At 47.1% G+C, this 72089-nt stretch overlaps 1 protein-coding gene across 1 annotated transcript; it reads left to right on the top strand.

Moving 5' to 3' along the window:
* The first annotated feature begins 17816 nt into the window (after positions 1–17816).
* Positions 17817–43706, top strand: MXRA5 (matrix remodeling associated 5). Its single transcript, XM_037013451.2, has 7 exons — positions 17817–18436; positions 20524–20738; positions 26698–26827; positions 27059–27449; positions 30105–35051; positions 37476–38376; positions 40735–43706. The coding sequence occupies exons 2-7, from the start codon at positions 20551–20553 to the stop codon at positions 42641–42643; spliced, it is 8466 nt and encodes a 2821-aa protein (XP_036869346.2). The 5' UTR covers positions 17817–18436; positions 20524–20550; the 3' UTR covers positions 42644–43706.
* The last annotated feature ends 28383 nt before the right edge of the window (positions 43707–72089 follow it).

Genomic DNA, 72089 nt, shown 5'->3' with positions numbered 1-72089 from the left:
CCAGGGTTACTCTTAAGGACTATGTGAAGGATAGCATTCTTCGTAAGAGCCATGGCAAACAGGGCTTAAGGAGGCAGGGTGCATCAAGTGGAAGGGCATCTTGGAAAGGTCACTGTGGCTGCAAGATAGAGAATATGGATCAAAGCGGGGCCAGAGGGCACTTAGGAAACAGATAAAGAGTCCAGGGGAAACGTGGTGGCTGTTTCCATGAGACTGATGGTCATAGAGATGGAGATACGCAGAGAAACGAAAGCCATCTGTGAGGGTTGCTAGTGGACTAGACAAAGGGGAAGAAGATTTCCAGGTCCCTGGCTTGTGGACATGGACCTCAAGGCTGGAACAGAAGTATGCTTTTTGATCTTGAGGAGTTGCATGACCTTTGAGATATCAGAGTGGAAATCTGGGACACGCACTTGGGTCTGGAGGGTCTAGACAAAATCTGGGCTTGAACCATGAGTTTGGGATGACAGGTCTGAGATGGTGATGGACCCCAAGGGTGTCCCATGAGAAAACTGAGAGAAAGTGACTAGAATAAGAGAAACTAGTCAGGAGACAGCCTTGAGGAGCTCCAGCACCCCCTTGCCTGGTGGAGAAAGGCAAAGATCAAAATGCAGCCTTCGGCTTAAGGTATGTTAGTGGAGGTTTGAGCTGACGGACAGGCAGGGGAGTGTGGGAAGGATACAGTTCAGATCACGTCTGAGGATGAAGGAGACAGAGAAAAGATTTTCACTAACAGCAACTTCAAGAATATGGTTCACTGCACTCATTTCACTGCGCATATACTTCCTGTGATACCATCTCCATATGACATTAGAAAGAAACCCTTTTCCTATTACTTCTCTCACAAAAGCACAGGGTTTGCATTTGGCAAGAAGGAAAGAAGGATGCAATCCTTGTGTCTCTCTTCTCCCCTGGGACCTTTTTTTTTTTTTTTTTTTTTTTGACGCTTGGAACTGAAATCCTTAACAGGCAAAAATAAATATCTTCCGTTTAATAGCATGGCCGGTCGCCAGCCTTTGTTAAGTTCCCAAAGTCATGAAAGTCTATGAAAAGCAGAAGATCTTTCCTGAAAATATGCATTCACCATTTCAGGAGAGAAGGATATGTTCCAGAAGCAGTGAGAAGGGAGGTCTCTGCTACTCCCCAAAAAATCTGTTGAGTGGGAAGTTGTTCTGCTTTCTTGGATGGAACGTCGTGTGTCAGCAATTCTCCAAATGTCAGCTGCACAGCAAATGTGATTTCTACTCCTAGCCTCCTGACGGGGCTGGACCACGTGGAGGGACCTCTTGGGCAGATGCTTGAGGCCATCCTCTTCTGTGGCCAACGGCTGGTTCTTCTGAGCATGGAAAAGAGGGGAGACCCTGCATTGTCCGGTGAGGGGAGGCTGAGGAATCGTCAGCCAGGAACATGTCAAGAAGGAGGGGATGGAGGTGATGCATTCTTCCTCCCTGAAAGAACTCAAGGATGAGACTTTTGCACCAAGGTCTCTTGGTCTGGTGGAGCCCACAGGAAACGTTGCGGGCGAGAATCTGGCTGCCGCTGGACGGAGCAAGTTCCTGGAGAGGAAACCGGCCTCCCACGCGGAGAATAAAGCCTGGAATGGGGAGCACTGGAAGGTGGTCCAGGGATGGGCTGTGGAAACTGGACAGCTCCGGCCACGAGAACACATCGAGCTGGAGGCAACGTGGCCACGGGGCCCCTCCCTGCCTTACTCTCTCTTCTCATTCTGGTCTTCAGCCTCCTGTGCCCTGCAAGCCCCCCTTCTCCCCTGTTCCCTTTCTCTCCTCGATTTCTAACCCCCAGCCCACCTTTCTGCTCCCCATCTTTCTCCTTCCCACCCCCAGTCACAGAGAACGGCCTGGCCTCCAGTTCACCAACAGAGCTTTCTATTTGATCCTTTACCTTTTCCAGCGAACAGTTTCCTTAAACACAAGACTGGAAAGCCCTGCTCACACAGACTCTTTCCCGGTGAGGTTTCAAGAAGACGTGGCCGTGGAGTGGAGAGAGGGCGTTGATCTGGAGAGACTTTCTGAGTGAGTTAATCGATCCAGAGGACAGTCCCCAAATATCCCCAGACCCAGGGCCATGTCCATGGGAGGCTAACATCACACAGGTGTTTACGTTGACATGCGTATGTTGTGCTTCTACAGGTCGATACAAGGTTCTGAGGATGAAATGATGAAGCCGTACAGAGCAAAGACCACACCTCTGGGAGCTTAATTCTGTGGGCAATAGATCTCGGGACTTTAGGACATGCTTTCCTTTCAATTTCCATATGAATGAGTTTCCTACGTCTGGCGCAACAAAGCAATTCCACTTTCATCCTTTATTAGCCACAGACAGGGTGGCTTTCCAAACATTTATGTCCCCCATCCTGGATGCTGGAAGACCAAGGTCCAGGTGTGGACAGGGCTGGGCCGCCCGAGCCTGCGGATGCCATGTTCCCCCTCTGTCCCTCATCCCTCCGTGCATGCCTGTGTCCTGATTCCCTCTTCTCTTAAGGACACCAGTCTTACTGGGTCAGGATCCATCCTCATCACCTATATACCCAGGAGAGAGGCCTCACAAGAAACCAGCCCTGCCCACACCTTGATGTCAGACTTCCAGCCTCCAGGACTGCTGTTTAAGCTGCCCTGTCCGTGGTCCTTTGCTCTGCTGGCCCCAGAACCCTAACACTTCCATGCAGTCAGTGGTCACCGCTGTCCACAGCATACCTGAGCAGAGATGTGTCCCTCTTCCCAGGCTGGTCAATATTCTATGATGCTCATGAGAACCTCAGCAGCTTACAAGGAGGTATTCGTTTCCTTTTATCTCCCCACTTTCAGCCTAGACGCATTATCTTTACATGATGCTGGAGTGAATTTCCAAACAAAGATGGCTCCCAGAGTTTTGAAACTTTGGCACAGGAACTTGCTGGCACACAGTTTTAATTTTTAGAGATGAATGCATTTTGTGTATCTCCCTTTCCCACACACAGTAAAAGCCGCCATTCATTAACAGCTCGGAAGACATATCTGCGGCACCCATTTTGAGGCATAGCAGATGTCCAGTCACGTAAAGGATTGCAGAGGAAATCAGAAAGGCTGAACAAAGGATGCCTCCCTTGATTAGGGTTGTAGACACTCCTAAGTCTCGACCCTTGGGGGAGAAAAAGGAAAACAACATGAAAAGGGGTAATATTTTTAGAGCATCCTAAAAAGAAGTGCAAACTCCCTTGAGTTCAGGCCCTGCGTGTGTTAGAGTGTTTGTCAAAGATGCCCAAAGTTCAATATGTGGTGGAGAATTTCTTAGAACTAGAACAACAGGGCAGGCAAAGAGGGCAAAGCTCACGCCATCTCTCTGCTCGAGTTCCAAATTCTCTTCTCTGCTGGAGCTGAGATACGGCGGGCATCATTCGGTGCCTTATGTACGCAGCTGGCATGTCTACAAAGCTTCGTGCTCCGGTCTAATCAGCAGGTTGTCTCCATGTCTAGACAGTGAGTTACGCCTGGCAAGGGGTCTAACTGCTCATGCAGATAGGGTCGCTTGGCAGAGTCCACCAAAGCCCTTTGAGCACAACACCCTGAGACAGAGATTGTTGTTCAACCCAGGACATGGCTTCGCTCACACGTACTGCCTGTCAGAATTCCAACAGCTACGTGCATGCGTCCCACTAAGAACCTCCCCTGCACCATTTACCTAAATTGCTCCTTGCTGAGATCATTTTTGGCAATGCAATCATATCGTAAACAACAGCTTATACTAAATCATCATTTCCTACTCCTCATAGCCCTTGTAATTGTTTAATTCTTTTCCGTATGTTATTCCCTACGTCCCTAGAGGACATTTTCACACCGTAGTGCCTCCACCCTCCTGTGTACACGACCATCTCATTATCGGATGGCCTCGGCGTCTCGTCTGCGAGTATACAATGTCTGGAACAGCAAGAAGGAAAAGACAGAGCTCACTGATTTGAGGAAAATAAGGAGAAACACAACAAACCCACTTGTCCGTTGTAAAGAAATGAAAGCGTTTGTGAAATCAGCACAGTTCCCCAGGCTGCATGCTGTCCGTGTGAGAGGCCCTGGGCTCATTGCTTCACCCACATTCATCTTCTGAAACCAAGATTGTGATTATCCAAGCGGGATCAGGGATTGGCGCCCGCCTCGGAGCTCTCAACCGCGAGCCTGCACAACACGGCCTTTGGGGGCTCACTGTAATTATTACATCTTTTCACATCACGATCTTGAAGTTATTTCAAAATGTAAATACGTGGGAATATTTTGCATGACACAGAAACTTTGCTAGGAAAAAAGAAAAGCTTTTTTTTTTTTTCTGTTTTTCTCTTTCTATCTCATCTCCCTCCAAGCAGAAGATTATGGTGTTCGTGCTCAAATAAGAATTGCTTATTCTGGGTGAGGAGATACTGAATACCGCATGAGTGTGTTCCCATGCAAACCAGGAACGGGGCAGTCGGGGAAACCAGACCCGAGCCACCATCCCTGCATGTGGAGTCGATGACTCCTGTCGAGGTGTTTCTCCCCCCGCGGTTTCTAGACGGGGCCAGAGCATATTTCTCAGTGTGAAATTTCTCAACAGGACAGTCTGTGTAGATTTGTTTCTCGTGTTCTCCCATCACTGCAGACAAACAAAACAAAACATAAAAACCCCAATCCTTTGTTTCCAGAAGTACCGAGTTTTGGAAGGCCCTATATTCCCCCCCAGGCCCCTGTCCCCTCTGCAGTTGCAAACGGATGATACAGTCAGAGGCTCCGGGCTCTCTCCTCTTTACGCCCGGCCGTTGTACGTTTCCATAACTCTGAGTGGTGAGAAATTATCTGTCCCTGGAGGCTGCCCCCTGAAGACGCGTGCAGGCCCATCTCCCTGTGTCCCTCTTGCTGTAGGACTTCGGGGGACCTTGGGTCTGACGGCTCTTCAGTGAATTCTTTCTGGGAAAAAGAACAAGACAGATGTTTGGCGAGCATGATAGTGTTTCCGATGAGTGGGTATGTCAGGAAAGGCATGTATTGGTAGAAGGCACGGTGCGTCTGCTACTCAACGTGTGCCCCGTGGACCCAGGGCACCCCCATCCCCTAGGAACTGTTGGGAATGCAGAATTTGGGGACCCCCTCCCCACCCCCATCAGACCTTCAGAAGCAGAATCTGCCTTGACACAAGACCCCTGAGCCCTGCATATGCACCCGAAAACTTGAGAAGCAGTGACCTAACAGGATTTATCAGATGCTTGCATTATGGGTGTCCTGATTGTGCGATTCCCAGATATCCTGAAATCACAAGGTACCGACTTTATATTAAAAAAGCTCTTTCCAGGCAGTTCATCCATGAAGTGCATTCACCCCAGAACACTCTTTAATGCCTAGATATTACATCAACACTTAAGAAATTTTTTTTTCTTTAGATTTCTTTAATAGATACTTGCTTTTGTAACCCTTTAATCTAATGCAGGAGAAATTCTGCACCGAAAGGCAACCTCAGACCTCATTCAAAGTAAACAGCGTTGAGAAAGAATTCTTCAACGGTTCATTATTTGTTTTTTTCCTAAACCAGTACTAAACCCCACAAGAGCGTCTATTCCAGTTCCAGGGCATCATGTGGGATCTTAGAAACAAATTATACGTTAACAATTTGCAACCACAAATTCCCAGATGCCCAGCAACTGGGGACCCAAGGCACCATTAACAGAGAATAAAGACAAAAATTTTTGAAAGAAGACACTCTTCCTCTTTATTTTTTAATTTAGAAATTGGTTTCCTTTTCCTGAGAGTCTTCCAAGATGTGGAGCAACTTAATGGATGGACATTTTCCATCTGCTTCATTCAATTTAAACCCCTCTGATCACTTCATTTTCTTGGACCACCGCCTTCCCTGTCTTTTAATCTACCTGCTGAGTGACAGTTAAAATGCCCATTTGTTCTAAAAAGTTGCAATGTTCAGGGTCTTTGCCAAAATCACAAAAGTAGATGCAGTTGCTTCTCTTTATTAAGCTGAGAAAAAAAAATCTTTAGGCGCTGACACACAGTACATCACATTTATCTTCATTTCCATTAATCTGTCCCCATGTGTAATGAATATTTGCCTTTTGCATTCCTCAGTTAAAATGTGTTATGTTTTGCATTTATGGTTTATTCTATTATAGCAAAATTATTGCAGATTTTTTTTCCCCCTGTGCTGTGGTCTTTTTGGAGAAAGGTTCAAATAAGAATTTCTAAAATTGCCAATTCCTCTCCCTCCTCCCCCATTTTGGAAGTATTTGTAATAAAGATGCAAAACATTTATGTATCATCAAACGCTACTCGCGGTTCCGGCGCCAAGAAGAACTTCAAGTCTTTTGAACTGACGTGCCTTTTATTTTCGAATGCTAGTCTTGTAATGGTTTTCAAATGGGAAAAAAAACATACTTTTAAAAGCACCCAGAAGGCACAAGGCTGAACACGATCAAAGAAGGGTAGGATTAATACTTTAGGATCACATATGGAGATGAATTTTTAGAAATACATTCAGTCTGTCTTTCTAATTTCAAAGAAAAGTCTGTATTTCCTGTGGGTACAAAGGCCCATCTTTGTCCATTCTCATCCTGACCTTGAAAAAGGACACAGGGGCTTATGAATGCACCTCAACAAGCAGGTTCGATCTGGGAAGGGTATGCGGACCATGCCTGACACTGTGTGACTGGAGCCAAACAGGGAACTTTGTCCACCAAAAGAAACCAAGACAATGTAATAGTAATGATAACGATGATAATAATTCTGTAGATGCTCAAAGAGTCAGATGGGATATCGACCTAATTACCCCTGACTTTTCAGGATGATTCGGGCTGGACACCATTTGGAGTAGCTGAGGGTAGGGATGGATTGCAATGAGGAAGATAGGCATTGTGGGAAACTCTGCCCAATCCATTCCTCGGCCCTGAGCCAACCTTGCTGCTGGGACCACGCAACACGTCCGATCACCTTTTCCCCTCATGAGGGAAACGGTGGCCGTAGATGGATAGATGAGCTCATGCCAATGTCTGTTTGATGGCTCATAAACATAGCCTTTACCAAGATTTCAGCAGTGGGTCCGGTAATCAATTTCACATGGGCGTCTATCAGCAAGTCATTCAACAGCTCTTGCTGGCAGCTCATAAAACCCAAACTACTGAGGGATGGTGGTAACCAAATGATCTCAATGACTTTGAAACGTGCTCACGACGAGCTTCGTTAGAGCATGAGATTCAGAATGTGCAGAATCAGGGAGGGGTTGTGCATAGAATATGTTCCAGAAGTAAAACTTCCGCTGCATTATAAGAGAGCTTTGGGGCAAGAAGCACACAGAAAAGGCTTTGGGGGAAATGGATGAACTGAATGGACTGGTGTCCATTTGAAGATGACCTGCTGGTCCCCAGGACTTCAAGCCTCCTGTGAAAGCTCATATGCCCAGAGAGGACACTTCCCTGAGGGAGAGACCCTGGTGACGACCCATAGGGCAATAAAGACGGAAGGTGGCTGCTATATTGTGAGTTGCCCAGTGGGGAAGTCCGCAGACCAGGAATAAAGGCACGTCTCTGGTGAGGATGTGAGCCGCCAGTAGCCATGTGAGTTAGCTTGGAAGAGGATCCACTCCCAGGCTTTTAGGAGAATGCTACCCCCAGCCACGTCTTGACAGCAACCTCCTGAGACCCTCAGCCATCAGACCCAGGTAAGTCATGCCCGTATGTTCTCAGATCCCTGTGAGATGCGGACGTGTGTTGCTAGAAGGCACTTGTGTTTGGGCTGATTTGTTCCTCAGCCACAGCTAACAGGGGTATCGGTTGACATGGGAACCACAGGCCAGGGCTGCCCCAGAATGCAGATGAGGTCATTGCACCCTGGGGGAAGAAAGGACGGAAGCAGCAATGAAAAACCTACACAACCACTGATACTAATATTAATAAGAAGGGTAATAATTATCATTGTGGTATGAGCATTATTTGAAATGCTACACACATGTCAGGCGGCTCATCTTTGACCATCTATAAGACACCGAGTGTCTGCCCTCCACGTCAAGTTCCCCGAATCCTCTTTTCATCCCAGCCCCTGTTGCTTTACCAGCTTTTCCCGTAGACTTCCGCCTGGCTGGAGTCACTCAGCCGGCATGGAATTCCTCCCGGCTCCCAGCTGCCACATCGAGAAGAGAAGGGACGCTGTCATGGACCAGCCGGGCATTTAAGGGCGTGGATGGAGAGTTTCCCTTACCACCTCCCAGGTGCAGAACCTTGAGATGATTTCAAGTCCCCCAGAAGGTCCCGCAGGCCAAGCTCCAGTGGCCAGTCCTGGTTGACGAATTCACGAACGTGTCCTCACATTGACCTTTCTGCCTTCTCTGTTCCAATCCCCTGCTTCCCTAACACTTGCTCCCGGCACTCTATTCCCCGTTAAATGACTTTCTCAGAAACCCTGGCCTGAGACTCTATCCACCCGGAGCCACCCTCAGAGGATACGGTACCTACAAAAATGAATTCTGGGGTAACACAGAGGCTGAGAATGAATGCACAGAGTTCTTTGAAACGAACCGGTTGTATTTTTCTAGCATCTACAAAATAACATGCTTTTATTTTTAAAATAAGGATTACTACGGTTTTCCCGGCAATCCACTTCTTAATTAGTCCCAGATGAGAAGAATTGAGAGGAAATAGTGTGTCGCTGTATCCTGGTTAAGCATTTGCTCTTTGAGAAGAAAGTAAAATATCTTGTAAATGGGACAGAAAAGCACCCCCCAACCTTGCCCCCTGCATGGTGTACCAATCTGACAAGGAGGTAATATCAATAATAGGCAAAGGATGGTATTAAAACAGAAGGGAATCCTAGAGAAAATGGAGCAATGCATAGGGATATACAGTCCTTCAAAGGGGAAGTCAAAACAGTTTAAATGAAAGGAGTTGGCAGAATACAGCCTCCTGGGAAAGGTCCGCATCCGCCCGCCCCAGAACCTATGACTGTATTATATTCCATGGCCAAGGGGAGTTGAGATGGCTCCTCAGCCTATCCTAAATTAAGGAGACAGTCCTGGCCAGTGGTTATTTCCTCTCAGTGAGACCCATTTTGGACTTCTGAGGTCCAAAGCTGTAAGATCGTAAATGTGTGCTGTGTTCAGCCACTGGCTCTGTGGTCATTACCTACAGCCACCACAGGAAACTCATACAAGGACTATGACAAGATGCCCAAAGAGAAGTGCATCTTATTTCCTTGGAAAACAAAGTGAATCATCTCTCATCTCCATTGTTCTTTAAACAGCACTCCTGAGTTAGCCCCATCCGCTGTCATTTCCACCTTTTTTGTAGAGTTCCCAACAGCTAACGCTTAAAAACCCTGACTTCTGAATCTTCACAGACTTCCCCTCCATCCAGGTTATGCCCTTTTTATCGTAACACTGTCTTTACTTGTGATGAACGTAGCCACTTAGATGACAGATGCAGGCTATTGTTTCCATATGTGGAAAACATGTAAATTGTATCTGTATTTACTTCAGAAAAAAAAAAAAAGATGCAATTTTCCAGGTGTTTAATAGGTGTTTTGGCCCCAGGGCTAAGGTTTATGTATGAACATGTTACTTGCTTTTGACTTAACAGTCCAGAAATGTTTAGTCTCTCCTGGAAACAGCTACATAACATCACCTCATGGTGTGCGTCACTTAAGGAGACCAGATAGTCCCATAAGTAAACAAAGTCGGATCCTCTCCGATACCTATGCAGGTCACATGGGGAGCCTGTGGGAGACTCATTTACAACCTAGGTCTCCTATTTTAAGATTCTAATTCACATGCAATGAGCATTTTTGCTAAGACTGGCATAAGCAGGGGCTCAGATTATGTCATTAAATGCATGTTTTTTTAAATTCAGTTGTGCCATCTAAATTAAAGCAACTGCCTTAACAAGCTCTTTCAAGACAGGAATGTTGAGAGTAAAGTCATTAAGTAGGAGACTACAATAATGCGATTCATTTTGACTATAAACAGGACATGAAAATCGGGAGTATTCAGGTGGCATACCAGCATCATGGTGGGTAATTTGGGGAGAGAACGTGAAATAGAGAAAAGAAAACAGGACAAAATCTTCACAACATTTGATTTGGCAATGATTTCTTGGACATGACACCAAATACAAAAAAAAGATAGAATGGGCCTCAGGCACATTTAAGAAATTTTGTGCATCAAAGGACACTACCCGCAGTGTGAAAACGCAAACCACCCAAAGAGAAGAAAATGTGTGCACATTGTATATTTGCTAAGGGATTAATACCCATAGTATATAAAGAACTTCTAAAAGTCCACACAACCCCATTCAAAAATGGGCAAAGGACTTGAACAGATACACAGGTGACAAAAAGGCACACAGAAATGCGTTAGAGAAATACAAGTTAAAACTCACACCCATTACGAGGGCTGCTATGAAAAAACAAATGGAAGAGAATAAGAGTTGGAAAAGACGTGGAGAAAACAGAATCTCATACACTGTTGGTGGGGTTGTAAAATGGTGCAGCTACTTTGCAAAACAGCATGGCCGTTCCTCAAAAAAAATTTAAAAACAGAATGACTACGTGATCTAACAGTACTGCTTCTGGGTAGATAGCCAAAAGAATTTAAAGTTGAATCTCACTTTTCCAAGAATAGGGAAATGCATTTTATCATTATCTTATTTCAGAAGAAATATTAGACTCCAAGTTTCAAATGAAACTTTGAATCAGGCTGTCTTTTTAATCAAATGAATGGAAATGGGTTGCCTTTATTTATCTTAAGTGTTGATAGGTAGGTGGATAGATAGGTAGGTAGATGCTGGACATATAACTTTCCTCTATCCAGGAAAAAAATAGACTACATGGAAAATTTGTAACAGACAAAATTCTACAATATCCATACTTGCCGTTGTGATGTTTTTATATGAGGTTTTCACCATAACTTGAATATTTGAGTCTGCAGGTTATCCAGGTATGCTGTGCAAAAAGTAAATCAGATGGTAACTCCAAATGGATTCTAACATGGACAGAATCCTGTCCAAGCTGCAGAGAAAACTTTTCATGCTTTCCACAGTTTGTCAGCTCTCCTTAAGTAGAGTTGTGTGGATACAAATGACAAGTTGAGATAACCACTGCATCTAGACAGGAAATCCAGATTCAAATCCCTTTTTATAAGTGCTAAGGACACATCACCATACAAGTTGGCTATTAGATTTCAAAACACAATCTCAATCAATAGTTCTGCTGAATGACACTGCACCTAAGTCCCAGAGAGATTTCCCATACAGCTCATCCCTGTGGAGACGAGATAAATTTTGGGAGAAAGGTCACCTTTCCCTGGAGAAGGACAAGAACTGTGACTGCGTGGAGGTTCTCAGACTTTCTGCAGGCCAGTCATGGCTGGACAATTCTTGACATGCATAACCCAGGACTGTTTCCCCAGGTTAAAAGTAGCGTCCAACATCTTTGGTTAGTGTCTGAAAAGTATTACACTTAATTTTACCCATCCATCCATGGACAGATGGATGATCAGAATGTGGTCCATCCATTCGATGGAATATTACTCAGCCATGAAAAGGGATGGAGCTCTGGTGCAGGTTATGACATGGAGAACCCTTGGAAGCATGGTACTGAGTGACAGAAGGTAACCACACAAAGACCAGGCCTGTACGATCCCATGACATGCCATGCCACAAGCAGGTACATCTACAGAGATGGAAAGCAGGATAATGGTGGTCCATGGTAGGAAAGAGGAGTGTCAAGTGGCTGCTCAGGGGGCTGGGGCTGGAGTCTCCTTTGTGGGTGATGAGGATGTTCTGAAAGTAGGCAACGTGGTGGTTACACCACATGGCAAATGCACAAAACGCCACTCAACTATCCACTTTAAAGTGGTTAAAATGGTGAATTTTTCATTGTGTGAGTTTCACCTCAGTAAAATAAAGCTGAAACTCAAGGAAGTATTGCACTTCAGACACGCTTCATTTCCACAAAGATTATGCTAAGTGAAAAGGGAAAGAAAAAGATTAAATGCAGCATATGCCCTGGGCCTTTCAGAAGTTTAACTAGGATAAACTCATTTTAATGGTTTTGTCATTAAATGTCAAGGCAATAAAACATTCGGTTTTCTTGTTAAAAAAAAAATCAGAAGACATGCATAAACCACGCAAAGCCCTCCCTTCTTGGTATAAAACCAAAAATATATATGGTTAAAAAAAGAAAAGAAAAAAGAAACGATTCAAGCACTAAACCTCCAGTTTTGTCTACCCCACTACTATCCTAGTCTTAGAGGCCAAGAGTGGGTGTTAGCAATCTCTTTTAACTTCTTTCAGAATTTTTAGATACAGTCAAGTATGTATACACGGATGTACGCCACTTGACATATCATAATTAGGGAAAGAATAAATATCAATACAAACTCCTATCTTTACAATGTTTATGCTGTAGGAATAGATAGACAAAGACTGGCCGTAAACTATTATCTGAGCAACCATTTTCAGGAAAGAAAAGAAACTCATGCATAAATCATTATGCCTCCTGGTAATAATAAAACACAGAACACAGCATACACATGAAAACAAAGCAAATGTACATTTTTTTCTCCTATATTTTGTACCAGTTCAGTCCTGGCTTTGTTGATTTAGAAAGCGCTGAATCTTAACATTATCCTTTGTCCTTAACAATACCACTGTTTAAAAAAAAATTGGGTTTACATTTGTACCCTAATTATGTCATTGTTTATCACTGCAAGTAAGAAACAGTCAACCCAAATTAGGAAAGCAGTAAAGGTTGAATTGGCTTCCTTGGTGCTAGGAAGGACATTTTCCTGAATGAATAGGAAACCGTGGACATCCCATGGGGTGTTAACCTGGGACACGAACCTACTGACCACTTAGACCTGGGTGTCCTCAGGTCTGCTGGCCTCCACGGGCTCTGGACCGTGGAAAAATAAATCAGGGAAGCAGGTGGAAGTATACAGGGTGCACTCCGGGCAGGACTTGCTAGAAAGGATTATTGAACAAATCCCAGGAGAAGGCACAGGGCACAGCCAGTGCAAAGGTCCTGGGGCAGCAGGGACCTGGCTGAACCAAGCAATAACAAAGAGGCCAATATAGATGTGATCCAGACACCCCCACACACATACGTACACACACACAGACATGATGAAGGATATTTTGCAGACAAGGGGCTGCATACTTGGACGCTTTTGGGTATATCGAGGTATCAAAAGGCATCAGAGTGGAGAAGGTTCTAGTCAAAGAATTGCTTCTAAAAGACGTGCAGCCATGTTATTTCTTCAGCACAGAAGTCACTGGGTTTTGGCAGAAGGCCCCCGTGGAGGACTGACAGTCAGTACTGGCCGTTTGGGGACCCTGTCTCTTTGCCTCCACCACGCCGTGTCACCTGAGCAGTTGCCCACAGGAAACTCATGCAGGTGATACCCAAGTACCCAAGTCGGAAGGAAAATTGTTACCACGCCACACAGATTCCGCTTGAGCTAATTATTTTCTTGGCGTCTATCTTTTTTGTAAGACATCCGGCGCATGTCTAGGAGCTCCATTTTCTCCTGCACACTCTCTAAATCATTCTGTTCCATGTTATTTATCTAAGTGAATTCTACATGCATCTTTAAAGGCCAGGTGCCAAAGCACAGACATCCGTCTTTGATCTGAGCTTGGGTTTTTGCAGATGTCCCAGCCATGCTGCTGATAAACACACACCTTTATTTATTCATAACTGCAGAAATCGGGATGTGTGTCTTCCCTGACATTCGGGGAGCTGAAGGCCCCTGGGCACAAAGATTTATTAATGTGTCTATTTTCAGAAGGATGGGAACCATCTCTGTCAATCATCTTTGGTCCAGTAATGAGGCCACGCCTTCCAGTTCATGAAAGAGGCACATTATTAAAGAGTAAAGTGCTGAATGCGCTCACCATGGAGGGCGGGGTCTCACCTGCCTTCCGGAACGCAGAAGGAGCACTTAGAGATGATTTTTCTTTCCTTCTCATTTCTGGGGCCGCTTCCATCCCCTAGAAGCTGCCTGGGTTCCATTCCTAGAGGGAGCTGGCCCAAAAGAAGTGCCGTCAACCCAAACGCAGGCCGGAATAGGTTGTCAAGAGTCTACGACACTTTATAGAATTGTGACTATTCATCCCTTATAGGACTTTGTCCTGAAGCAAATATTTTCATGTGGACCTAGGGACCTTTCATAATTTTTATTTGGAAAAGTGTGACAGATCTTTTATTAATTTTTTTTCATTCAATTTTCTCCCCGTTCAGATTGGGGAGAATCTATTGATCTGTCTTCAAATACATTACTTCTATCCTGTCATCTCTACTCTATTTGTATTATTATTATTAAAGTATCATTGATTAACACTCTTATGAAGGTTTCACAAGAAAAACAATGTGGTGATTACAGTCACCCTTATTATCAAATCCCCACCCCCACCCCCACCGCATACCCCATTGCAGTCACTGTCCATCAGTGTAGTAAGATGCCACAGAGTCCCTATTTGGAAAAGTGTGACAGATCTTTGTTTCAGCCAAATTCCCCTGCAGAGTTGAGATCTTTGAGGGAATGTGTCCATCAGGGTTGACATCTCACCTACCCCATCTGCCCGTCACCGCTCTGTGTGGTGTGGAGGGAGGGAAGAATCCACTATCTCAGCCCACTGCAGTTGATTTTGTACCAAGCGGAATTTGGAGACCCAGATTGGTGGGGGAGCATGGATGCCTATGACTCTTTCCTTGTTCTAGATGTCTCTGGCTCTGATAAGGGGCAGTGATGGATATACTGCCTCCATTTTGCCCAGAAATCCTGTTACTGCAGCCCGCATGATGGGTCAGACTGCGTTCACATCCACACACAATGCATTTTCTGTAGGTAGCTGCCTCTTACCCAGGCAGAATTATCTCCAGCCTATTTTGCAAAGATAATTCCACAGGGCTTGAAAGACCCCGGGGAGGTTCTCTGACACGGACTTTCCATCTCTTCTTCACATGGTTCTGTTTTAGAATACGCTGTTGTGAAAATCTGGAAGCATTTTAGTAAATGCAAACGAGCAGGAGACTTCCACTGACTGTGGTATGTTATGAACCAACGAAACAAAAACACCCCCTGGTTCTCAGCGAGATTGCCAGTAGCCTGTATTATTCTTGACGCTACCCCCTAGACAGACCGGGGGCAAGTTTCACATGGAACATTCCTAAAAGTCTGCTTCTGCTCAAATAAAGATACATCTCCACGAGCCATTAGCCCACCCCTGGGATTTCCCAGCTATGCAAGTGCACATTTCCTGCGCAGACTTTTGTTTTTCTGTCCCCCGTTTTCCTGCTGGACTCAGGATCAGCCCGTTCCCCCGATGGTGGGGGTTGGCGGCAGTGGGGCATGCAATCATGTGACCCAGAAGTTACTTTTACAGTTGCTGTTAAGCCAAGAGCCACATAACTCCATGGCCATCCACAGGCTCCTGTAGAATATGAAACGGTTCCTTTCAAAACTCAGAGCCCTTAGGAATGTCAGCTCCTACAGGAAATAGCCAATACATCCCCAGAGATTCTGCCTTGAGGTGAAACTGGACAATGGGAAGAAAGGTAGAAGAATGGAGTAAAAATAAATGATGGTGGGTGCACCAGATCCTGTGTATTTACTGCAGATACAATGCAGGTGTTCTGTACAAGGGATGTATCTTGTCGTCTCAACCCCTCGACAGGTAGGCATCATTGTCTGTGTTTTACATTTGGGAAATCTGATTTTGGCAGGGGGCACATAGTGCATTCTAGGCGATGCAGCCAAGAATAGGAGAAGGGGATGGCTCGACCCACCTGTCTGACTCAGTTGCTCTGCTATTAGAGGATCATACACACCTCAAAAGAAGGGTGCATCCTCAGGTTCTTTCCATGATGCATTCGACGCAGTCCGAGGATGGGTACCCCCACGGCAAAGGGTGGTAGGGGCTTCTGAGCAGTGACCTGCCCTCATTTCCATGTTCCTACAGGGAACCTTTGGTCAAAGGCAGCTATTGAAGGCTAGGAACAGACCCCGCAAGCCCATTAGGAATGCCTTCTGAATGCGGGAGTCCAGAGAGCGGTATTTAAGGACACACTTCTCTCTAATGCCTCTTTCACACGTCGCCTTTAATCTGATGCCTTTTCCACATATCGCCTCTAAAACCCTGTGTGCTATCGGCGTGCTTCAGGGCAGCTGGGCCTGTCTGAGCTGCTGCGTGAGGAAGTGGTACACCTGGGCTTGCATAAAATAGATTTCTGTGCCAACAGATGTCTTTTGCTGATCAAACAGCACAAAACACACTAGAGCTGGTGGCGAAGTGCATTGTCTTAGCTTGGGCTGCTGCAACGGAAGCCTGTTGAGGGGTGACTTAGATAAGAGATGTCCATCTCTCATGGCTCTGGCCTGGGATCTGAGGTGAAGGTGTTGGCTAATTCACTGTCCAGGAGAACCCTCTCCCTGGATCGCAGACCCCCACTGCGTTCTCACTTGGAGAGAGAGCTCTGGGGTCTTCCGCTTCTTATAAGGGCACTAATCCTGTCACGGGGGCCCCACCCTCACAACCTCATCTCACCCTGACCCTCTCCCAAAGGCCCACTCCCCCAGTACCATCCCCTTATGGGGTAGGGAGTCCATATGTGAATTTTAAGGAGGCACAACTCGATGCACACCATACATGCTGAAGAAAATCGTGCTCAAGAGGAGACACGCTGCTAAAAATGGGGAACATGGAAAAAAATGGTTGATCCTATGAGCAGGTGCATGGTGCAACCACCACCATCCATCGGTTTGCATGCATTTGGTTACTGGGAGGGTTCCAACCTCTTGTCAAAACTGAGGTGAGCATGGCGTCTGTGCTCTAAGGACATTACTACGTGGCTCCAGACAGGGCTAGCGTGTGGACTTGGCCTTCATTCTCTTACCCCCCCTCAGCCACCTGTTTGTTCCTGGTTTGATTTTTGAGTCTGAATCTGCTAGACTGGTGCTGGCCAGTTGACCGCAAGGTCCTCTGGGAGCTTGTTTCCATCTTAGCCGAGTGGGTGGATGGCAAAGCCATGAACAAAGATAAGAAGACATTCTGGGGATGGGTTTTTTTTTTTTTAAACATTTAATGGATGGGCTTGGAGTGTTCCAAGAAAGTGGATAGGTGACTGCAGTCCCTGGAAATATGTCAGTGTGCATTATTGGAAAGTGGAGCTTTGGAAGAAGTGAATCTCGGCCCATTTATGACCCAGGCCTATCGGCGATTCACCCTGAGGATGCCACCCTGGGGGAGGGGCAGTGAGGAATTCCTGGATGCTGTGTGTCTTAGGAGAAACTGAGGGAGTTCGTATTCCATGAATAGGAAGAAAGTCACTCCAAGCCTCCTTTCTAGGAGCGTCCTGACGCCCCTGGCCGAGTCCTGGGCGCGCAGCAGGTCACCTACAATGATCTTCCCTGGGTGCGTGGACACGTGCTTTATCTCTTCACAGCGGTTCTGTCCCTTCGCCCCACATGGTCTCTGCGGGTGATTGTACTCACCGGACCCCTTCCCACTTTTTCCCACGTCTGATTCCTCCTGGAAGCCAGAGGGCCTGCCCACCTTCCCTCCCCTTCTGGATAGGGACGCACCATCGTCCTCTGCGGCGGGCTTCTGCTTCATGCCCTCTGCCCAGGTCGCCCCCACGTTCCGCAGCTGGTACCCGGAGGCGCCCCCCACAATTCCCTGCCCTGGCCCTGCCCCTGCAGGCTCCCTGAGCGGGACCGGAGCAGTTCCCACCTTCTGGCAGGAGGACCGGGCAGGGGAGGGAGAGGCGCGCAGCCAGGGGCCGCAGGGGCGGCGGGAGGGCGTGGCCGCGGCTCTCAGGTTGCAGCCAGGGCGCAGCGGGGGGATGCTGGCGGGGCGCAGGCGGCTCCAGCCCGCGCTGGGGCTTCCAGGCGTGGCCGGGGAGCGGAGGAGAGCGCACCCCGCTCCGTCTCGCCGCCCGGAAAGGAAGAAAAACCGAACCCAGCGCGGCTGGGCAGAGCGCTCTGTGCGCGGACTGGGTGCTGCAGCGAGCAGCGCGCACCCTGCCTCCCCCCCGCGCCCCCGGGTCCCCGGACTTCCTCGCGGACCTTCCTGCCTTCCTTCCCTCGGGCGTGCGCGGGGCGCGCCCACCCGGGACGCGGCGCCATGAACAGGCGCGAGGAGGGCTGAGCGCGCAGCGGAGAGGCCAGGGTCCCTTGGCTCGGCCCGCGCCCCGTCTCCCCGGGGTGGGGCAGGGTGGGGGTGGGCCGAGGCGTGGACTCGGGAAGCCAAGCGGCCCCGGGAATAAAAGGGCGCGGGCTCGCCGTGCCGCGCTGGGAAGCCGTGCTGCCTCGCCCCCGGCCCGGGAAGCGCATGATGGCCCCGGAGGACCCCCGGTGGTGACTCGCGCGCCCCGGCCCCGTGGATGCCCCGGGCGCCACGCTGCCGTGCGCCGAGGCTTCGGAAGGACAGGTGAGACCCTGAGGGTTCCGTCTGCAAGGGGCGAGGACACCGGGTCAATGTCCAGGGGTGGGGCGGCCGGGGGCCAGGGCCGCGGAGGGCTGAGCTGGGGGTTGGGGGGCCCTGTCGGAAGGGGCGGGGGACCAGCGGCGGTGCAGGGGGGCGGCTGACGGAGTCTGCGTGCTGGGCGCCCGGGCACGTCGAATGACCCCTTGTCCCCACCCCTGCGCCCCCGGTTTCCAGGGAGCCGCCAGCGGGACCCCAGGGAGACCCCGAGCACCCCCCGCCCACCCCCCCCCGCCCCCCGCCCCGCGCCGGTGCGCCAAGCTCCGGGGCTGCCCCAGAGCCCCTGCGCTGACCCCGAGCGTCTCCCTGCAAAGGGGAGGCCCCCGGCCCGCGAGCGCTGGGCCGCGCCGGGGGTGGACAAGTCACTGCCCGGGAGACACGGCCCTGGCGTCCCGGCCGCGCGCGCGGCAACTCGAGCAGGTACTTCCCGTGCCCCGGGCCGGGCGCGTCCGGACGGGCACGGGAAGCCGGCCAGAAGCGCAGGGCGGAGCGCGCGGCCCCGCGGGTCCTGGGGGCCTGGCTTCCTGGGCTCGGCCCTGCAGGCTCAGAGCGGTTCCTTGGCCGCCCCCACGACTGGGGTTCCCCGCTTGGTGCAGCGCGGGACGGGGAGCCTCGGCGGGGGAGCAGGCCGGGGGCACCACGGCGCCAGGCCGGCCCGCTGGCGCAGGGCAGAGGCGCGGGGACGGTGCAGCGCGCAGGCCGGGCTCCGGGGCGCGGGCGCGGAATCTGCTGGCCGCGCAGCTGCACAGCCCGCGCGTTCCAGGGCGACGAGGTGGGGCCCCAACTCGCTGCTGCCAAGCTGCCTGCACAGTCAGCTCTTTGTGGGCGGCTGGAAGGCGAGGCGCACACGGGCTCATTGGACGTCTACTTTGGGGTCTTACAAAACTTGGGAAATTGGGATTTGGGGAGGCTCCCACCCGGTGGGAGAGGGTCAAGCGCTCCTTATCAGCACAGCGCTTGCTCAGAGCAGGGGCGTGAGGACGGGCGCGTTCTTTGCACTAATAAACTTCATTCAAGAGGTGACACAAATATGGGAAGGTGAAGGAGGGCCAATGCATGGGTGAGAAAATCAGTGACACGCTCAGGAGGTAGCCGATCGACCCAGGATTTGAAACACCTGTGTGTGTGTGTGTGTGTGTGTGTGTGTGTGTGTGTGTGTGTGTGTGGTGACATCTCATGGACCTTTCCCTCCCTAAATCCATTTCGTCAGACAATCCCTTATCCTCTTTATCTAATGGGACATTTTACAGAGGTTTCCTGGAACATTCCTCCCAGATAAACAAGGATTCTGCCTCATTGCATCTCTTTGGCTAATCCAAGAAAAAAATTGCAGAGAGTGACCCCTCGTAGCATGGCCAGCTTTTCTTTTTAGTGAACCGCTTTGAGGAAACGGTCATTAAAAACTTGAAGGGATGTCACTGGAAGTAGGTCACTCCCCTGACAGTAATGAAACTTCTGGAGAAGTTTTGTGTACAAAGATGGCCAATATCTGATGGACGTCAGAGGCAGACCCTTAACAATGACTTTTTAATTAATTACTTTATTATTATGGACATATCAATGTACCTTTCTGTCTCTCTCCCTGTAGATGATAGATAGATAGATAGATAGATAGATAGATACATACATACATACATACATACATACATACATACATACATAGATATACATAGATAGATACATACATACATACATACATACATAAATAGATACATAGATACATAGATAGACAGATACATAGATAGATATACATAGATAGATACGCAAACGTACATGTATACTCTACCTTTGCACAGCGCATAATTTCCAATTAAGTACTAAAGTCAGGAAATAAGGTTATGCTCAATAGGAACTATGAAAGTTGATGGCCAAAAATTAAAAACCCAAGTATCCGGACTCCACTATTTTGTGTCCCTAAAGTAGGTCAACTGATGTCTTGGGAAGCTTCAAACTATCACGCACAGTTCAGCTAAAAGATGCGGGTGAGTAGAAGTGCCGAGGGTAAGAGCATCTTGTCTTGTGGTCCCACACAGGTGTCCAGCGCCAGCGCCCCCGACAAGATGCCCACGTGGACACCCTGGCGGGCCCTGTCCGTGCTGCTGATTCTGCTCTGGGGACACCCACGAGCTGCGCTCGCCTGCCCGCACCCTTGCGCCTGCTACGTTCCCAGCGAGGTCCACTGCACGTTTCGCTCCTTGGCGTCTGTGCCTGCTGGGATTTCTAAACATGTGGAAAGAATCAATCTGGGGTTTGTACGGCATTCTTATTGAACATTTCCAGCCTCTTCGCTGGCCTGTGTATTCGGGGTTCGTGTCACGCTGTGCGTTTACGGAACCGCAAATGGAGATGCCTTTAGGCGTCATTCCGCCATGCATCATGGATGTCCATGTGGGCAGAGTGAGGCTGAGGGGTTTTAACTATGCTAAATGCAGCCCTTTGGGGCCATTATCCAAATTTACCCGTGGACGGCAACTTCTGTCAGAGGTTTAATAGCAAAACAAACCCGAAAAAACTTCCTTGGTAACAAAATCATCAAATTTCCCTTGATAACAATGCTTTACTATATCGTAGATGGGAATGTAAATGACATACACATAAATGTAGGAACAGTGCCTCAAGTAGGCTGTTAAACTATTAAAATATTAATAGTAAAATATCAGACACTATGAAAACTGATAAAAAGAATAAGTGGGCATCTCTGACATTTTATGTCGTCTGTGACTTTGAGGAAACAGGGTTCTTTCAGATTTTGCCTATTTAAAACATTAGTATGCTTTTAAGAGGCGGTTTAATGGAGCACTTCAGTATAACTTGTACATTTAAAATTCTTGTTTTATGCACATAAATGCCTTAGGTGCACACATGTCAGTTGCTTTGAATTATAAGTACACATTTACAATTTCAATAGTAAAAAGTCGTTTGGACTTCTTTCACAAAATGTATCAGCTACTTTCTGCCATCTAGAAACAGCAAAATAATTTAGCATTTGAAGGATAATTATGGAGGGAGGGGTGATCTTAATAAAAGGAAATGGCCAAACCTCAGTCAACAAACAAATCTTTGTAAATGTGCCTTGAGATGGCAGAGTACAGAGTTTAAAGAAATTCTTGCATTTATAAAGTCCAGTAGTAGCCCAAGACAATGGGATGTTGAAATCATAACATAAAATGTCCCTCGTCTAAGGCAAGAGCCATTAAATCATTTTCTCAATAAAATCTTGGGAAACCTCATGATTTGACTATTGGAAAATGCCAGGCAGTGATGATAGTTCAGTGGGGAAAACAATTTGGCTTTGCCAGAAGAGAGAATGTTCATGAATCAACCACTTTCCTTTTTACAGTCTTAACGATTTATGACAGTACATCCCTTGCCTAATGGGAGAGAGGTAGAAAAAGAAGAGAAGTTAGAGCTGATTCGAATCCGGGTACAGGAGCTGTGCACCAGAAAATGGGGCATAGCTGTGATTTCTCCTCGTTCTTGTTTCCTCCTGTTGTGCAAAGTACCTCTTCTAGGGCTTGCTCCTGCAGGAAGCACTTTTATTTTATTGTCCCGCTGGCCTGGGATGAAACCTTGGCAGGACACCGAGCTGGGGGTTCTGTCGAACCAGCCTTTGTGGAGCACCCTAAAAAACTGTGGGAACGGGGTGGTTCAGGAGAACTGTTTTCAGCTCCGCCTCCTGCCCACGTTGAGGGTCTCGGCTCTCACGCTGGAAATGGGGCTGGAGAGAGAGGCCGCCTGCCTCCTTCCGCAAGGTCTGAACAGTGTGGTGGCTGGAGGCACTGGTAACACCCATGGACTTGCCTAGCTGTTTACATCTCATTTACAGATTCTGGGATGTTTTTCTGCTGCCTGTCTTTACAGTGAAGTATTTTATAAGCGTGGACCTGAACTCACCTCTCTTAGAACAAAGTTTCTGGTGATTTCATTTTAAACAACTAAGATTGAAGGCAATGACCCTATGGTGTCCTAAAAGCTTGGCCATTAGAATAAAACAAAGATACTGAGTCGCTTCCTTTTCCTACAGATGCCTATAGTATTTTGAGATGGCTCTGTGTAATATTAAAAGAAAAAATAACAACCAAGGAATGACTTAGTGAAGCGCCACCATACATTCCTCCCCTCTGGCTTAATTTGCAGCATGAGTGAGGGTGACACCTTTTAAGTCACTCTTATGTAGCACACTGTGTTTGAGAATCTTTGTCAAAGCAGGTAATGAGACCGGCTTCATGCATTTTGTTAAGGAAAATAAGAAAACGAGAGAGATGTCTAGTACAGAGAGAACAACCTGGGGTATGACTTTTCTTTGTAACTGTCTGGAAAGAGTATAAAACTCTTGAAAGAATGGGTGATTGTTGGCCAAGCAATAACGAAACCTTTCATTCCCACACGGATGGTTTTAGGGCTTTCTGGCAGCATTGAGAGAAAGAGCTACTGATTCCAATATGGATAGTATTTTCCAAAATAACTTCCCAAAATATTTCTGAGTACACAAATCATCCACTTCGTGTCTAATGTATGAGCTTTAAAGACTTTTTTTCCCCCCCTTTTGCTTACAACACTGATTTTCATGACATCTTTCTGAACTTCCCAAAGGCCTAGTTTATATTTTAAATTTTGCTTTGGAATACCCCGTGGCACCTGTAAAGCAGCTTTATATATATTTCTGGGATAAAAGAAAACATTTTGCCAAGTTGGTTAAGTAATCCCATTGCTGCCCATCTACAGGCGGTGAAGACGCTCTGGCAGTAAGTGGCCGGTAAGTTGTGGAACTGGGCCTCGTCTTGGTCATTCGATGTCCTGGACCTAATTTCCCTTTCTCTCTGCTGGTTATTGGCTGGATGCAAAAAGGTTCGGGTGCTGAGAGGAAAGAAGGTGGTGCCTCCACTTGGCATTCAGGTGGTCCCCTGGACGTTTGTCCCAGAAAAAAAATCTCCTGATTCATACCTCTGGCACTAACACTTGTACGGGTAGCTCACTGATGTTTCTTCAAGACAAATACCAAGAAGATGATACAGAAATACAGCTTCCTAAGCTGATATGCTCCCCCCCACCACCACTCCATGCTGGACTTTGGAGGGATGAATGCACGTGTGGAGGCAGCTCTGACAGGGTGTTGCTCTGTACCCACCCACATCCCTGCTGTTTCCCTTCTCCACCTTGACACCTGCTATTGTAACTGGAGGTCAGGCTGGAAGTGAGAATTTGCAGCAACAAAGACTAGAGAAGAAACAGTGGTTGAACATAGCAAACCCATGGACTAAATCATGCTGACGAATCAGACTCTCTCTGACCCACTTTAGAGACGGACCCCCTAGACCCTTACGTCCTCCATCTCAAGACCTGCCGCCTCCTCCTTCTGGCCTCTCTACTACTCCTTACCACTGGGGTCCTCTCGGATCATCTTATTTACGACAAGTCGGTTTACATTACTCCACTAGTCGTCTGTTGGCCACTGTCTCCTGAATGGGCATATTTTGGGTGTTTATCCCAGTCCTGAACTCCAGGCAAATGCGACTGGATGGTTTCTCCTGCACCTGTCCCCCCAGCCTTCCCCCATCCTCACTGACACAGTCCACCCTCCCCTGTTTTCCTTATTCACGCCTCCATCACTCCGCAAGGCCTGCTGACTCTTCCTCTGGGCACGTTCGGAAACTTGCCACATCCCTTTAGCTCCACTGCCCCCACCTTGACCGTGGACACCAGCGTCCCTCCTTGGGAGTCACCTGGTCTGCCACTTCCTCTTTTGGCCCATCTCTGACCCATTCTCCACAGAAAGGATCACTGCCACGTTAACACAACATAACCTACTTGATTATCACCCCCTTTCTTAAACCGTCCAATGGCTTCCTGTAGAACCTGGAACGTGTCCTTCCCAGGTTCTCCCAGTTCCTAGATGGCCCCGTGCCTGCCACCTCCACCTACCTCACCCATTTTTCCTCGCACATACTGTTTCTGGACTAACCTCAGGCTCCCAGAAATGGGGACAGGGTGACAGGTTGCTGTCGATTCCGTTGCGTGCTCTCATCCCATGCAGGCTTCCTGCACTCTCCTAAACAGTGATACACAAATGGGGCAGTGCACCGACTCAGAGACGGCCCCCTCATGGGTAGGAGTGCGGTTCTTCCACCTCGGTGCAATGGGCCTTTGGGACACCATTTCCATTTTGGACATGGTGATTCCCTGTTGTGCGGGCTGTCCTGGTAATTGCAAGGTGTTGACCACTGTCCTTATCTCTTCCTGATAGATGATAGATAGATAGATAGATAGATAGATAGATAGATAGATAGATAGATAGATAGATAGATAGATAGATAGATAGATGATAGATAGATATAGATAGATACATAGATACATAGATGATAGATAGATAGATAGATAGAGATAGATAGGTAGATAAATAGATGATAGATAGATAGAAAGATATAGATAGATGATAGATACATACATACATACATAGATACATAGATAGATACATAGATAGATATAGATAGATAGATGGTAGATAGATAGATGATAGATAGATAGATAGATAGATAGATAGATAGATAGATAGATAGATGACAGATAGATAGATAGATAGATAAATGGATAGATGATAGATAGATAGATAGATAGATAGATAGATAGATAGATAGATGATGGATACATAGATAGATGATAGATAGATAAATAGATTAGATAGATAGATAGATAGATAGATAGATAGATAGATAGATAGTAGATATAGATAGATAGATAGATAGATAGATAGATAGATAGATAGATAGATAGATAGTAGATAGATAGATAGACAGACAGATAGATAGATAGATAGATAGATAGATAGATAGATAGATAGATAGATAGATAGATAGATAGATAGATGGTAGATAGATAGATAGATGGTAGATAGGTAGATAGATGATAGATAGATATAGATAGATGATAGATAGATAGATAGTAGATAGATAGATGATAGATAGATATAGATAGATGATAGATAGATAGATAGATAGATAGATAGATAGATAGATAGATAGTAGATAGATAGATAGATAGATAGATAGATAGATAGATAGATAGATAGATAGATGATAGATAATATAAACAAACAGACCAACAGACAGAGTCTATCATGATAAGGCAGTTTCCAAACCTCGCTTGATATTTGGGGCTGAATCATTCTTTGTGGTGAGACCATCCTACGCATGGTCTGATGTTCAGCACCACTCCATCCTCTCCTCACTAGAAGCCACTAACCCACCCCACCCAGTTGTGACACCCCAAAATCTCTCAAGACTCTGAGTGTCCATGAAGGACTATGTGTCAGGTGTCTACACTGGCTGCTCTTTGCCTTATAGGTAGGAATCCTCTTCTCCCTCTGGCCTCCTTTGATTTGCCAGGAAAAAAGTCTCGCTGTGTGTAGGACGCTTTGACTTGATTTCTTCTCTGCTGAGTCCTCCAATCAGGATTTCTTTCCTAGGTCAGTTCTTTTTAGTATTTTAACTCTCACACTGCTGATGAGAGCAGAGCTGAGCCGACATGTCCCTCCAGTGAAGCCAGAGACAGGGGTCTCCATTCATCTCATAGCCCATTCTCCCCATGGACATTGGGACTCCCCAGTGTCAGGAACAACATACTAGCAAGTCTCCAAACCCGTCAGGGAAGCATCTTTATCAATGCTTCTGCAAAAAACAAAAAACAAAACACATCAGAATGTTTGCCAATAATTTAGATAACCTGTCGGGCCCCATGTCCTTGTGAGGTCAGTGGTTTTATTTGGCTCTGCCGCCAGGAGCAATGTCCTCTCACCATATGCAAGGCAATTATCTGATGCTTCCTGTAGTTTGCACGCATGGTGGCCACGTGTCCTTCATTACCACCGCCCCAGCTTACGAGGGGCAATTGGACCAGCTCCCTTTACAATTCTAAATCCTACTTGTTTCCCTAAATTGCTTCCAACTACACTAGCCTATTCCCAGTCAAAATACCCAGTGAATAATTCCTTTCTTGAATGAGGGCTCATAAAATACGTCAGCTTCTTTTTGACCCTAGAAATGGACACGGACCGAGACAGAGATGCATATACTTTGGGAATGACACCAAGACCATCTGAGAATCCACATTTTGCAAAATTGTTCCTAGGCAAGCAAGGGAATCTTTTCCCCAGTGGGATTTAAGGATTCACTTCTCTTTATCCCGATTGTTTATTTACTTATTTTTTTTAGGTTCAACAGTATACAGGCTCTGTCAGAAACCTCGTTCGCCGGACTGACGAAGTTGGAGCTCTTGATGGTCCACGGTAACGACATTCCCCGCATCCCCGACGGGGCTTTGAAAGACCTCAGCTCTCTACAGGTAAACGGAGGCACTTAGGCGCATTAGTAATCGCAGCTTCGATGACCATTAATGAAGAGGAAAATGATATCATGCTCCTGAATGATTAATAAATTTGCCTTTTTTTTTAAATTTTATGTTAACAAGCAAGCTTCGTGCCATTACTTTTCTGCTCTTTGTTCTGCTTTCTGTTCCTGGGTACAGCTTTCTAAATTATAAACAGGCTTTTCCACCCTCCCCCCATCTTTATAGGTCTTCAAGTTCAGCTATAACAAGTTGCGTGTGATCACAGGACAGACCTTGCAGGGGCTCTGGAACCTACTGAGGCTGCACATGGACCACAACAAGATAGAGTTCATCCACCCCCAGGCTTTCCATGGCCTGACGGCCCTCCGGCTCCTCCATTTGGAAGGCAACATGCTTCACCAGCTGCACCCCAGCACGTTCTCCACATTCACGTTTCTGGATTATTTCAGACTGTCCACCCTAAGGCACCTCTACTTAGCAGAGAACATGATAAGAACGCTCCCCACGGGTATGCTTCAGAACATGCCGCTCCTGGAGAACCTTTACCTGCACGGGAACCCGTGGTCCTGTGACTGTGACATGGCATGGTTTCTGGAATGGGACGCGAAATCCAAAGGTAAGGAGAGGGGACAGACACCGTGACTCCTGCCTGCTCACTGCTTACCTTTCTGCAGATGCTGATATCTCCAGTGTCCCCTCCTGGATTTGTCTCATGTTGGGCAAATGGCACCACCACATCAGGAAGGCAGGAAACCTACACGGGAAATGTTTGCAGCGTGGATATTCTCATTCCCCATAATTCAGATGCATGAGTCTGTTGGTAGAATGTAAAGGGGTGCTCACTCAATCAGCTACGTATCGCTCACGATGCTGGTCGTAGATGGACAGGGGGCATGCTGTGTTGTCCCTTGGGCTAAAGATATGTGGGATTTTCTGTGCATCCAGTTCCTATGAGGGAGCTTCCAAAGGTTCTTGGAAAAGAGAAGGCTGCAGGGGGGTGGGGTGGCCATCACATTATTCTCTTATGAATGGAAGAGAGAGATGTAGAACATCTTTCTACACATGCAGAGAATAAAAACCAAGACTGATGCAAAGAAGTAGCCAGAAAGTGGATTTCGATTTAAAATAGGGAATGAATTTTTTTCTTCATTTCCTCCCTTCCCTGAAACCCATCTTGAAAACCATCCTCAGATCCCCCTGGGGCTCTTGGCTCATCTCCATCCTCATGGCCACCAGCCTGGGTTTGAGCTCCTTTCTTCTCTGTGCAGCAGAGTGGAGCAGATGTCCCCACAGCCCTGGTGGCCCCCTTTCAGCAACTCCTCATGGACCAGTTGTCACCACACAGTTTCAGAGCGAGCATCTGATCCTGCCACATTAATCTGCCCTGATTTTCCTTTGCCCCCAGGATAAAACACACACTCCTTCTCAGTAGTTCGTGCCATTGCTTGCACCTCGATGCACCCTCCTGCAACAGGCTGATTGCACACTCCCCTTCCTCACCCAGTTCCAGGCACACAGCTCTCCTTTTTGAGCCTCACACCTTCTCAACGTCCTCCCAACTCAGTGTTATTGGCCTTGATATTCCTCCTGCTGAGAAAACCTTTCTGCCAGCTGTTCAAGGGATGGGCTTCTCATCAGCATTCGGATCTCTGCTAAAAGGTCACCTCCTCTGAGCACTCTCACTAGCCTCTACTTAGTCCCCCAGCCTGTGCCCATCAAAACCCTTCCCGCACACACACCTCATGCCACAATTCGATGGGAGCGCTTGCAGTTGCCGGGTGGCGTTCCTCTGAGGCTCAGCCTTAAATCTGACATCACATTGACTTAATCAGGCAATGGGTGGGCAAAAACACAGAGGTACACCCGCTTCTAAATCGTCTTAATAGGGAAAGACACATGTCCCCTCCATTCATCTTTCATGAGTGACTAGTCCCCAAACCTCACTGGGTACAAACGGTGCGGAAAATCCATTTGGATATCATTTCACAGCATAAACACTACACTGTAGATGCGGCACCATGAAGGTTTCCCCAGGCAGAGGGCCGTCTGGGCTAGTCTGAAGATACATGTGTATATCCTGTGTGTGCATGTATATGACTGTGTCTATGTGTGTGCCTACATATGTGTCTCTGTGTGTATATGGTGCAGCTGTATATTTGTGTGTGTGTGTTGGGAGACATATGGGAAACGATCCTATTCGCATTTTGAGGTGCTTCATCTGCAAGCCACCTAGAAAACTGCTCAGGGAGACAAAAGAAAATATAGTGAGACCAGTCAGCAGGTTTATCATATGCCAGGTCACAGATGATGGCAGTTCGCTCTATTCCCAGGGAGGTGTGGTAAAAAGTGGGCAGATGCTAAGAGGTCCGTCAGAGAGCATCCTCATTTCGCATTTTCCTCAGCGGGAGATGCTATGGCCCCACTAACTGATAGAGCAAAGGTCCCTGGGTTTGGGGCAGGAAGAAAACATAATTTGGGTCTGTGGATGTCAGTTTGAGGCGGCCTTGTGACATGGAAATAGACGTGTCAAGCAGGAATCGAGTGTCAGCTCCTAAGGATGTGTCTGGACTGCTTAGAAGTACATATGGGAGTCATCACCGGCGAATGGTTGGTAATTGAATCCATGCGTGTGGGCGAGGCATCTCCAACGGGCAGAACAGGAAGGGAGAGGGTGGGGATGGGGTCAAGGAACCTTCCGTCACTAATGAGCTGGACAGAGAAGAAGGAAGCAGTGAGAGAGACAGCGGGGTGGCCGGAGAAGAAAGAGAAACTTCTGGAGGATTTGATGTCCAGGAAGCAAAGAGTAGAATGTGAATCCACGGGCTACACGCTGCCTAAAGTGAAAAATTACCCCAAGAATAAAATAATTAGGAAAGGTAGATGTGATACATGGCTAAAGTGCATCCTCTAACTTGGAAATATTCTCATGGGTTGCAATTATGTATGTAGATCTTCCTGGACCTTCCTAGAAGGTGAATTGTGCAGTGTGTGCAAAGAGAGTCGTTGCTTCTTTTAACCTGAAAATACATTTTTTAAAAAAGGACTCATTATTCCTTGTCCAGTCATTTCAGTCCTGGTTAGTTACCATACACTGGGCTAAACTGATTTAAGGTCATCACGTGAAGTCACAGAGGCTGGGTGAGAGGTGCAATATCATTACTGAAATGCACCAGTTGATAAAAAATGCAAAGGTTTTTTATATTCTGGCCATGTGCCAGGCATGCCGCTCTTTGGTTCATTCGCTTACAGCCTGCGTGTCTGTTTGTCTTAGGGGTTCTGAAGTGTAAGAAGGACAAAGCCTATGAAGGTGGTCAGCTGTGCGCCCTGTGCTCCGGTCCCAAGAAGTTGTACAGACAAGAGATTCACAAGCTGAGGAACGTCACCTGTGTCAAGCCTTCCATAGAGTCTCCTCTGAGACAGAACAAGAGCAGGGGGAACGAAGAGGACCAGGAACCTGAGGAGGAGGATGCCAGCCTGCTCTCTCCGGAGGGGTTCCAGTCCGCCCCCTGGAACGTGTCTTTGAATATGACAGACGAACATGGAAACACGGTGGACCTGGTTTGCACCATCAAGAAACCGAGGGATGTGTACAAAATTCACCTGAATCACACGGATCCTCCACAGATTGATATCAATGCAACAGTCGCCTTGAACTTGGACTGTCCAATGACTCGAGAAAACTATGAAAAGCTGTGGAAACTGATTGCGTATTACAGCGAGGTGCCTGTTAGGCTGCGCCGAGAACACGCGGTCGGCAAAGACCCCCACGTCGGCTACCAGTACAGGCAAGATCCTGACGAAGATGCTCTGTACTACACAGGCGTCAGAGCCCGTGTTCTCACCCAGCCAGGATGGGTCATGCAGCCGACCATAGATATCCAACTGGACCGGCGTCAGAGCACCCCCAAAAAGGTGCTACTCTCCTATCACTCCCAGTATTGCCTGTCAATGCCCACCAAAGATGCCCAGCGGTCTCGGAGCAGAAGCTGGGTAATGATCGAGCCAGGTGAAGCTGTGCAGAGGGCTCAGACTGTCTTGGAAGGAAGCCCATGCCAGCTGAGCTGCAACGTGAGGGCTTCTGAGAGTCCATCCATCTTCTGGGTGCTCCCAGGCGGCTCTGTCTTAAAAGCACCCATGGAGGACCAGGAAGGCAAGTTCTCCATCCTCACTAGCGGCTGGCTGAGGATCAAATCGACAGAGCAGGCGGATTCGGGTTTGTATCAGTGCATCGCTCAGGTGAGGGATGAAATGGACCAAATGGTGTACCGGGTCCTGGTGCAGCCACCCGCCACTCAGCCACCTGAAAGGCACACAGTGACGATTCGAAAGAACCCAGGGGACTCTGTGATGTTGCCTTGTAATGCCCTGGCCGTCCCCGAAGCCCAGCTGAGCTGGATTCTTCCAAATAACAGGATAATTAATGATCTGGCCAACATATCGCATGCATACATGTTGGCCAATGGAACTCTGTCCATCCCAAAGGTCCAAGTCGGTGACAGTGGTTACTACCGATGTGTGGCCGTCAACCAGCAAGGGGCAGATCATTTTACCGTGGAGGTCGCAGTGAGCAAGAAAGGATCTGGCAGGTCATCGAAAAGAGGCAGACACTCGGGTGGGAAGACTCTTTCCAGAGCCAAAGAAGATGTCGCGGAGGATGACGGGGGCTCAGGCATAGGAGGTGAAGACACTTCCAGGACAGCTCTGCATCCAAGGGACCAAGAGGTGTTTGTCAAAACAAAGGACGATACCATCACCACGAAGACCAAGACGGGGCGAAGAAAACTGAAACCCTTGAAGGGTTCTGAGAAAGAGCCAGAGACGAACGTCGCAGAGGGTCGCAGAGTGTTTGAGTCCCGAAGAAGGATCAATATGGCAAACAAACAGATTAATCCCGAGCGCTGGGCAGATATTTTAGCCAGAGTACGTGGGAAAAATGTCCCCAAGGCCACAGAAGTGCCGCAGGTCATTGAAACCACCACTCCCTCCTCAGGGGGGCTTCAAGGGAGACCCCTTCTGCCTGCTGACCCTCCCCCATCAATATCACCCGTGCAGACCAGCACCAGTGCCGACGAATCCTCGGCAGATGCGTCCCTATTCCGTGAGGTTGACCACGCTTCCAGTGCTGTGTCCGCAACCAGGTTGGATCCTGAACATGGTCAGCGTGGGGTGAAGCTTGCTGAACCCAAAGGGATGAACACACACCAAGAAGAATTTATTGAGGGTGAGTTTTCTGAGAAGACCAAGGATGCAACGCCCACTGATGTTGACTCAACATGGGCTAAGGCCACTACCCGGACATCTGCGCCCTATGAATATTCTACCATATGGACCCTAGACACAGTCTACAAAGAGCCGATGAATGAACACACAGCCCCCAAGGGCTGGTCTACAGTAGATGCTGAATCCATGCCAGAGCCTACATCAAATGGGTATGAGTCTCCGCTGGCTGCCTCTGAGGCAGTGCCATATTCCTACCCGGAGGTGCAGACTCATCCACAAGGGAAAGAAGATAAAATGCAAGAAGTGACTTCCACACACTTGCCTGTCACCTCCACCCTGTGGGTATCTGACTCCAGGACATCTGAGCCACATGGAGACCCCACTTTCAGAGAGCCGGAGGTCCCAGCAAAAGCACACGCACAAGGTGAAATAGAGCACACCCAGTTTGCCAACGGTGGTTTCAGCACTCAAGGCAACCTGTTGATGCAAGCGGGCACAGACGAGGATTCTCAGATGCTATGGGAAGGAGACATGCTGGCAAGAGACGCCACAGAGTCCAGACGTCCAGAGAGTCAGGGGAAGGACACGGAATCCACCAGTCTGCTTGACTCTGCCCTGCGAGCGGTGAATACCGTCACCCCCATTCAGCGACCCTGGGAATCCACCCCTGGCACCTTCTTGGACAAGGATACCACCACAGAAGCAGTGACGATGGCAACTCAAAAGGCCGCTTCTGCTTCGGGGCCGACCGCACCCCCTCCTCGGAAGAGACCCAACGGCAGGAAGAGGTTGCGCCCCCACAGATTCCGACATCGCCATAAACAAGCCCCACTCACGACTTTGGCCCCGTCGGACAATTTTTCTACTCCGTTAACACAAGTGCCTGAAGCACAGACTCCACACAAAGGGGAGGGTTCACTGGTTCCTGCATCTTGGGTCCACAGCACAGTCGGGTTCCCCAAACAGTTGGAAAGGGTCAAGCAGGCAGAGCTGGTAACCAAGGGAACCCAACGAAGGAAGCACAGAAAGAGGCCAAATAAACATCACTTTACACCTTCTCCAGGGAGCTCTCCTGCTTCGGTATCTAAGCCCAGCTTTTACCAACAGGAAAGTGTCATTCCTCCTAGTTCAGAAACTGTACATTTGTCGACACCCATTCCTCTGAGGACTGGGGACCCACATGAGACAACCAGACTGGAAGAGGATATGCCAACCTCCGCAAACATACACCTATCTCCCCATGAGCTCGAAGAGACAACGCCAGTGACACAGAAGCCTGTATCTGAAGAAAAGGGAACCAAGAAATACGACATGACAAGCATCAATGACTACAAAACTGATGCTTCAGCCCCTGGTGACTCGGACATTAACACTGCACCCCCTTCTGCCTCTGAAGTGTCCACGGTGGGAAAATTTAAGGAGGAATCGGCTTCTTCTGACTTTGCAGGAGCTCCGAGCTGGAATGTCTCAAAGGCAGCCGCATCGGGGAAGCTGCAGACAGACACGCCTGGCACCGCGTCTTTGCAAACCCTTACAGACTCCCCGTTTTTATGGAGTGAGTCGCCGGATCCGGATTTTCCCTCTGAGTTTTCACCTGTTGTAGCCTCTACGTTATTTCCGCAGGAAGAAGGTGTAGCTTCTACTACTGTGTTGAGTGTAAAAGTAGAGTCGTCTCCGAGGCAGGTGGAAACCACCGTGAGGGGTCAGGGACATCATGAGATCACTCCAGGTGCCCCAGGGCCCCAGAATCACGTCCCTATTCCTGCCTCCGCCGAGGGGCCAGTGACCGAATTCCCACCCACGGTTCCTGTGACCTTAGCACGAACCACCACACCGCCCTTCTCTCTTATTTCAAGGGCATGTTCCACGTGGGCATATTCCAAGCAAAATGTCTTCTACAAGTACGTGGGGATGTCAGAAACCAAAACACCCCTGGACACTCACGAACCCACTCAGCATGTGTTGAGGCCAAATGAATTATCCACTCCCTTGTCCAAGCACGGCGAATTTAACTTCACCGCAAAGCAGGAGTTGGGACGGGAAGCATTGCATGCAAGGACCGAAAACAGTCTTCCGCGTGACCCAGAGAGTCACCTCCATCAAGAGGGGAGGCTCCAAGTTCTTCCTCCTCCAGGCAGACTTCCTGCCAGACCCATCCCAGCAACAGAAACGGTGAGGCCACCAGCGTCCGTGGCCACGCAAAGCTCCATTAGACACTTTGCGACTTCCCAGCCCTCTCCTCCCATGACCAACAAACCAGAAGTAACTGCATATCCTTCAAGGGTCTTGCCAGAGAACAAGCCCTTTACGAGTCCAAGATTCCCAAGCACGACTCCTGTTGCGCCGCGGCACCGGTTCAAACCCAGAGTTCCTGCAAAGTTTTCCAAGCAGGGAACTGACCAACCGAACAGCAATTCCAAAGCATTTGGAAATAACGACATCCCAGATCTAAGAGACCCTTTGGGCAAGCGTCCAAGTTCAACAGTTCCTCGTTATCCCCATGGAAGATTCCCTTTCTTTTTGAACCCGACGCTTTCTTTCCCACATTCGGGGGTTACTGCAAAGCCTCCCATACCTACCTCTCCCGCCCCCGTGATGAGAGAGAGAAACCTCAACCCAGACCCCTACAATAGGGTACATTCTCAGAGCGTCATCCACGTGGACTTCGGACCCCCTGCCCCTCCGTTAGCGCAGCCTCCCCGGACAGCAGCACCACCCTCCAGAGCCTGGCACAACAACCCTGTGGTCCACGCCACCCAGAGCTCCCTGGCCTTTGTGCCATCTGTCCAGCCCTCCAGAAACTTCCCTCAGAGCAGCTCAAAGCTCTTCTCTGCCGGAGGTGCCCCAGCCTCCAAGTTCTGGACGCTTGGGGAAAAGCCACAGATCACCAGCAAACTGCCTCAGACCGTGTCTGTCATTGCAGAGACAGACGCCGTGTTCCCATGTGAGGCTACGGGGAAACCGAAGCCTCTCATTACCTGGACAAAGGTTTCCACAGGTAAGGGGGTGCTTCCGGACCTGCGTTTTACCTGGGGCTTGTGTAGGATGTTACTTCAGCCTGTGCCACCCCACCACCCCACCCCGGGAAGAACTGCAGACTTTGGGCAAAGGACAGGTTGATGAGACGGAAGGGTCACCTGAGAACCTATATATAAGGATATTCCTTTACAGGGACAGGAAGTCGGCAACTGGGATGCCTGTGAGATTTAATGGGGCTGGAGAAACACGTAATAGGTTCTTTGGCTAGGGAGTGACTAAGCTTAGGAACATCTCACAAAGGAGTCTCTTGCCTTCTCCCAGTGAGGTTCAGGGCGAAAGTCTCCCCACAACCCACATGGGGTCGCAGTGGGGGTGAGATTCCCCTTGTCCTGATACTGGCTTGCAAAACTATGTATGGCTTGGTCTGACCTTGCCACGTTTTGCTTTGATTTACGCCTAAAAAATACGGATGTATTCATTTCCTGGTGCCACCATAACAAAGCACCATGGACAGGGTGGCTTCAACGACAGACATTATTGCCTCCCTGTCCCGGAGGCTGGACTCCAGGAGGGCCAGGTGTGGGCTGGGGTCATTCTCCCGAGCCTCCCTCCTGGGCGTGTGGACACCGTCCTCTCCCTGTGTCCTCACGGGGTCATCCCTCTGTGCATGTCTGTGTCCCAATCCCCTCTTCTTAACAGGACACCAGTCCCAGGGGATCAGGGCTCACCCCACAACCTCATTTTTACCTTGATCCCCTCTTTAAAGATCTTTCCCAAATACAGCCCCATTCTGAGGTCCTGGGGTGAGGGCTTCATATGCATTTTGGTGGGGGACACAATTCAGCCCCCAGTAACAAATGGTCTGTACAACATTCTGTTCTTGGGATCCTGGGATACCCAAAGAGTGCTTAGCCTCATCAAGGCAACCATCTGTTTGGTTTGAAGGGCAACACGATTTCTAAGCAATGAAAGAAAAATCTGAGAAGCTACAGCCTCCACGAGGCCGCCCTTCTCCATCCCTCCTTCCTTCTCTCCCAACAGGCTGCAACAGTTGGGCCTGGGTCCTGACCTAAGGTGTTTTGAGGATTGGTCTTTATTTTGCTCATCCAGGCGTGCTTTATGCTAACAGGACTTGAGCGAGCCCTGCATTCTTCATTCAGGGTTATCTCACAAACGCTGGAAGTGTCCCAAAGGTTAGCAGAGGCTCTGGGCGTGGGGTCATTGCCAATGCCTTTGATGAGCTCAGCATATGATCATGTAGGCTTGTGTGCAGTGACTTAGTAAGGAATTTTGCTCCAAGTAGCAAATGGGAAACACCGGGAGCTTCTCATGCTAAAAGGATTGTGCCTTTGTAAGGAGGCCCATTGCAGGGATATCGGTATTAATCCTTGGGGTCTTCATCGCTTGGACCAGCTCAGACAGCCCTGGACCATCATGTCACCTACTGCTGGCTACGGCAGACGACTGTCAGAGCTCAATGATTCCCCCACAATTCAGGACACCCCACAGCATCAGAGACCAAGAGAGGACCAAAACTCAGGGCTTTCCAGATTTTTAATATAGGATTGTTATCATTCAGGATGGCGAGGCCAACAGATCAGGAGATGACTGCCATCTGAGAGAGTCTGTTACTGCTCTGAGAGGAGGGGACATACGCACCACGCGGGGCCACACAGGGCAACACCACGGTCCGTAGGAGGCAGAGAAGGAAGGGGAATTGTGGACAAAAGCCTTTATTGTGGCGTCTGCAGGAAGGCACAGGCGGGGCGTGGAGCACAGATGTAGGACTGGCCTGCTTGAATGATCTGGGTGGGCTCTGCGTTGTAGGGGCATCCCTCACTGTCTGGCCTCTGGCCCTGGAAAGATGAGGGCAGGTGGATGGTGGCCTGGAGTGTGACAGCCCAGCAGGCAGGTGGTGGGCTTGGGCTCTGCATTGTCTGGATTCCATCTGAAAGCAGAATTGTTTGCTATCTCTAGGAATTAGGAGCCCTGGGTGGGGAGGCTTTCCTCCAAGGTCAGTGAGACCCCAGTATATCAAAGCATGAGAAACCCTTGACCAGTACAGACCCCCAAGCACGTGGTCCATTCAGAAATCATGTAGGATTCAGGACCCTGTGCAGAAAAGGTGGGTAGTGGCTGCAAGCCTGGGGTGTCTTCCTGCCCAGCCAACCCGAGGGGGCCAGCCAGGGGCCACCTCCTCAATCCTCTGGGGAACCCAGGCCGGCTGCCCTTTGCTAGAAGGGGGCATGTGCAATCTGATTCTGCATTTCTGGTGTAAGAGTCAAAGAGAACAGCAAAACAAAACATTCTGGCCTTCGCCTGCTGGAGTTGGCGCCGGTGTTTGCTTTTGCTATTTCGGATGCAGGGGAACAGCTCGGCTCCCTCCTGGTCCCTAATGAAAAGGTGTGTTTATGTGTGTTTTGTCCCTGTTTTTGATTTGCAGGTGCTCTTATGACCCCCAACACCCGAGCAGAACGGTTCGAAGTTCTCAAGAATGGCACCTTCGTCATCCGAAATGTACACGTCCAGGACCATGGCCGGTACATGTGCGTGGCCAAAAACTTGCACGGCGTGGACAGGATGGTGGTCTTGCTGTCCGTCACCGTGCGGCAGCCCCAAATCCTGGCCTCCCACTACCAGGATGTCACCGTCTACCTGGGGGACACGATTTTGATGGAGTGTCTGGCCCAGGGGACCCCAGCTCCCCAAATATCCTGGATCTTCCCCGACAGGAGGGTGTGGCAGACCGTGTCCGCCGTGGAGGGCAGGGTCACGCTGCACGAGAACCGGACCCTGTCCATCAAAGAGGCATCCTTCGCAGACAGAGGCGTGTACAAGTGCGTGGCCAGCAACACCGCCGGGGCGGACAGCCTGGCCATCCGCCTGCACGTGGCGGCGCTGCCCCCGGTCATCCACCAGGAGAAGCTGGAGAACATCTCGCTGCCCTCCGGGCTGAGCATTCATATCCACTGCACCGCCAAGGCGGCGCCCCTGCCCAGCGTGCGCTGGGTGACCGCGGACGGCACCCAGATCCGCCCCTCGCAGTTCATCAACGGGAATTTGTTCGTCTTCCCCAATGGGACACTGTACATACGGAATCTGGCGCCCAAGGACAGCGGCCGCTACGAGTGTGTGGCCACCAATATGGTGGGTTCCTCAAGACGGACGGTGCAGCTGACCGTGCGGCGGGCAGCGGCCAACGCGCGCATCACCGGCACCTCCCCGCAGAGGACCGATGTGCGGTACGGGGCCACCCTGAGGCTCGACTGCAGCGCCTCGGGGGACCCCTGGCCACGCATCCTCTGGAGGCTACCGTCCAAGCAGATGATGGATGCACTCTTCAGGTACGTGGCCACTCCCTCTGGCCATCCATCACTGGGCCACTGGGCTGGCTCCCCTCTGCACCCTGGGGATGGAGTCCTGGGGCCGTCCTGCTCCATCTGTGAGCAGACAGAACAGGGCATGACTCCTTGTCAGGGGTGAATACACACAGACATTCCTCACGTGCTCTCCCGACTGGATGGGAGGCAGGGAACATTCCTTTTTCACTGTGAAATCTCACAGCACAAGTAACTGGTCACTACCTTCTCTCCCACCTGCACAGTGACAAGGGAACCAATGACTCTTGCTGGGAGGTCACCTTTCTGTCTTTTAAATGGTAATGTTAGATAATACAATTTAGGTCGCCTTATGTTCCCAATGGCCACAAAACACACAGATGCTTCCAATCCTAAAATGGCATTCGTGATAGAATGGATGTAAACAAAGCAAAGCATTTCAGGGCATTATTTCAGCATTTCCAATTCTACAACTTTATTTTGGAATCCAGGGCTTCCAACTGCCTGAGGTACGGGCCTAGACGGTGGTTCTCAACCCACAGCTGTGCCTGGCATTCTCAGTCTCTTTCCAATGCAGGAAAAGGGCAAGGGCATTTCCTCCCAACCGGTGTTTCAACTCTAGATGGCTGGGCAGTGCGTACTGAACGTTGCACCATCAATCCACAATACAACATACCCATGTTCCCTCAAAAGTTCTTCCAGCTGATGGGATGTCCTTCTGCTGGGAGAACTGTTTTCAGCTGACGTTGGCAGGACCAGCAAAAAGATGAGTGCACGAACATCAAAGAATGTCATTCCAGAATGAAAACGGGCCAGTATTTCCCTTTCAATCACAAATCATTATCTCTGAGGTTTCCTTATTACTGAATTCTGATGAACTACGTGCTTAGTAAAATGAAACAAAACAACCCATATGAGATTTATAATAGATAAAAAATCGATGTAATCTGTTTTATAATATATATAGTAAATATATAATAGATATTTCATATGTAATAATCGATATAAAATAGATATATAATAGATATAATCTTTACCCTGCCTATACGTGCAGACTATTAACAAATACAGATATGGGAGTTGCATTTGTTAAAGCCCAAGGCCCCGTGAAGTGTAGGCACCTACGTTTTTCAGAGTTGCTCAATTGCTCTGATCACAACCAGGAAATCATTACGCTGGAAGTTTTGAAACGTATATACCATGTGCTCCTGCAAAAAGTTTCGGATTCACCTGTCTCACTCCAAAACACATTAAAACTCATTGTCCACGCCTGTCAAATGACTTAATGATGTACATTGGCTCAATTCTCAGTCATGGGCAACGCAACAGATTGTTTGAGTGTTGTTAACTATAATCAGGTTCTCTGGTTGAGTTCAATCGCAGGCAGACCTTTTTGTTTAAATCTACAATAGCATTCCAGACACCCTACTTGAGTAATGCATGCTGTTTAGGAAATATTTCAGGAGGATAATTCAAGCCCTGCCCCCATCCCCATGGCACCTTTGCAAATGGTGTGTAAATTGAGATGGGCTGTCTGGACACTTTTCAGGTAAGAAAACTCCCCAGTCTTTTCACCTGTTTTTCAAAACATTAGTTCTGAATCATGCAAGGACATCCCCATATTTATGAAAATGTCACATGCGTAATGAAGGCCGTTCTATCATCCTTCCCACGCTGCTCCCTTTAAACAGAAAACCCTTCCAGAGCTCATAGGAGTGTGAGGGCTTAGGTCCAACTGTTATCCATCCACATAACAAGCCAACTCCAGCCTTGATATGCTAGCTGGTGAATACCATTCAGCTTTAGTTACAGATTCTAGGAAAGAAGATTTCACATCGATATTGCCAAGTTCTGAAGAATCCCATTCTAGCATTGACACAACTATGTTGGTCCATCAGATACCCACCTGGCTGCCTGTTGCCCGGAATACAATATCCCAAAAAAACTGTCAAGAGTTGACATGACGTCTAGAGCATCCTCTTTGCTAAGAGCACCATGTCCTTATAAGGCTGGCTCAGATTCATTCACCATGCTGATTTTATCCCAGCTATAAGTGCCATGTAAAAATTTGATCCGCACACACCCACACCAACAGAGCTGATGTCTTTCCCTGCCTTTCCCATCTTTGAATCAGTGGCCAGGCCAGCCAAAGGTCAGGCTCACCCAGGGAGTGATTTGAGGTACGTGTATTATTTCCACATTTGGACGCGGTCTCCTCCAGGCTGCAAAAACCATCTGATGTAACCCTGCCCTGATGGTTCTCAGAACCACATGGATTTTATTATATTTTCATTGCACAGATGTACAACCAGAGCGGAGCGTCTGGGAGACTGACATGTTACCCCTTTTCTTTTTCTCGGTCAGCTTTGATACGAGGGTCAAGGTGTTTGCCAACGGGACCCTGGTGGTGAAATCCGTCACAGACAAAGATGCGGGGGACTACCTGTGTGTGGCCCGGAATAAGGTTGGCGATGACTTCGTCGTGCTCAAGGTGAACGTGGTCATGAAACCGGCCAAGATCGAACACAAAGAGGAGAATGACCACAGGGTCTTCTACGGGGGTGACCTGAAAGTGGACTGCGTGGCCACCGGGCTTCCCAATCCTGAAATCTCCTGGAGCCTCCCAGACGGCAGCCTGGTCAACTCCTTTATGCAGTCGGACGATGGCGGTGGACGCACTCAACGCTTTGTCGTTTTCAACAACGGGACCCTCTACTTCAATGAGGTGGACATGCGGGAAGAAGGTGATTACACCTGCTTTGCTGAAAATCAGGTTGGCAAGGATGAGATGAGGGTGCACGTCAAGGTGGTGACCGAGCCGGCTGCCATCCGCAACAAGACGTACTCTGTGGTGCAGGTGCCCTATGGCAATGTGGTCACTGTGGCGTGTGAGGCCAAAGGGGAGCCCACGCCCAGGGTGACCTGGTTTTCTCCCACCAACCGGCTCATCCCCACCTCCTCCGAGAAGTACCAGATATATCAGGACGGCACTCTGCTCATCCAGAAAGCCCAGCGCTCAGACAGCGGTAACTACACTTGTGTGGTCAAGAACAGCGCTGGCGAGGACAGGAAGACGGTGTGGATTCACGTCAATGTGCAGCCACCCAGAATCAACGGGAACCCCGACGCCATCACCACCGTGCGGGAGATAGCAGCGGGGGGCAGTCGGAAGCTCATCGACTGCCAAGCAGAAGGCATCCCCACCCCGAGGGTCCTCTGGGCCTTTCCTGAGGGTGTGGTCCTGCCAGCCCCGTACTACGGGAACCGGATCGTTATCCATCGCAACGGCACGCTGGACATCAGAAGCCTGAGGAAGACCGACTCCATCCAGCTAGCATGCATTGGGCGCAACGAAGGAGGGGAAGCCAGGCTGATTGTCCAGCTCACGGTGTTGGAGCCAGTGGAGAAGCCTGTCTTCCACGACCCGGTCAGCGAGAAGATCACCGCCACGGCCGGACACACCATCAGCCTCAACTGCTCGGCCGCGGGATCGCCCGAGCCCAGTCTGATGTGGGTCCTCCCGAATGGGACGGAGCTGCAGAGTGGCCGCCAGCTGCACAGATTCTACCATAAGGTGGGAGGGACGTTGCACATCAGCGGGCTGTCATCCATGGACGCTGGGGCTTACCGCTGTGTGGCCCGGAATGCCGCAGGCCACTCGGAGAGGCTGGTGTCTCTGAAGGTGGGGCTGAAACCTGAAATTCACAACCAGTACCACAATTTGGTGACCATCATCAATGGCGAGACCCTCCAACTGCACTGCATCTCTCCAGGGGGACCGCAGGCGCACGTTTCCTGGACACTGCCCAGCGGCCTGATTCTGGGGGGGCCCCACACACACGGACGCTTTTCGCTTTGGGAAAATGGCACGCTCACCGTGCGGGATGCCTCGGTGTTTGACAGGGGGACCTACATGTGCAAGGCGGACACCAAGCATGGCCCTTCCGTTGTGAACTTCCCAGTTATTGTGATTGCTTACCCACCCCGGATTACCAGTGAGCCCACGCCCGTCATGTACACCCGGCTTGGGACCACCGTGAAGATCGGCTGCCTGGCCACGGCGATCCCCAAAGCTGAGATAACGTGGGAGATGCCAGACAAGTCGTATGTGACTGCCGGGGCCCAGGCCCGTCTGTACGGAAACAGATTCCTGCACCCCCAGGGATCCTTAACCATCCAGCAAGCCACGCAGAGAGACGCAGGTTTCTACAAGTGCACTGCCAAAAACATCCTTGGCAGTGACTCAAAGACCACTTACGTCCACGTCTACTGAACAACCCCCCGGAGAACATGGCCTCCTCCGCAGTCATGGCTCTGGAAATGAGGACAAAGCTTTGTAGGGAAGGCTGACCAGACAGAGAGTCCATCCCCCAAAGGCTGTATCACAGAGCACAGCGGTCCACCAGTTGGGTTTCAAGTTCAAGTTGACTTGACCTATGCTTGCTGGCCAACGGAAGCCTTGCACACATGGGAAGGAGGGTACAGCCTCTCGGAGGACTTTCAGGCTTATGGGATGCCATGCACGCCTCCTGTCTGCCATTTCACAGGACCTGTGCAAAAAGTGCAATGTCTGTTTTGCAAGTACTATCCAGGTGCTTTCATGAGCATGTAGGGAGACCTCAGGTTCGTCACTGGAAACACACCAGAGACGTTAAAGTGCCTTGCTACCCCGGTGACAATGGCTCCCACAATGACTCTGCTGCAGTTTTCATAGAACATTCTAAAATGAATACCCATCTTTCCAGTTATTTCTTGTCACTTCAAAACTCTTGTTTGCCCAGTAAGGGCTTAGAACCAGACGGATTGATTTTTTTTTTGTTCTTGTCACATTCAAGTTTCATACACGACAGCTACCGTGTTCTATGACGGAATTCTTTCTCCCTGGACCTTGCTTTTAATATAGTGATTTTTATATGTATATTTTTTTTCTTTCTAATCAGACGATGAGACTAGAGAGAAAAAAAGAAATACTTTGTGTCTCATTAAAAGTAATAAATTATTGGTCTTTACAAGACTGGGATACATTTGAGCTGGCATGGAAATGCAATGAAAAGATATTCCGCCCTCCTTCGCTCGAATTCAGTAACCACTCTTAAAATAGCTTTGCCAGGAATCCTACAGTGGGGGAGCCTGGGATATAGGATTTCCTTCTTTATGAAGTTTCTCTTAAGAGCTATAGTGGGGGAAAAGGAGGAGAGAGCTCACCCTTGACCCCACAGAGGGAATGCAGAGCCTCCCAAGAAAGCCCGGAGACCTGTTATTTCCATGACTGCCTTACTGTATTGCTAAGGTCAAGATAATGTACATTTGATAATAAAATGATATTTTCCAAATAACCGGGCAATGACAATGGTGATATTCCTAAGGGCAAAAACCACGTCAAGTGAATGTGGGTTTAAATGACAGGGGCTGCAAATCTGCTTGGATCCGCCGCATGTGAATTAGCCTGTTCTCTGCAGGTGTTTACAGGAAAGGAAACTGAGTCAAAGGCAGTGGCTCTGACCACTGTTTGACAGGAAGGCACGGTGGGGCCCTGGGTCCCATGTGGGAGCAGTCGCCACACGGTGATATGCAATCTGACGATGGAGCTACGGTTCCTCAAATATGCAAATTGCCCTTTTTTGGGGGGTACCCCAAGAGGAAGAAAAAAAAGAAAATTCGGGATCCACATTTGGGAAGAACATGCATGTGAGCCCTGAGCGTCAGACAGTGGCGCCAGAGCCTTAAGGAAGGGCAGCCTCGGAGAGTAACAAGCACTGGGTTTTACTGCCTTTGTCACTTGTTTGCTGAATCAGAGACCTTCCTGTGTGCCCGGACGGGCACTGGGATTTCCTGGACGCATAGGAAGCATGTCCCGCAGGGCTTCTAGGCATTAGCTCTACCCGCCCTTGGAGCTCAATGACTCTGTGGAGTTGGGCATCACGTGCACTACATCCTTGGTCTCCACCCCCCAGATGCCAGGAGCATCCCCTCTCCCCAGTGGCGACCATGAGAAAACATCTCCAGGCACTGCCAAGCGTCCGCTGGGGTGCAGGATCACCCCAGATTGGAGATCAGAGGGCTCAATAGGTAGATGGAACTAGGGGTGTTAGAGCCATGTTCATTTGCTCTTCCTGCCTCGCTGTGTGGACACAGAACCTGGGTCCGGGGGTGGTGAAGCAGCCTAGGTGCGGAGAAACCCTCTGCTAGATGCACCTCCGGGCAATCCCACCTGGAAGAAAAAAAACAGATAAGCCATCCCACTGACCTGTATTAGATTAAAGACACGACAAAGGTCCATGTCGGAGGACTCAACATGCATTCAAAGGACCTTCCTGTCCTGCTTGGTCCTCACCATCCTCTCCCAGGATGGAAAACAGCTGCAAAAGTCAGCTTAAAACCAGCCTGACATATTCACAAGCACCAAAGGTGCTTCAGGGAGTGTCCGGGCTCTAGGGGACCCGCATCAGATGGAAGCACAAGGGACACTTTTTATGGCAGAAGGCATTTTCACCAGCCAAGAACAAGGCATGGTTGGGCACAATGAGATCGGCAGGAGGCAAGGATTGCTCCCCCAGGACCAAAAATATTGCAAAGTTACAGCCTGAAGCAGGGAGACCTGGGGTCTAGTGACAGATAAATAACAGCTATATTTGGATGAGAATCTAAAGAGTGCTTTGTTTTTGGTTACAAATGGTAAGAGTCTGTATAATACTGTCCTCTAACAATGCATGTCTGCCTATAATCTCAGAATGTGACCTTATAAAAGGGTCTTTGCAGGTATAACTACTTACGATGCGGTCCCCCTGGGTCAGGGTGGCCCTAATGCAGTGACAGGTGTGCTTCTAAAACACAGAAGAGGAGATACGTGCAGGTGGAGGCAGAGACAGGCAGGGATGCGGCCACACACCCAAGGCTTCTTGGAGCCCCCAGAAGCTGGCAGAGACAGGAAGGAGCCTCCCCTGGAGCCTGTGGAGGGAGCTCAGCCCTGCGCCTCCTGGACCTCACATGTCTGGTCTGCAGAGCTGGGGAGGATGATTCCTGAGGTTGTAAGCCCCCAGTTTGGGGAAATTGGCTATAGCAGCTGTGGGGAAAAAAGTACATAAATACTTAAAGTTTTCCAGTAAGGACGTTCACGGTAAGAACTACTTTGGTACTCCTTGATGTAGTTAGGTTCTGAAAAGAGTCCAAACTCTGAATTATAGAATATTAAATCATTGCTTAAACCAGCTCCCCCAGAATACAGACACATGTGATCTGAGAAAATAATTCGCTGGGATCACATATGGCTCTCTAATGATTTGTAAATAACATGCTAATTAAAAGATGGGTCCCTGTACAATGGCCAACTTCTCCCATCTGGCTTGCAAATGTGCTTGCAAATCCCTGTGCACAAGCAAAACCCTGAGCTTGCAGCCAGTGGTCACTGTTTGATTGCTCCCAGGTTCTCACTGAAAAACAAAACCCCACCAGGCTCTTCTCTGTAAGATTTAGCTTGTCGTTGCCATCACAGCTGTCATTCTGATGACATGGGAGTGGACTTTGAACCTGTAGAGGGAAGCCACCCTTTTTGCTACAGGACTCAGACTGCAGGATACCAGACCCTATAGGAGACTTTGTTGAAGTTCTGATCGTGTGAGACCAGGGCAGTGTGGTGAGGCCCTGGATGCCAGGAGGGCCTGAGGTTGCAGGGAGGGGAAGCCTAAAGGGGAGCTGAGGTCCAGGCCGGGCTCTGAGGTCCAGGTTGGGCAGGGCCATGCGCCCTTCTCAGGCTCTGGGGGAGGCTCCTTCTGGCTTCTTCCAGCATCTGCGGGCTCCAGGCAGCCTGGGCGTGTGGCCGCATCCCTGCCATCTCTGCCTCCATCTCCACGTGGCTTCTCCTCTGTGCCTGTGTCTCTCCTCATCTGTCTCTTACGAGGACACCTGTCATTGCATTTAAGGCCATGCTATCCAAGAGCACCTCATCTGGCAATCCTTAACCTAAGTAATCTAAAAAAGAATCATGTTCCTAAATAAGATCTCATTCACAGGTTCCTAGGGATGGAATGTTGACATGTCTTTTATAAGCCACTGCTCAACTGACTACACCAACTCATATCCCTGAGTAACTTAGCCAGAATTTCCGAGAGAGAAGCCCCACTGATAACTAGCTGAAAGAAAACTCAAGATGAATGAGTGGGGGCTTTAATGCTGGGACCCCTCAAGTGGTCCAGCCAGTCACTGTGGGGCATCCTATGTGGTCTTCGATGCTATATTGTAGGGCACCTCCCCAGGCAGACTTCAGAACTGGGGTGCGTGCTGTGTAATCTCTATGTTTCTATTTTCCAGACTTGAGAGAAAGAGAAAATTTGCAATCACCTCCCATTGTAGAAATAGGAAATAAGGTGCTTAGAACAAGTCCTTCCCACTCCATGCATTTAATATGTATTTCTCTTTCCACACCTGGCGCTGTCATCCTCTGAGCTTTTAAAAGAGCTATGGTTTGCAAACCACACTCACCGTATATTCCCTGTAAGCTGCACAAGCAGTCTCAGGAGAGTTGGATCCTGGGGAAGGGTTCTTGGAGATGATACCGTCTGATTCTACACCGTGCAGTAGTGGCTGTGACTTGACTGTCCGAACATATAGTAGCACCACAAGCAGAAACCCCCCGTTTACCAGGCTGGGCTCTGCCCAACCACAAGGGTCATTAGAATGTGGCAGACGAAGCTTTGAATCAGTGAGGTGTGGGCTTGAATTTAGGTCCTGCCTCTTTACAGTTGTGGGAATGTACGTTCATCTATGTGGCGTCACCTATGTGAGTTTTCATTTCTTTATCGTATGACAATCATACCACTTACTTTACAAGATTACTGGGAAATCCACTGTGGTAGCACATAGGTGGGGGGACAAAGGTCCAAAACCTATTAAAAATGTCCTGAAGCTCTGCTCACCACCTATTAAGGTAACATACATCATCTGAAAGATAAATACATGTTTTTGTTTAGAAACACTTTATGACACTTTTTGATTATGTAAAAGGACAGTTTCCCTGGGCTGGATGGCCAGTAAGATGTTAAGATAAGGGAGCAAAGTGGTGATGACATAGATGATAGACAGACAATAGATGGATGATGATAGTATAGGTGATGGATAGATACCAGGTGATACATAAGTAGGTGACATATACATGATAGATAAAGATGATAGATTAGACAGGTGGATGGATAGATGGTAGATACATAGATTAGACAGAGAGATAATAGATTAGAGAGATGATAAGGTGAACATATAGATAAGATAGAGATGCTAGAGGAACCCATGGATAGATGACAAATATATAGATATCTATAGATAGATATGGTTTATAACAAAAATATAAAATATAAACAGGTGAACATAAAATGATACATGCATGTGAATGTATATTGGAATTCAAGGACTGTTTTCTGAGCCCCTGTTATATCACTTTTGAACCTGCCGAGTCCTTTATACTTCGTACAAAATATTCACATACATCTCAGTCTGCTTTCTACTGATGATCTGAATTTGGTCCACACACCATAAAGGTACCACCCCAGCCCCCTTGCACGGTCCATGTGCCCCCGTTATGACATCTCTTCTGGACAGGTAACTCTCATCTGTTAATAAACTGCCTTTGTCCATGGAAGAGAATAGCACAGTCTTAAACAGTGTTCAGACCCCACCACACACACATGTGGTGCCTTAGAGTTACTTCTCATTTTAAGTTTTTTTCTCTTTGGAGGGAGTATCCTAAGCGATGGAGGAATGAGCAGATGGGACTCCAAGTGTACATCTCAATCATCCAAAAGGTCAGGTACAGGAGGGACCACAATCTCAGAGCACATTTTCAACCCCCAAAAGTCATGCAAAAAAAAAATTTTCAGTAGCATTTCCTTTGGTACCTCACTCACATTTTAGTTTACAGAAAACATATTTATAAAAGTAATCCTGTTAGCCTCAGCTGCCAGGACGCAATACGACGGTCCAGGTTCCCAGAGAGACACTACATTTCCGAGGCTGTCTTACCTGGAGCTGGGGTTCCATGGTGGAGAATCCCATGAATTCTCATCGAAGACGTGTCTCCCTTCCAGTCTAAAAGGGTCAAAAACTCGCCTCTCTTCCCGGCACCACAGCGTTTGCAAACCACCCTTGCTCTTAAACATAGAAAACTATGCTCACTGTCTTACATCTCTGCAAGTCTGAGCATTATCCGACCCAGAGCAGAGCCCCACAGAAGGGAGTAAGCCATCAAATCGTTGTGATGTGTCAATAAGGTCGTGCTGGTGGAATTTAAAACAAAAACAGTTATTTGTTATTATGCTGATCTTGATGGAATGACAGTGTAGCTCAGATCTATGCATGCGTTGTCTCTTCAAACAACCTCTCATTATACTGTGACTTAGAATGCACAACATAACAGACACCCAATATTGACGGTTTGTGCTATATCTTCATTCTAGAGCTCATGGGATTGGAGAGTGTCCCACTTCTGCCATCTGGGAGCGACAGGGAGAGATCACCTACTGTCCAGGCCAACATTTCAGTTAGATTATTAAACACGGTGTCTATTCAGACTCTCTGCACTGATCTAGTCAAGTCATGCGGCCTCTAATGCCCTATTTGATCATTTAACAGATAGTAAGAGTAAAGTATATTTTAATTTTTAAAACGTCATCTAGAGGCATGAGAGTAACAATGCCCCAACCACTGTCTGTTATGAGAAACAAAATGCAGACATGATGCTTCTGAAAGCAAAGAACAGGGCTGAGTTCCATTATATGCACACCATGGCGGTCCACCCAGCCCCTCTTACTATTTTATGTGGTAGAAGCTTCTGTAAACTGTGTCAACATAATTCAGTGATACATTTTCTACGTCTGGATGAAGCAGTTGTGGGTATCCTCAGGATTTGACTCCAACGACTATAAAAATAGGTTATGTCAAAAGGCTTTTTCCTATTTCTCTTTCTGGATGATGCTAGGAGGTTCCAATCTATTTCAAACCAAAGAGATTTAAGGCATGATTTTTACAGGACTGGATTCCTAGCCCTGGCAGCAGTTCCATTTTCTTATGGTTACTTCTGGAAAATGAGACTTTCATGAAGCCAGTATTTAAACTACTCAAAAAAAAAAAAAAAGTAACCACGGAGATTTTTTCCTACAGAAAATACTGCATCGAGTACATTTTAATTTGGGGAAAAAATAATGTTTCTTGACATCCTTCCAGCGGAAGGCAGAGAAGTGCACAAAATGCCACCAACCATGTGGCCAGTGGAAGGCAAATCAGGGTCCATTTGGGGGAGAAAGGCTGCATTTCCAATGTTTTCACACAGAAAACTTATACTATATAGAGTTTCTGTAGAGCCTTTATTCTGTATTATAAGTGTTATAAATAAGATAGAGAAATTTGGGAAAAAGTGAGTAAGTGAAAACTATTCATAATCCCATTACTCAGAGAAAGTGAACGTGCCCAGATTTGGGGGAGTGTGTGTGCAAACACACACATACATGTATAATTCCACTTCTGTTGATACACCACACGGTGTGATGTGAAGTCCAATTATTTTTCCCGTAAAAGCATATGATTTGCATATCCCAATGTCCTTAGTTGGACAGATATCCCTTTACATGGATGTACTGTGAAGTGTTTCATTCTGTCTTGATGAGCATTTGATTGTTTTATATTTTTTAGCTACTTTTGCAAAGAATGTCCCATAAATCTCTGAATTTCTATAATCTAGAATTACTCCAGTGAAGACGTAGAACATAGGCAAGGCTCTTGCCAAACATTTTGGAAAGGCCTCCAGAACGGGTGTGCAATGTGTACGGCCACCACACCACAGACAATGATGGGACTGTTTCCCCAAACTCTGTGCCCAGCCATTGCTGGTGTTTAAACCACTCCTAACGTGGTGCTTGGAAAGGGGTGTTTTCTTCCTGTCGTCCATGCATCTTAATGAACAGCCAAACGACATGACGTGGTCGTTTCATGAAGAAATTATTTATACGTCTGTCCCCACATTTCTGCTGAGCTGTTCCGACATTCCTTTTTGAGTAATAATAATTTACGTAACAACCCATTAACACGTCCCAAATATAGCACATGCAACAAGGCATTAGTAATTGTCCTAAATATAGCAATATTCACAGTCATTATTTTCCTTTCATTTTTGTGGATAGAAGTATATTTTGTGTGGAAGCCCAGAAGTTTCAAAACTACTGGTAGCCTCATATCACGTATTTTTTCCTATTTTCACCCTTATGTTTATAAAGCTCTTCTTTGTTGTGGGATTAGACATTCCCTTATGTGCTTCTAGAAGATTATTCATTTTTAAATATTAAAACTTAAAACATTCAGAATCCCCTTGACTCTACAGTATGAGAAGTCTAACTTTTCTTGACCTGAATTAAACCAATTACTCTTAATACCAGGCATTCATTTATTCTTTCCCCAGTGAGACAATGTAAATTGATTTACGTTAAAAATCCATGTGGGTTTTGTCCTCTGGAGTATCGTAGAGTGTTTTGTAAAATATTTTAATATGCCCATACAAGTCTCTTCATAGTTACCATATGGTCGTATGTATTCTTACACATTTTTGCCTTGAGATCAGCTTCAATTTGTAACAAAACATTTGCAACAAAAAGTTACAGAGATGTCAATTGCAATGTCTGAAAGGCATGAATTACCTTTGTAATATTTACATCTCCTAATATTTGTGTCTTCTCACGCAAGAACACAACTTGTGCCTGTGTGTTTCTGAGCGTCTTTCTGGACCCATCAGATAGATTCTGACTTTTTCTTCGTAGAAGTCTCAACAACCCTGATGACTCTGCTGGCGGACATCTTTTCTTCCCCATCATTTTTAGCTGAGCTCCTTAATCGATCATATTGTCTGTGAAAAATTATACCTTCTTCTCTTCTCCAAGGGTTCCACCTCTTAATGATTTATATCTCTTGTTCCAAAGACGCAGGTGAGCAATATCTCACATTCTTGAAGAAGAAAAATACCCAAGAATCAGCTTCTCCTAGGTCATGCTCAGAACTACGGTTCTGTCTCCGTTTCTGGCAGTGGCTCTAAGAAAACAAAAGGGCTTCTCACGTGAACAAAATCTGCAGGCAACCTGAAGCGAACGTTCATCACATTCAAGAGAAATCTTCCTGAGTTACTAAGTGTGCTCTTTTGTGGAGAAAGGGTGTGGAAATGAATCAAAGGCCTTCCCCACACTGTTGTGCATGGGGGCACGGCTCATTTGGAATCATCCATGACTTCTGCAAGCCATCTGTTCAACCGTGGGTAGCTTGCCATCACCCCACTGGAGTATTTACAGCACAGAAATTGGAAAACCCAGTCAGTGAGGGTGTTTGTGCTTGGGAGGTGGTTTGCTAGCCCCCCACTTACACAGAATATCTCCATCACACATTCATTCAATAAATATTTTTTGAGCGTACTCTGTGTGCCAAATGACAGGAAAAGAGCATAATAAAAATTTCAGTAACGGAGGCAAAGAGTCAACAAATAACTAGACGGCCGTCAGTTAATGAACTCGGTTACGTCGAGGGTTATCGAGAACAAAAAAAAACGTTATCAGAGTTTGTAAAAAACAGGGTAGGGAGACAAACCCAGGCCTCCATGATTTCCCTGAAGAAATGATACATCTGTTTGACCTTGTTGCCTTCCGGGGCTCTCCCTGCACCCCATAAATATGTAAACAGTGGTTTCCTAAGTAAACGAAGTGACCTACGTCAAATACAAACAGGACACTTTTAAGGTTCTTAAACAGCTTCCCATAATAAACAGAACATGCTTCCCTAGACCTCGTCCGAGCCACAGAATAGATTAATAAAGTTTCGCTCATATGAGAGACACCTGAGTCAGAAGGCACAGAGCATTTATAGCAGGATAAACAGGATGGAGACCTTCAGAACCCACCATCTGCCCTGAAGGATTTTCCTTGTGGAAGGTTCTGAGAGTCACTTTGCCACAGGTCAACCTACTTCCAGTTCTGGTCCTGTTGGTTTCCTGATAATTCATTCTGTCTGTGTAGCAGTGTTCTGTGGAAAAGAAAACGAATGGCTTCCATATGGCACACACACATACACACACACACACACAAAATAAAGTGTAACTTGGAGTAATTCTTATTCTCTCACTTTCCACCCAAATTCTGCATGCGTGTGTGTTTACGTTCTTGGAAAATGGTTTTCTTTTTTCCCCCTGATTTTGTGTCTTGTGTTTTGTAAGCAGCCCAAGGTACCAACAGCTTTTACTGCTGCATATGTTGATTATATCAATTCTGTGGGACAGAAGTGCCATGCATATTGTGTTGGCTATTAAAATAGCTGAGAACGTGGCAGACCAGCCTGTTTCTGAGTGAGTTTCCTTTTGAGATCCAACCTTTATTCGGAGTGCAGAGCCCCAAGGATAATCAAGCTTGCGTGGGCTTCCTAACCTAGAGAAATACTACAATTCAACATTCTTATGTATATGTCGGTCCATTCACTCACAGCTCCCCATATTTAGAAGACCTACGATTGAATGCGATTCGCCCTTGGTGGAATTTCCTCTTTTAAAAGCCAATAATCACAAATCATAGACATCTCAGAAAATCCAGCATCTCTAGAAAATCTCTAGAAAATTTCATCTGCAGAAAATCCATCTGACATCTCAGTGACCCCAGTGACCACCTCCTAAACGCTCACTATCAGGAGAGAGTTGTAAAGCTGAGGATACAACTGGGTGAGAAAAAGTATTCTTAGGAGAGGCATCACTCGGAGATGGTGACGACTGGGTCCAGCCCAGAGGGCAGGGAAGCCTCTCTGGTAAAGAATCAGCGTGAGCGAGACACAGGCGTCGGAACTGCTAGTGGTTCGATGTACCTTAAAGACGGAGGGCACACAGCACAGAAAGTCGGACGTGGCACGGTGCTGTGTTGTGAAGTATGTTCTGTACTGGAATGAGTTGGGCAGCCAACGTCAGGCAGTTGCAGGGTTTTTATGGGTGGCTTGTTTTTCACTGCATACCGCAGCATATTTGACCACTAAAGGATTTCAAGAAAATGAATGGAGTCATGGAGAGATGCATTGATTCCCATTGAACTCCCAGGAAAAATAGGCTAAGAAGCGATGGTCATAATTCACACAAGGATTATGAAGGTTGGACTTAAGGTGGTCTGAGTGAGAACGAGAAAGAAGATAGCTGAGAAATAGGACCAGAAGGAAGCTTCTCTAGGATTCGGTCATTGCTGGTGTATAAATGAGGAAATATCACCACCAAAAAACATATTTGGATCTGAGCGACTAAGAGCTATGCCCTTCCCCGAGGGTCAGGAAGTCAAGAGTAGAAGCTATTTTTCCAGATGGCTTATTGCACGTACCAGGCAAACAGAAATAACCAAGACATCCATTCAAGATCACCAGATTCGGAAACAACTACACTGAACATTTTCTAATCTATCCCAATTTGTGGAAACTTAACTTTTTTTGACCGTTAGATATTTGTGAACATGCCCTGAGCAAAAAGATACAAGAAGGAAGGTGGAGACACCAGGGTAAAGATCTACCAAGAGAATGTGAAGGTCCAGGACCATCTGTGTGCCAGGCGATAAGCTGGGGATTTTGATTTAAAGATCACACCCTCACACCCTCAAGTATGCGCTGGCTGCACATTGGTAAAAGGTTGATTAGCGTCCTATAAAAGTGTGCTCCTTGGTCCATGTTGAGGCAATAAAACCTCCACCATAGAAACCTGCCTGTTGTTACAAAGCCCGGCAGAGCCTCTCAGAGAGCTGTGGGCCAGGGGCAAATCTCCAGCTGGCCTGAAAAGCTGCATGCTTGGTTGCTGAGGACTCAAGCTAATTTGTTACCCAGGAGGCTGCCAGGTAGGAGCCGGGGGCATCGCAGGAGCCCGTGAAGGATGCCCAGAAACAGAGCCCTCCCCGCAGGTGTCAGCTGGAGAGAATCACAGAAGCATGAAGACAGTTTGGGGAGGGAGCCCACGGCTGTGACTCAGAACACCGCTCTCAACCAGAAACCAGCAAGAAAGAAAAATGGCAGCAGAGGGGAGAGAACCACATATGCATTTTGCAAAAACTACACACGTGAGCAAGACAGACACAAGCTGGTCTGCACAGGTTTAATAATCACGAATGGCTGGCGGTCAATGAGGGGCGTGGAATTCTCATTTGCCTCAACGTTGATGGATCTTCGTGCAGCCTTCCCTCTGGCAAAGCCACCGATTTGCCAGGATAAACAAAGCAAGCCGGGCTCGTCCAGGCTTGGTGAGCTGCTTTAATACGAAGGGTGGAGACCTTGAAAGCCTTCACTTCTGCCCAGAGCTCACTAAAGCTCTCGCATGCCTGGGGCATGAATCACGCTGGAGCCGAAATGGCACTAAACGGACCAGCACAGAAGGGACAGGATGAATTATACGTGTAGGCAGTGGCATCCTGTCCTATTTTTATTTTATTGTTGGGGGGGACGGTAACTATGGCAACACAAAGGTAGGGTCAAGCAGGAGAAGAAATACTGCCGTACGTTTTGGAAAACCCTCCATTATAATTTTCTTCCTTTATTACGACAGTAAAATGATGCGTGATAATGGAAAAGCCACGTACACCAGGGATACAGAGACATTCAAACCGAAGTCCTGCAACAGAGCCGTGAGCAGACGCTCCAAGACAAAGGATGTGACTGACAGGTGTCTGTCAAGAGTCACGAGAAACTTTCCCAGCCTGAATTTTAAATCTATCTATTTACCTATCTATAATCTATTTGTATCTATCTTCTATTATCTATCAATGATCTATTTATATCTTTTATCTACCTATCATCTCTATTATGTATTATCTATCATCTCTTTATCTCTCTCTATGGCCTATTTATATCTATCATCTACCTATCTATGATCTATTCATACCTATCATCTATTTCCATCTGTCATCTGTCTATATCTGTGATCTATTTATATCTATCATCTATGTAACTATTGGTCATCTCTATCATCTGTCTCTCCATATATCTATGATCTATTTGTATCTATTATCTAGCTACTTATCATCTATTTGAATCTATCACCTATCTCTATCATCTATCTATATCTATCTACCATCTATATGTATCATTTTTATTTGTCATCTTTATTGATCATCTGTCTGTCATCTATCATCCCCCTATCCACCTACCTGTCTATCTGTCTACTTATGTATCTGCCAGGAGAGCTAAACTGTAATACAAAACAGCATTTCAGTAAGTTTAAAATATTCTCTGTCTTCAAGAGAAGTAGCATTTCATGGCCTTTGTTGGGACAAAAGGAAAGATGAATCCTTTTCCAAGAAGGTTAAATATGAAGACCTTCCTGCCATTTCTCTAGGTCTTGAAACTTCTCTGTCCACTTCTCTGGTCCTTCTGACTAAGTAGAGCTCTGGGTACCTGGCCTCTCCCACCTAGGGACCACGTGGCCATATACCTAGTTCACTGGGGCAAAAGTGGAAGGCAGAATATTCTGGAGAACAGATGCTGCGACTGAGTGAAATCTTTCTCGTTCAGAAACGTCCTGATGAAGCCTCGTGGCTGCACCCTGTGTTTCTGCAGATCCTGGACTGATATTAGGATGCATGAAGCTCCTGCTCGTTAATCGCCATCATTAATCCCCTTTTAAACATCACAGAGAAAATGAGAAACCTGAGCGTTCATCTTAAAAGCAAAAGAAAACCAAGCTATCATCAATGCCTTCAATTTCCCTCTTTAAAAAAAGAAAAAGTAAATGGAATTCTTTAAAAAAAAACAGTACTCAGAGGTTCTGTCTTACATTATTTTTAAATATTGGTTTGCCCTTCTGCATTACGTCTGATTTCTCAGAAGTGGACTCCAAGGGGTAGTGCTCAAACAAACCTATTACTTGACTTTATTGACTAAAAAAAATCAACAAAAGGGGATCCCTGTGTGATCCTGCAGGGGGCTCCGGAGGGTGAGTCTGTATCAGTCTGTCCTCACTGGAGGGAAGGTATGTCTGGCGAAGGGCTGTGAATCTGCACCTCTCTGGAGGTGAGGGGGAGCAGGCAGTACCTTAGGGCCAGTGACAGGTCTCTGCAGAGGGTCTTAGCGGGAGAAGCAAAGAACACATAGAAGGAGGTGTGCAAAAAACTGGTTCAAGGGTCTTTTGTGCGTGTCAAGGAGCATCGAACATCTCCAAAACATCACCACCCCTCCTACCGCAAACCACAGTCTTCAGTGAAACTGCTAGTGTACTTCTACTTACGTCTAAGGTAGATGGAATGTTTAATAGCTGAAGAGCTAAGTCATTCCTTGTGGACTAAACACCAAGTTCAGTGTCTCTTCCTTTGTTCTGACCTTAGGGGACCAGATGCTCCAAGGTGTGACCCAGAATCGGCTGCAGTGTCACCTGGGACCGGCTCCATCAGATTCTGCATTTTCACAAAATCCCCAGGGATTGCAGCCCTTAAGGTTTGAAACCCATGGGCCTGGAGACATTCACCCTTCCTGGGCATGTTCCCACAGCCAGTCTCCACAGTCTTTTGGGGGGAAACGCTCCATTCTGCAGGATTCAGAGAAGGTCCTCCCAACAGGTGGCCTGTTTTGATGCAGTCACATTCATATATTTTAATCACAGGTTGTCATTACTTTAACTGCATTTTCGTAGAAGTCACTTAGGTACTGTCTTCATAGGCCCATCCCCAGTTGTTGCCATATCTCTTCTCTACCCTAGAGGCCATCTTCTGAGCACATCTCTCCGAAAGATAAAATTTCCAGTTCTTTCCAAATTGGCGAATGTTACTCCTCTCTCTCTCCCTTCCATAAATGTTTGGCCAAACTTCTTGAAGGTCAGTCCCTAGGCTAAGGACTGTGGACACATGAACAGGTAATCCATCACATCTGTGTGGTTATTTAGACCTGCTGTATGGCCTCGTATTATCGACCACCTAGATTCATTCTTCAAGTTCAAGTGATCCACCGCTCCTGGGCCAGGCACCCCACGTTAACAACCATCGAGGTACCCAACAGAAGATGACCCTTGGGAAAGTCAGTGGCCCAACTGTCAGGCTGGAAGCCACCACCACACCAGAGGAATGAAAAAGAAAAGCCCTTTCCTGAGATCATAAGGAAAAAACAAGTTCTCCCATCAAAAACCAAGAGCGATTAAATTGGTTCCCTTGAAGATGGCGGGGACACCATTGACTTCCTCAGACCCTCCTTGAGGGTGAGGACACGGTTAAGAGCTTCTCTCAGCTGAATTGTGGAGGGATAAGACATTTTGATGCCTGCCTATCTACCTGGCATTTCCACTTGCTGGGCATGGATTTTGCATGTGCCCCAAATGGGCTCCAGAGCCTTGGATGGGAGCTTGAAGATGGCGTGACAGCCCTTTGCGAATCTGGCTCTAACGCACACACACCAGGCTTGATGGGTCTCAGTGACATGCAGAGAGGTGAGGGCCGTTTCTGCACACAATGAGAGCAGAAAGCACCCCTCCATCAATCATTTGTTTGGATGAAGCAGTCAAGCTTCCCTTCCAGCAAAACGGAAGGCACTTAGTCCCTGTGAATTCCACAGGAGAACGGGCTCTCATCTGACCTAGGGATCCCTCTCTAGGCATCACCAAGGGATGAAAACCTTTCCTATCTTTCAAGTGCATGAAAAGGAATTCGGCAACATGCCCAGGAAAGAAAACCCTACTGTCCTATCAAAGGGACCCCTTTCTTGGACAACAGCTGGCTTTACTGGGTACAGGAAGCCTCCCCCTTTGAATGGCATTCTGTAACTTCACATCTTTGGGAAAATTCTTAGTCCGTCTCCATTATTTAATGGTCCTGGTTGCTGGGCTCTGAGTTTATTGGGGCCCATGGGGTCAGAATGCAACAGCCTCTATCCGGGATGCATGGGCAGAAACCGAGTGTGTAGGAAAGGATTTGCTTAGGGTGCAGAAGATACAGAAAAGGCCGCAAATCATTCCATTTAGGTTTCTTCAGCTATCGCAGACTCTCTCTATTCTAGAAACGTAGTACTTTTTCTCTCTGTTTCTTTCTCCCCCCTGCCCCTCCATCTCTCTCTCTCTCTGTGCACGCTTATTAAAGATTTACAGTTTTAGAATGTTATTCCAACTTCTCATAGCAACTCCACTTCCTGCCCACATATAATGTCATTAATGTGGAAAATGTGTCTGCAGCTGAAGTAGTTCCTGGCTGTCCTGTAGGGCCACACAGGCATTTCTTATAAACTCTGAAAAATGTCAGCTCACCTCCCCGTGGCCTGTTCTCTTAAGAAGAAGTTGCTAGTGTTTGCAGTTCTCTGACTGCACGTCCCCACACGCTCCGTGATATTTATTTACCACATCCGAATGGAACCTTTTCTGCTCTTGGAAATATAAACACCAGGCTACTTCAGAGAGCCAGTGCGGATGGCAGGCTTCGACACGCAGGGCCCTGTTGAGTCATTTCAGAGGCTGGTGCTATCCAAGGCTGATCTTGTTGGATGGTGCGATGATTTCAGGAAGCTGTAGAGACACAGCCGGAAGGGAGAAGGCCGCTGCCAGGTGCGAGTGCCTTCAAGGGACGAGCTGGTGACGGAGAGCTGGGATGTGGCATCCACAGATGCAATGAGCCAGGCTGTAACCAAGCATTCGCTCGGCATGCTCTAATATCCTGCTAACTGGCAGAACTCGGTGCTTCCCTAGGACAGCCAAAGGAACAATAAATTAAAGACATTGCCACGAAGGTTGGAGGAAGCTACCAGAAGACAAGTTTATCAGGGAGAGAGGGGCGTCTGTAGGCAGCGTTCTGACAGTCAGCCTCCTGTGTTCACCAGCCAGATGGGTGTGAAGAGTCACTTGTTATTGGATTTATGATTCAACTCGGATATTGCTGTTCCTCAACCAGGCTCTGAATGACAGGGACAATTGGCTTTTCAACTCCGAGTAGTCTAATTACAAATATGACCGCCCTGGACGCCTGCTCTGAGTTCAGGACGAAGTCAACAGTGGAGGCTACTGGCGTCGCCAGTTAAAGGCAGTGAAAGGGCAGCTGCCTTTGGGGACTGATGGCGCGGGTTGAGAGCAGTTCAGAAAGACACACATGGCACACATTTCTTTACTAACCCGATGCCATAGTGATAACAATGATAACTACTCAGTCTGAAGCTTTTTGCCTTTAAACCACATATTTATCAGGCTGGAAAGGAGCTACTTTAATGGGTTATTCAACCTGTCTTTTTGTTTTTTCCCAAAACAGTCAGTTCAGGACAAGAACCTGACAGTAAGCTAAGAAAGGTTCACCGACGAGGACTTTTGTTCTGAGTTCAGGCACAGCGATCAACACGGCTTTTAGTTCTCAAGAGGAATTTCCACCCCGAAAAAGAAATTTCCAGAGACATGCTTGGATTCCCTGCTCTTAGATGAGCTGGAAAGGTCAGGCATGAAGAAAAACCAAGCTCACCTTCCATGAAGCCACCCTGGGATCTGATATTTTGAGCGCAAACAATTCTTTGTTCTTGTACAACTGGTGTACGCCTCCAGGACTCGAAATCAGACATAAAAAATTCACCCTTCTCTCCAATTGATTTGTAATCTGCAAATCAGTACCCTGGGTGCTTTCACCGTCTTTGGCGAACACATGCCAAGTAGTGAAATATTGCCTCACCCAATGCCTGCCTTCCCAACTGCTGTCTTATGTCAGCTCCCATATGAAAAGCACGTCTCCTGTTTGTGGTGTATTTACTGCCACGTCGTTTGCGTCTTTGGCTTCTTGTTGGTGATTTTCCTGTTTAAAATGGCTCAAAGCGCGGTGCTCAGTGAGGTCTAGCCCTAGAAGGCTGCAATACGCCTTATGGAGAAAATACAGGTACCGCATAAGCTTCGCTCAGCCCTGAGGTATAAGGCCACGTGCTGGGAGTTCAGAAAGCACAAATCACATGCTACACATTCAGTAGGGTGTCTTTAAACAGAAACACCACAAAACAAGGCGAACTGTTCATCTGTTGATAGCAACGTGGTGACCAAATAGAGGCTTGCGGGCACCTAACCCTGTATGGCCTGAAGGAGCAATGATTTAATATTTGATAATTGAGAGTTTGGACTCTTTTTAGAACCTAAATATTGTGAATAATGAAAATATGTGGGTTTTTTTGTATAGTCTCCATGCATTTTCTCATACATATCTCACATATATTCTCATATATAATCCTCATATATATATTTACATATTTTTCCATATACAGAGATGTATAATATCTATTCTAACATATTCATATATTCACATATATATGAAACCATATATAACGTGTATGTATGATACATACATAATATATATACAATGCATATGTTTATACGGTTTCATATCTACGTGAATGGCTCTGAAACCTACCTCATGAAGTTTAAAGTACGTCTCTGCTCACATCTGTTGTGAACCATATAATATGACATAATGGTTGGCTGCCTATTGACAAAGGATAAGTCCCTAAGCCCTTGACCCCAGGGACCCCTCGTGCCCCCAGTTTATCTCACCAAATGCACTCTGAGCTGCGTCCCTTCTCCATCCCTTCCCACACACCCTGAAATTCTGAAAACTTGTGTACATTCCAAATTGCAAATCTCACATATTCCTGTGCCTGGAACAGTCTTGCCTAATTTGTCCATCTTGTAAATTCTAATTTGCTCCCTCAGGTCTGTGTGCCCGTCATCTCTTTTAATAAATCCATATAACAGGTGCCCTTCTGAGTTTATGTGTCTCTACCTGAGAGAACTGCTCATGTGTTCATTCATCTTGTGTCTCCAGTACTTAGCAGAGTTAAATTAGCTCCATCTCCTACATTTTTCATGACAGCCTTGATTCAAGGCGTATTTATTGTCTCCCTTCATGGGGTCAGGTATGAAGGACACATCATAAATCTTGCTTTCAAGAATCTAAGCACTAACAGAGCACCCAGGCCCTGGTACAGCAGGAATATATACAACCTGCTATGGGCCCACATCACCTTTTTTTACTAAAATCAGAGGAGACAAGACCTTTGGAAAAACACATAAAATACCTTAGGAGTCTAAGGTAAAACCAGGAAACGGAAGCACATCATAAAGTATACGACATCAAACTTAATGTCTGACATCTGGAATCTAAGAGAGTCAGTTGAGGAACAGAGATCGCATCACGTTTATTTCACGTTGACATTTGGTGAGACACCGTACGACTTCCAACAGTAACTATTCCTTACCTGGCAAACAGATGGCTGCGCCCATCATGAGATTTTTAGCCGTTAGAAATGCAGGGAAAGCAGCAAAAGCTGACAAGTCTGCCACTTGTCATTTTCAGGCTCCAAGACGATCTTCCTAGCTGTGATTTTTCGGGTGCTCACAATAAGGAAAAACATCTTCCGTCACTGGCAGAAAGAGTGCTAACATGCTAAGTAGGTGATGGCAGGTCACAGATCGCAGTGTAACTCGGGGTGGTCTTCTATCAAACAGAAGCACACCATTGCAAAGGACCCCAAGCTGCAGCTTCCCATGGCGGTGCTCGTGCGCCTAAGACCTCAAAGTCATTTTTCAGCATCTAGCATGGATCTTGTTTGCACTGGTTGAAAAATGGATTTCATACAGGCTTTAGAAAATTCAAGACAGACGTTTACAATTGTACCTCCTTCGCCCACATGGTTCAGTTGTATTGCACAGACTTGGAAACAGAGAAAAGAAGCCTATTTATTGAGTGTGGTGAGACAGAAGAGAGATGCGGCCATGAATTATCTCCGATTGTCCCTTTTCTGGTCCCCAGGCAAAGCACAGCCAGCCTCCTCACCTTCCCCTCCAGGACCCGTGTGACATGGCATCATCCATCCAAGAAAGTCATACGGCCAGCCCCGCCCCCGCCCCACTTTCAATCCATTGCCTTATTCTAATGGGGTGGAAATGCATCTCAAAACACAAAACAGTCTAGCAGGATGAGCTAGCAGTCCTCAATCAGCCAATAAAATTCAGCATGCGCATAGCCTCAAAAATACAGGATCCTCTCAACAGAAGCAGGAAAGTTTGATAAAAATCCAACATTCATGCATGATAAAAGCTCTCAGTAAACTGGAAGCAGAGGGACTTCCTGAACCTCCTAAAAACCATCCACAAATAACCTACAGCCCATTCTCATCGCTTCTGGTTAACATGATAGGAAAGGTGTTAGCAATGGAAACAAGGTCTTAAAAAGTTGATGAATGCATAAATAAAAGGCAGCTATATCAGAAGGGAAGGAATAAAACTGCCTTGATTCACTCCTGACATGCTTATCCATGTGGAAAATCTTAGGACATCTACAAAATAAAAATAGAAATAATAATAATTTAGCAAGGTTGCACGATAAAACCTCAATATACAAAAATCTCCTGTATTTTGAATACAGGCCACTGACTTTCTCAGGAATCTAGCTTCCCTCTCTACAAGTACAGAATCCTTTAATATTTTGGTAAACAGAATATCTTCTGGGCCCTCACACAGACCTTAGTCTGCTCGTGGGCATTTCTGGCTTTACATAGTACACCGTTTTTGTGGTATGTTCTGTAGTATAGAGAATTTCTTTTGTGTACTTCGATATCAGTCTATACCAAAGTCTTCTGACATCTTCTTCTACCATCCAGTACAATCGCTCTTCCATTTGAATTTTACTGAATGTGGGTCAGTGGATTCTCCAAGCTTCCAAGAATTACCTTAGCCCCATCTCCCAAGTCTTGGACAAGGGTATATTAGCCCATGTTCTCCAGAGGGAGAGAACCTACAGAATGTGTGTGTGTGTGTCTGTGTGTGTGTGTACAGATTATGTATCTACACAAATAGCTATCCATCTACCTATCATCTATCTACCTAGAGACCAGGAAATATAGAAGTCCTGTCCCATCTGCATCCTGCTGGGAATCTGCCCCTGCTCCGGGACTGGACATCCCCTTCTGCCTTGCCCGTTAGGTATCCTACGATGCTGGGAGAGGCCAGTGACCCCACCTCCTCTGAGTCACACAGCACTGAGGGTCCTTGTTGATCATTTCTCACACTTAGAAACCATTCTGTGTCTTTGGTCTTGTCACCTAGAACCAGCCTTAAAGCCCCTCTAGGGGACCAGGGTATGCTACCCAAAATAGGCCACTTTAGCATGAGGATTATTTTCAGCTGAAGGCTGTGGAGAAACAGCAAATGCACAAAAAGCGGGGTACACGCTTCCCATTGTGAAAATGCTCCCCTCCCCTCTCTCATAGCAGGAAGGAGAGAATGAGAAGATTCTAGACTTTTATCAGCCAACAGGCAGCATAAAAAAGAATCCTATATGACAAACGTACTAAAATAAACGTGATCTTCCATTGGTGTTTCTCATATGCTTCCCTTCTCATCGTTTGCCATTCCTAAAGCCCAAACCTCTTTCCCTTTGTCCTATCACTTCTCTATAAACGTGTTATTCTGCGTCAAAACGGAGTACAATCTCTCAGGCTTAACTGCTTCTCTTCTTCTTAAAAGGCCCCCATGCCACACAGAAATATTAATATCAAATGAAATGTGGATGACTTTTTCCTGTTAATCTGTCTTCTCTAAGTTTAATTCGCAGGGTCCCAGGCATGGAACATAAGAAGGTAGGAGAACAGGAATATTCTCCTTCTGGTAAACCCTTCAAGGTTGGTGATTGTTGTGTATGTGTGTGCCTGTGCGCATTTGTATGTTTTCACACGTCTACAACACCGACATAATCTTCTATAACCTTACACAGTTTTTTCGTTTCTGTTTTTGTTTTGTTTGTTACGATCTTCCTGTATTTGAAACCTGATAAATATTGCTGCAATCTGAAAATGTTTCTCCAGAACACTGGAAACATGCTTTCATTATATGGTGTATTTCTTCAGTCCTATTTTATACAATCGTGTTATTTTTTAAAAACCTCTTGACCAATGATATGTGTCTATACCTTAGAAACCTTAGCATCTTGTATAGATTATCAAGAGCATTGGGCTTTTTTTCCTCTTGTCTGGTGGTTTGCAGTATATCATGGTGTATGAGAACTTGAACAAGAATTTACATTTTTTCTCTCTCCATCAGAGCTTAATGATATGTGTGGTAAGTACATGTTAGGGGTGGCTGGCTTCCTTATATTCTGCTAAATTGAGGGAAAAGGCTATACCAAGGTTATTGGCTAGGAGGCCAGAAAAATGTCAATAAACATTTGACTATGTGTGAATTTCAGAGTGTATGTCCACTAGTGGAAAAAGCACGCCTCCCTTTATACCAGGCGTGGTATACACTGGGGTTCTAAGATTCAACCATTTCTTTCTGAAAATTAGTGAAAAAATGCTTTTCCCTTTTCGGGAATCAAGCCTTAATTCAAAATCAAATGACCTATAAGGGTATAAGGTTTCAGTTTTGTAAGAGGAAATAGGTTCACAAGGATGTGAATGTAATTCATACTCCCAAACTGAGCCGTTAAAAATAGTTAAGGCGATGCATTTTATGTTGTGTGCATGCTTACGACTTTTAAAAACGTAGTGCCATAAAACAGGGCCCATTGTGGAAAAAGGGGGGTGGCATCCCTCTTACCCCCTCCCAAATTAATAGCAGACATGTTGCTGTATGCATTTTGCTCTTAATGTACCTTGCAAGATAACTCACCAAATGCTTTAAAGGCCCTTTTTCTGTTTCAGTGAGAAGCAGAGAAAATCAGCACGTGCATCTATGAGGTCTGAAGAGCTGTTGATCACAGTAGATTTATATCCAAGGCAGAGCAAACACAGAGAGACACCTGGATCCCATTTAAGTTAGTTTTTTAATAGAGTTACTCTATTTAAGAGACTCTACTGAAAATACATTTTTTAAAACCATATTTATTTCTCTTAGCTTAGCACCTAAAATCATAGAAATCTTAAAAGTTGGGTTTAACATTTATGCCCCCAGGCAAGCAACTGCATTTAATATGTTTCCAGTGGTTGCATCATGCAATGTGGATAGAGAGCTCCCAACAGGAAGGGTATCGTCAGGGTGCGCAGCCTACCTGTTCTTGTTCCATTCTTACCATCAGTCTTGAGTTGCGGACCATGGCTGCCCCTTGATTCACAGGTCAGGAGAGTATCATTAACCAGCCCAAAGTCTCACACTTAGGAAATGCATCATCAGAATTCGAATCCAAGTCGCTTGTCTCCAGAATCCATAAAAACTCTTGCCAGCATCCTGGTCTTCACATCTGCAGGTGGAATGGGGCCTTTCTTGGTGTTTCAGAGAATTCATAATCACCTTCTTCATAGAGCAGACCACTGCACACATGTGCAACCTGGAAGTAAGCATCTTGAACCCCTCTTGCATATTTCTGTCTTTCTTAGGCTACACGTCAATTCATCCATCACTTATTTATGGAGTGAAAATACAGAGCCAGGAATGTTGAAGGGTATGTGAGTGTCGAGGACACAGTCGTTGCCTGGGTAGACGACTGTGGACTGGGGAAGGCGGAGAGAACCGCAGAGAGGTAATGGACGCAAGGGAGACTGGGAATTTCCCTACTAAGTGCGTGTAAACCAAATGCAGGGAAAACGGAAGGCGTGTTCCATTTCAGGTGGAGCGACTTGGTTTCTGGAACAGAGTGACTTTTAACCTGGAACTTCCAATGGTAGGAGTCTGGCATGGGGAGATGGGGATGGGGAGGCAGAGGACAGTGTGATCCGAGAGAACAGGAGATGGGAAAATCCACCAGACCAACAGGAACTGCAGGAGGGGTGACAGAAGGACACCTGGAAAAACACACAGAGGTTGTTCGCCTTTTTATGCCTCATCACAACATACGGTGTTGAGGTGGGACGGGTTCCCAGAGCAACAGCTTTCAAGTTGGGGCACGTTTTTTTTCATTTCTCCAAGTGTCCTCTTCAAAACTCAAAAACAACAGTAGCGAGTAGTTTGTGTGGACTAATTTGAAAATAGCATGTAAATGGCTCAGTGCGGCGGCGGCCGTACACCGGGCTCTTCATAAAATAACCAAACACAATAAAAATCCAAACACATGGCATGTTGACAAACGGCCCAGAGACACAGCGATGTGTAATTATAAAAGTTTATGAACCTGAACTTTACGAATATGGTGCTTGCTCTGGAAGCACGCTCCGTCTCATCATTCACAGATTCTACATTCTGCAATATACCTACTTGCAAAAGTTTATTTAAAATCCCTGAGCCAATAGTCTGGTGCTATTGGTATCATTTGCACACATGCACAAAGCAGCAAAAAATGTGTGTCTCCTGCACATGTGTTCCCAGCTGAGGTTGCACAGGACGAGCAACGGTCCACCTTCCTGTCCAAGCCCTCCTACTGTAAAGAATTATCCTTTTCACGGTGTGTGAGTGCCAGAGTTTCCTCATTTCTGAGCTTTTTGTTCATGATTTCTCTGTTTATGCCCCAAGCGTAGTGCTGAAGAGCTGTCTGGTTCTACCAAACACAAGAAGGTGGGGCTGTGCCTTCTGGTAAAAAAATACATGTGTTAGGTAAGCTTTGTTCCGGCACAAGTTGTCAGGCTGTTGGCTATGAGTTTAATGCTGATGAATCAACAGTATCGAGTCAATTAAGTATCTTTAAATAGGACCACACAAAACAAGATTATGCATCGTGTTGCAAACAGAAGCCGCAGAAAACTCGTATTTCCCCTTTGGGACAGTGGTTCGGCATCCGCTAATTCAGTATTCGCCATGGCTTTGTAGAGCATAGTTGCAGTGAATGACAAGGATGGACTATGAGCCTCAGTTTTATTTCTTCTGGACAGTGACCTCCATCCACCCAGAACCTGTTGGGTTTGGTCAACTCTGCATCACTGATGCTTAACCCCATGCTGGGCTCATCACAGGCATCTCATAATTTGTTCAACAAGTCAACAATCAACACGCATTTTTACAGAGAGCTCTCTGGCTCTGTTACTTATTACCATGCAGTCACAATGCAAAGGTGTCACATTCATTAAGGGAGTGGGATACAGGAAAATAAAATGCTGACTCGTGGCTGAGTATCACGTGGAACAGCCACAACGGGGAGAAAAAAGCAATTTATACCCAGACATCATGATGACTGGTGCTTTAGGAAAGCAATCATGTTATTAATGTTGCTTTGACCAAATGTCTGTTTCAAACAGAAGATGATAGAATGTCAAATGCACCCTCTGTAGGCAGACACCTGCTGTATGAGTTTCCTGTGGCCGTTGTAACAAATTATCACAAACTGGGTGGCTTGGGACAGTGGGAATTTATCCTCTCACAGTTCTGGAGACGGGAAGTCCAAAGTCAATTCCTCTGGAGACACAGAGGAAGCATAACATCTTCTCTGTCGGGTTTCCTTGACCTGTGGCGACATCACTCCAATATGTGATTTGCTGAACACGTCTGTTTTGCTTATGTGCATGTCATATAAGGACACCTGTCATTGTATTTTGGGCAATCCACGACGACATTGTCCCAAGATCCTTAACTTAATTACATATGCAAAGACCTTCTTGCCATCGTTAGATGGTCACCTACACAGGTTCCATGGGTGAAGAGATGAATATATCTTTTAAGGGCCATCTTTCAACCCACCCCACCTCTAGGTTGAGAACCACAGAAATAGAGGGAAGTCAGAGATGACATTTTTTTCTCTTTTAATGGCGGTGTAATTGACATAAAATGTTATATTCATCTCAGGTGTACATCCTAACGATTCGATACCTGTACCTGCAGTTGACATTTCTCATTCAACACACGAGTAAAAAGAACAGACAGAAAGATGCCCAGAGAAGAGACACAAAATACACACAAGATGCCTGTATGCATTTGGGAAACGTTAAGTAGTGGGGAGATGCCAAAGGGCTATCCCAGGGCACTCCCAGAATTGAGTTAAAATGGCATTAATTCTACACGAGGGTGTTCAGTGACAGTTTGCTAGAGCGGAAAAAAATGGGAGAATGTAAAATTTTTCATTCAATGGAAACTCTATGAAAAACACATGCGGAGCCCATCTTATCATCAGCGCTTCAGAATTGTGGCTGACAGGGAACAGAAGTCTCACCACTTTTTTCAAAGACAAAGCCAGCAAACGCACAGTGAAGATTAGCCATAAGTCTCCAGAAACAGAAAGGTGAAATATGGACTCTTCTCAACCACAGGAAGCACATTTAGAAACAGTGTTGTCTGTCCTGGGTTTTCTGTTTCTGGCAAAAAAACACATGGTTGCATGTGTTGGCTGACATGAATTAAAAAGGAATACCCAGTGGGGAGATCTGAAGGCAGCATGGATGATCCGTGAAGAATGTGGTTCATGTGATACCCACAGTCATCTATTCATTCATGGATGGGTTTGTGTGTGTAACGGAGCATCTGGGATATGCCAGCCGTGTGCTGACAATGCTCAGAGTCACGGATGCACAAACACACCAGCTCACACCCCACAACCTTGGAGTCAGGGTGCTGTGCTCCACCAGAGAAATATGGGTTCATTTACCTCCTGTCCTCCAGGAAATGATGAGGGCAGGGTCATGGCTAAGAGTGCTGTGGACAAGCTCCCCAACCCCATGCACGCATGAACATCCCTGCACACAGAATGCGACACAGCTCCGCAGATGGCTGGTGACACTTCTGCCTTTTCTGGGGGAAAAAAAAATCCTCTACTGAACAGTGTCTGGATTGGCGAAACTGTCTCCATCTTCCCAGCCTTGGGAAGACCAAGGGCTCCTTAGAGGGACTCAGCAACTGGCAGCTGCTTCAAACCTCTGGAATATTAGATCCATGGGCATTATGCTGGCCTGTGTTACCCTGTGGGCAAATAGCTGGGGATACCAACACGCAGATCTTTAACAAAAATGTTTGTTTACCCGTTTGTGACCCGGACCTTCCAGTGGCCTGTAGGAGAACAATGTTGCCCAGTGGTCATATAATTGACCCTGACGGTGTTTGAAATGCTCCTCGGTGAATTAACCGTGTTTGAGGCTTCCCAGTGTGAGAAAAAGGAGGGGAAGCGTGAATTATAAGACACCACGCCATTTAAGCACGTCTTGGAAGAACATAAAAGCAGGTGGCTCAATGAGAGCTAAATTCTGTAGAAAGGAAAAGGTCTTCCGGTCCCCAAAGTCCACAACCCGTCAATGCCCAGGGCAGCATGTGTCCGTCAGGAAGTACACGTGTGTCTGTATCAGTGAGGAACAAGGTAACCATATTGCAGTGGCTGGAATGGTGGCCCCAGGGAGATATGTCCACATCCGAACCGCAGGTATTTGTGAATGGGGACCAATCTGGAAACAGGGTCTTTGCACATGGAACTAAGTGCAGGATCTGAGATGAGGTCGTCCTGGTTGAGGGTGGCCCTAAACCCAAGGACAGGTGTCCTGTAAGAGACAGGAGAGACCCAGACACAGAGGAGCAGCCGTGTGCACACGGAGGCAGAAATGATTCAGAACGCAGCTATAAGTCAGGAGATGCCTGCAGCCTAAAAACATTCCAAACGCCTAAAAGTATTAAAAAGTATAAATCCAAGCATACGTTTCAAGGCATATTTTCAGCTTTGAAGCATGCTCATCCTGCCCTCTTTCATGCAACCCCCACCCCCACCCCCACCAGCCTTGCTGAGTCGCAATTATTCCAGAAACAGAATTCCTTATCACGGCATCAGAAGGGAGGCAGGCTAATGAAACCCCGTGGAGGGAAGAACCAGGCATATTGTGTTAATTTAAGAAGTTTTGGCTCCCCTGCTTTTCATAGGAAGAGAAAGAATGGGAACGATAAAGATTTTGGCAGTCTTCCCTGATTCTTATCTGGGACACAGGATGCAGGGGTCATCCCTCTGGCGAGGATTATCAATATTGATTTGACCTTGGAACTGGATTTTTATGACACGACCCCATGTCTTGCTCTCTCCTTCTGGGGAGTGTAGTCCACTTTCCGCCTTCAGATTTCTGGGGAGGGAGAAACTCCATGTCATGCTTAGCTCTCTTAGAGACCTTGAGCAAAATGGTAAAAATCCCACAGCCCGGAGTCTCGGAGTGCTGGTAGAATGCCGCAAAGGGGAAAAATAAAAATGGTTCAAGACAGGGGATACTTCCAAAGGGCAGCCACGTGGTCTGGAAGACTTGGATTCTAGAGAGCCTTAAAAGTAGGTGGAGAAAGAGTGAGGGGGCCTCATGTTCCAGTTCTGAGCCTCTTTTACATGTTTGATCTGCATACAAGAATCTCACAGCACCCAGCCTTTGGGGACATAGGTAGAAAGCATTCCTAACAGGCGTTACTTGGCCACATGCAGGAGGAACTACCGGGGACACCAGTCCAGCCTCTGTTCTTGGCAAGTTCTGGGCCACTGAGGCAATGTTTCCTGTAGCAGATGTGCAATTTTCAGTGTGGACCTGGAATAATATCTCTTGGAGTGCAAGATAATGCAGCTGAATTTAACAGCATCTGTTTATTTTGGACCACAAGCACTTTGCACAGGTCATTGAAATAATTTGGCACAGAAGAATGAAAATGTAGCGTTTCTCTCCTTGAGGGCTGGGGTTGACTCTTTGGGGAATCTACCAGAGCTCTGCCATGCCCAGCATTATAAGCGATCTATACGGTGTGCGTGGGTCTTATCAGGGATTAATAATCTCAAGTGATCGATCAGTTATTTCACTGCCACTGACCCGGGGCTCAACGTGAATCCCCCATCAGCCCGGGTACTGGGAATGCCACATGGATGTGTCCCTGACCTCATGGACTTTTTAGACCAGCAGAAGAGACAGGCATTTAAGGAAATCATAGAAAATTTATATTTAAATTTGTACATGTTCAATGAAGGAAAATAAGTGAGGTCTATGGGAAAGAAAACCTTGGGACTTTAGACTGTCAGGAAAACTAAAGACCAGCATGAAGGTGTTGGTAGTTCAGCCTGGCATTTCTACTGGCTTTGATGTGGACACCTCCTCCTCACAAGTCCACCATCTGCAGAGGGCTACTCAGCGCCACGCTGCGTGGAAGGCAAGATGGTGTTTCTTGGATCTGTTTGCATCATCTACCTTCCTGGAAAAAGAATCCTTCAACCGGATGTGCATGAAGATGTGGAAATAATACAGTCCGAACAGTGCCATCCTCAAGGTGCAAACAGGATGTCTCTGGGGCTACAAGAAGACCCATTTGCTATTAAAGGAAAGATGTGTGAGTTTCTCTTTGTAGGAAATTTACTTCAATGCTTGTCCACTTTGTAACGGGTGTCAGAGACCAGTCCTTTTTCATGGCTGTATAATATTCTGCTGTCTGGATGGGCCACATTCTGTTTTTCCATCCATCAGTCCACAGACACTTCAGTTATTTTTACCTTTTGGCTGTTACGAATACTGCTTTTGTAGGATTTTGGATGATGAAAATACTCTGGAACTAGACAGGAGTTGCCAATATTCCAAGTGGACCCAATACCACTGAGTTGTATCACCTGAAAAACACTACAATGGCAAATTTTACGTTATGGCCATAAAAGTAAAGGTGGGGAAATTCTGAGCACTTGGGTTTTGAGAGGTGATTGTGAAATCCGTAAAAATGGACTGGAAACGCATTCCCTTAAGATGAGGTCAATTTCCTTATTAACTCCGTAGTCGTACCGTCAAAATAAGAAAAAAAAACACCAAGGGAGGGAACAGTTAGGGTTCCCAGCACCATGTCAATGCTGATTCAGGCCATAGCATCCCTCTGTCTGTCTGTCTCTTTGTGCTTTTTTCTGTATTTCTCTCTCTCTCCTGGCACCCTGTCTTGGCCCCAC

Source organism: Manis javanica, chromosome X (assembly GCF_040802235.1).
Source record: "Manis javanica isolate MJ-LG chromosome X, MJ_LKY, whole genome shotgun sequence".
NCBI classification, from domain to species: Eukaryota; Metazoa; Chordata; class Mammalia; order Pholidota; family Manidae; genus Manis; species Manis javanica.
This window is presented reverse-complemented; position numbering and strand designations above follow the sequence as displayed.

Coding starts and splice junctions, on each gene's coding strand:
- MXRA5 (XM_037013451.2), top strand. CDS start 20,551: ATGCCCACGTGGACACCCTGGCGGGCCCTGTCCGTGCTGCTGATTCTG. Junction 26,828..27,058: donor AAGACCTCAGCTCTCTACAG/GTAAACGGAGGC, acceptor CCATCTTTATAG/GTCTTCAAGTTCAGCTATAA. Junction 38,377..40,734: donor ATGATGGATGCACTCTTCAG/GTACGTGGCCAC, acceptor TTTCTCGGTCAG/CTTTGATACGAGGGTCAAGG.